This window comes from Lepidochelys olivacea (assembly GCF_965140295.1).
Source record: "Lepidochelys olivacea isolate rLepOli2 genome assembly, chromosome: 11".
Classification (NCBI taxonomy): Eukaryota; Metazoa; Chordata; order Testudines; family Cheloniidae; genus Lepidochelys; species Lepidochelys olivacea.
This window is the reverse complement of record NC_140421.1, coordinates 24,655,915-24,728,003: the sequence shown is the minus strand read 5'-3', so window position 1 is coordinate 24,728,003 and position 72,089 is coordinate 24,655,915.

Below are 72,089 nucleotides of genomic sequence, written 5' to 3'. Positions count from 1 at the left end.
AGACTGTTTTAAAAAAATAATAAATAAAAGTCTGGGAGGAAGGCTTGAGAGGAGTTGGACTATTTGGGAGTCCTTTGTGATAAGGGTTGAATAACTGAGAAAAGGAAAAGTGGTCTACTCAGACCCTGTCTGTGGTCTGGCCCCTAAACCTCACGGACTCTCACACTTTCCCTGCCATGGAAATAACGGGATTTCTGCAGTACAGGGCTATTTGCATAGAGGCCATCTAACTCCACAACAACTCCTGGACTCTGCCCTGCTCTGTCCCAACTTCTTGTCAACACAGCACCATTGAAACCATGGTGCTTGGGCTTCCCCATCTGTTAGAGTTTGAGGGCAGAGACTGTCTTTTACTATGTGTTTGTACAGCACCTTGCACAACAGGGCCCTGATCTCACTTGTGTCTTCTAGACTTTGCTCTTATTGAATAAGTTCAAATGTATAACTGTGGCTGTGCATGTAATATATCCAGGGATTTCTGCTTCTTTTGGCAAGGCTCCAGGGGAAAATAAAATTGTTTTGTAACATTTATTCTCAATAAACATATTTTTTCTCTTTTGCTCAAAATTTTGATTAGAAAAGGAAAGCTGTGGGGAGCTAGAGACTGAGTAACTGGAACACAAAAGACTCCTAGAGCAAAGCACCATGGAGACTACTCATGTCTTGGGTTCATCCACTGCAGCTCTCCCTTAATTATTCTAAGCAAAGGATATGGGGCCAGATTTTCAAAGGTATTTATGTGCCTAAATATGCAGATAGGTGCCCAGTGGGATTCTCAGAAGCACCTAGAAGCCTAACTCCCATTGACTTTTGAAAGCCCCACTATGCCCTTGTTTTCCTCCTCCATTATACCATAAATTTGTGCCAGTAGATTAATGTTAAGATCATTTCTTACTGCCCAGCCTTGTTTTTAGATACATAGATAAAGGAGATCTCTGGGGTTCTAAAAATTGCATTTTTGTCATTTAATTTAAAGCTTTGAGACTTACTCTACCTCCAAAGAGTCCCAACTGATGATGTGACACCCCATCATAGATTTAAATCCGAAATGTTTAAGAAACAGTCTCCCTTCCCACCTTACTCACAGGAGGATAGAGTCGACTGTCATATTGGTCTCAGATTCATAGCTTTTTAAGACAAAAAGAGACCAATATGACAGGCGACTCTATCCTCCTGTGAGTAAGGTGGGAAGGGAGAATGTTTCTTAAACATTTCAGATTTAAATCTATGATGAGGGGTCGAAGCTTATACCAAGTCATCTGTTTTTCCCACTTTTTGCCACATCAGTCAAGCCTGAGGTCTTGCTTACCCAGCATAAAGGGATTGACTGATGTTTTTGGAAATCTTCTCCACCGACTTAAATTGGAAGTGGGAGTTGGGAAATCTCCCAGATCTGAATTGGAAATGAGAACAGACTAAAACTGTTGGGTAGTTTGGACTGGAATTCCTTTTCTAGCTTCCTTTCCCGCACCCAAAGTCTGGAAAAAATGGATTGGCTCCTCCTAAAACCATCTCTAAACAGTTAAATCAAGCTGGAGCTACTTCTAGCTAGTATTCAGAGTAACAGCCGTGTTAGTCTGTATTCGCAAAAAGAAAAGGAGTACTTGTGGCACCTTAGAGACTAACCATTTTGCATCCGATGAAGTGAGCTGTAGCTCATGCTCAAATAAATTGGTTAGTCTCTAAGGTGCCACAAGTACTCCTTTTCTTCTAGCTAGTAATGGGTGAATCTCAAAAAGCTTTAGAGATTCAGTTCACATTAAAAGTTGGATGTTTATCTAAGTTTCAGTCAATGCAACCATTAATCCCTATGCGCCTTTTTTAGGCCCTTTTGTGGTACATACCTTCTTGGGTGCTTTATGTGCAGTGGCCCTTCTCTCATCTTCCCAGCCTACTCACCATGGAAACAGACAGATGTAACATCTCTTGTAATATTTTCCTGCTTCCTGGAGCAGCGCCAATTCCAATCTCTGGTAAAATAGGCATATAGGTCGATCTTTTTAGTGGGCCAGGTGTTACTATTTTACTAAATGAGTGCCTCTCTCCTTTACATCAGTACTGCTCTCCCTGCCAAACCTTGAGTGCTGCCACCCCATCTCTTCGTCTGAATGGAGCTGCCAGGAGCCACTTACACTTTTGTCCCTTGCTGAGAGTTGAACACTATCCAGGTCTCTTGATTTCTGCTGTTTCTCTCCCAGGCTGGTTTTCTCTTTAGGTTTCCTCCACCTAAAGAGATCAGCAGAGCAAGCCTAAGAGAGATGGGAGAGACACCTTGTCATTGACTCCATAGCCTCTGAAATTAGGTAGGCTGCAGTCATACCAATGCTCTTTCCTCCCAGACTACTTTGCTTGAAGCCAGACATCCTCTCCTGTTGGTACAGGCAATCAAGTGAGGTGGCAACTGTGTGCTGGAAACAACTCTCAGGAACTCGTATTTTCATTGTAATATGAATAGTAGCATCTAAGTGACAATATATTTCTGCTCGGTAATTTTCTTACTTGCGTTTTTGAAACAACTGACTAATGTTTTGGGAATTTTATAAGTAATTCGGAAGACTGAGACAATAATCGTAGTGAATGTGAATTTAGTTAGTTTGAATTTAAATTGAAATGTGGCTAGGGCAGCAACAGTGACACTCCTAGACTTGCAAAAATGCCATGTGATTTTTAAGGTCTACTGGTGATCAGGGCCAGAGTTTATTCAAAGCTAAAAGAGAAGTCACTAAAAGAGAAATTATCTTGGAGTGAAATGAAAGGAAGCTGACATGGTGAGAATGATGAGAATTGCTTATAATGAGGAAATGTGTGAAAATTCATTATTGTATAAAATACTGGATACATTTTGCGAGAGTGCTGATAAATATTAGTGAATCTCTCTGTATCTCTAGACATGCAATAATAATAATGAATAATCAACCAAAGAGTATAAAATATTTCAGTTTTTGATTAACATCACATGAGTCATGGCATAAACTGGAGCAATTCTCATTGACTTCAGTGGGAGATTTACCAGTTATATCAGGCTGAAGGTGGTCCACTCTGGTTAAATAAAGAAAATTAAACACAGTAATAAATTATCTTGAATATACCTGTACTCATGAGAGCCTGAGTCAAGCTTTCACAGCTTGATATTTTTTCATGTAATTTCTAATTTATTTTGTACTTTAAAAGTTTGTTTTGGCTGGGATTGAAATTTAATTTGTTCTTCAAAGGAACATAACAATGGAAATACAAAGAGGAAGCTTTTGTTCTCTCCCTAGGAGTTCTGAAAGGTAATAATTATGAAATGATAAGATTCTAAATGAAAATGTCATTCGCAAAGGTTGAGGTTGAAAACAGCATAGACCTGTGTAAAGCGAGAAAAGTCACATTTGATTCATGAACATAAATACAACCAGAATGATTTAATTTTAAATCAACTGATGATTTATTGTATACATATTTTGTAATTTTGAAATGAAATTCTTCAAAGCATGCATATCTGTGAGACCCATCAAAACACAATGCAGCTTTGGAAAAACATTACGCTTTATTATTATTAATAATAATAGTAACAGACAGATTAATAAAATTATATAAACTAAGGATAGTTATCCATATAAACTCTAAATCTATGCTGAACAATAGCCTAAATAAAATGTAGGAGTAACGTTTAAACTTGTCTTAATACTCTATATTATTATAGAAATCAGCATTTTAAAATAATCTTTCTGCCAATGAACTTGCCCATCTAGTTTCTTCTTCCAGTAGAGCATTGTGCTCGGTGGTTTAAAAACATATTCATAGTTTTAGAAAATCATAGCATTATATATATATATATGTTTCCTGATTTAACTCACCTGTCCCTTCTTGTCGTCTTCCCAGTGTATATTCATAAACATACACATATTTCTGTAAAGGATGATTCATTCTTCATTTGTTCATATCGTGTGTGTGTGTATTAGTGTGTGTGTGTGCGTGCATGCGTATTATGGGCCTGCTTGAGGCCCATTATTGCCTTATTGAGGCAAAACTATTGTTGCCTGTTTTAGTAAGACATGCAGGATCAGGCACTGTATCTTGATGGAAGTTTTCTGTGCATAAGGGACAGGCGGGTCTCTCTGAACAGGTTTTTTTGAAAAGAGAGTATGTTTGTTTAGCATTTGAGTTAAAATAAGTGGATTATTATTTCACCTAATTGAAGGCCTGATCCTGCTCTTGTTGAAGTCAGTGGTAAATCTGCCATTGCCTGCACTGGGAATGGGATGAAACAAAAGATGTCAGAAATTTCAATTCTAGACCCTATCCTTGATTTAATATAATGGGAGCAAGTTGCTCTCCTTCACTGTCTTACATCTGCTTACTTGAGAGACTCAGTAGCTCTATTCATTTATTTTGTTGTCCATCGTTAGAGAAGTGGTTCTCCCACACTATGTAATAATTTTGATACTCAGACAACCATAGATCTGGATGATAAAGCTAAACAATGTTAAATCACTATATTCCCAGGGATTGGTTTAATAAACCCATTACTCAACTATAGGGTTGAATAAACATTGAACAAAAGCTCAGATGTTGGATTTCACTCAGAAGGAAATGTAAACATACCACCATGGATTTGTTTCAGTAATAGGCTATAAGGCTTCATAGATCTCTGTTAGGCAAGGAAGTCTGGGCCTTTTCTTTTATGTTTTTTTAAAGTTGATTTTTCTATTTTATATACATATACATACATACACACATCTATCTATCTATCTATCTATCTATCTATCTATCTATCTATCTATCTATCACTGATAGCATCTAACATGCACAGTTAATGCTGATGTTCTGTGCCGTCATGAACTTTATCTTGGGCTCCCGCACAGGTGCCCGGTATTACACTTTCATGCTGAGAAGATTAGTTTTTGAGAAGTGTACTAGTCAGTGAACTGAAATCAGGAGTGGATGAGGAAAGAAGATATTGGTGTGCATTTTCTTCATTGCAAGAATACTGTTCTTTCCTGATCATTATCTTCATCCCATGGAAATGTGATTTCAATTTTAATTTTCTCTTTGAAATATAGATCAGGCTGTGTTATCAACTGCTCCTCCTTCTCGAACATTTCACTTCCTTTACAGTCTAGAGATAGCTGAAGACCTGGTTCTTCTTCTAACATTACCTAGCACCTCCTCCCCAGACGTTATTTTTATTTGGTGTGATTTTATATTTTTCTTCAAACTTATGTCATCGGTACAGCTGGACAAATCATTCATAATGAACACATTTTGTCCCTATATCTTGTTCCTGAATTGTTTGTAAGCAGCCTGTATGTGATATCTGAGCTGTGTTTAACACCCAATGGAGTGCTTGATGCCTGTGCATTGGATTGAACAAAGAGGTCACATAGTTTCCTTTCCCTTACTAGATGAGTATAACTTTTAGAAATAGGTTTCCAATGGGAATTTTATTATCTTAAAACTTGCTTTCTCTGTATATTCACTTAAAATTAGGCATTTCCACAAACATTCCCACTAGTGAATTCATGTGATGGAATAACTAGACAAAGTAAGCATAAGAGGGAGGTGAATAAAGTTTAAAACCTTTAATGTTCATGAAAAAAAACAACTTCATCCATCTCTGGCCATAAGCATTGACTTCCTATATAAACATCCCAAATAAGTAGACCAAAGAAAGTGATCTAATTAGCCATGCAGGAGGAGGAGGTGACCTGCACTTCTTTTTGAGCATACCTTTCTGAACTGTGATGATTATTGCTTTGAAAGACACTTTCATATCTGCAAATATGGGAATGTTTCCCATATTAGTAATCATTTTACATGGAAGGAGATATCCAAAATGTTTCAAGAATCAGCTCACATTCTAATTTTTCCCTTTGATACTGAAGGAGAGCAGAGTTTCAGATAAAGAATTAAGCAACCATATTCATGCCAGTATATTGGCTGGGAGAGGGAATTTGATCTTACCTCTCACTCTGTCTGTGCTGTAGCACAATGAATGTTGAGTAGACTCCAATTTCAGCTGTTGCATTCACAGGTGCAACTCCTGTTAAAATGAATAGAAGCCATACTTATTTATACCGGGGCTGAATTTGACTATAATATTTTCAGTAAATACTGGGGAAAAAAACCCAAAACACCTATGAATATTTGTTTGAATATTTAAATTAATTTGCTTGGGCCAAGTTTATACTCCTCCTATGTTCACAAATATTCTAGGAAATTAATTTACTAATGTATGTTCATAGGAACCGTGCATTTTGAACAGATGTTGGAGTATATTCACTGGAAATGAATTTTAAATTTGGAAACTCAAGAATTCCTATCAGATACCTGATATTTAAAGTTATCCTAATCAAATTGAAGTACAGAATAATCCATGTTATCACTTTGCGCAATCAATATGAACCAACATCAATCAAATTTAGAATACGTGCAGTAAAATGAACATGAATGACCTTTAGGACAAAAAAACAATTGCAGAAATTATTCCGTGAATTATTTTAAATAATGAATAAATTAAAGAAAAGCATACATTCACAAATAATTTGCAAACAGAAAAAGACCCAAAATTAGTTTTTTTCACTACAGTTTATTTCCCCAGCTCTATTATTCAATTTTTGGATTGCAATTATCTATCCATTTTCATTAAACAAGTTCACATGACCAAATATTCTTTGTGGTATCACCCATAAAGTGGTAAATGATTCTTGTAAACAGTTTTAAATTTAGCCAATTATATAATCTCTTCCCCACCTCTGAATAATACACAGGTACCACCACTTTCTTCTATGAAAATGGTGGATTATATGTTGGCATTATTTTCAGTTCTATTTAAAAAACACCAACAAAAAGAAATTATACAGCTATTATTATTATAAATTCCTGGACATCACCATCTGCTCTGGATCTTTTTCAATACCAATTAAAAGCAGCAGGTTAACTGTCATTTGGTTCATTAAAATAAGCGATATACAGACTTTTAAACAACTTCTGATGTAGGGTTATTTACATGTAAAGTGAAGATTGAAATTGATATGAATGCAGATTAGAGTGTGGGATTTTAGCCATGCAGCTCCCAATAAATTGCTGGGTGCACTTTTGGGAATACTGAATAGTAAATAGCTCTCATTTTAAAAAAATATCAAAAAATGTGGTAGGTTTTCATGAGCCTCTGCACTGCACACGTCTACCCCTACACTTTTCCCCAGCACCAGGGTTGTGCTGAATTCCAACTTACATTTTTACATGCTGTTAAGAAACCAATGCTAGCTGTTTTAAAGATATATCATTAAAAGCGATTTCCCCATGAATAAAATGAGCATGTACCTTGAGGTGTTAGGAGAGACCTGTCCACTTCTTCAACTCATGGAGAAATAGTTTTCCACTAAAAGCCACATCACTACATGTTTCCTTGTGCAATTTATAGCTCTTGAAATTTGAAGCAGGGTTTATGCTGGTAGATTACTAATATGTATGAACAGTGGAACACAGACAAAACTTCCACACCTATTTCTTTAAAAAAGAGCATAATCTTTTTTACCTAGTATGAGTCAATCTCCCTACTAGCCATATAGGAAAAATAACTCTTATGACCAAATGACACCAAAAAGGAGCACCTTAGAATTAGACAGAAAACTGTGCCTTCCTCTTCTTAAACTTCTGTTCAAATTGCTGCACGGATTAAGGGATCTGTTCCGAAACCCACTGTAAATGAGCAGGAGTCTTTCTATTGATGCCAGTGAGTTTAAGATTGGGTCTTAAAGGTGGAAGTCATTATGTGCTCTCCAAGCTAAATGGAAGTGGGGAAAAGAATGGCCAAGTTATGGAGGTAGTCGGGTTATTGGCACTTTTCTAAAATTAAATAAACCCATTTTTGAACCTGAAGGGTAAATGTTGGAAAAGAAGTTCTTTATAAGAAAAGCTGGCAAAACAACCATATAGATACTGTCTTGTTACGTTAGTCTTAAATTAAGCCCAAGATATTATCCCACGCTTTCTTCAATGTTATCTCTACCTGTAATAATAAAACATGTCTTCTGATTATAGATCTTTCTATTATCTCAAGTCTAAACCTTATTTATTTTCTATCCAACCTTAAATTTCCTCTTTTGAGGTGTTTTGTTGTTGTTTTTGTCTTTGTATTGCAATCCAAGGTTATGATTTAATAGGTGAACATCCTCTTTGTCAAAAAATCTTATTTCTTGTACTACAGGAAAAAATAAGTTTTAATCTACTTGAAAAGGGAATATGTATATAATTATATAATCAAACACATGCTAGTATCACATATTATTAATTTGGATACATTTTGGGATAAATTACCACTCAAGTGGCATGAATTTCCACTGTTCCAAGAGGCAGAATAAGTTTTTAACAGAACTTCAAAAAAATGTTGAAAACCCAACAAATTTTGAAAAAAAATACTATATATGCAGTACAAAGTTTCTCCTAATTTTATTAAATGTTCTCAAATTGACAATCAAAATCAAATCAAGTCAGTGAGACAAAGCCGATGTTTAAAGTTAAGCACATATATGTGTTTTTGAAGAATTAGGAGCTTAGATTGTAAGTCTGAAAACATCGACTAAATTTGGTGGATCTTTGTGCTGCACATAAAATAAATGTGCAAAATTTGTGAGGCTTTTTTAAATAGAAATTTCACAAATTTATTTTCATATAACTGTAATCACATTGATATGCAACTTTCTTGGTATGAATGTCTTAATTATATGGAATGTAAAAGCACAGGCTCTTATATTTAATAACCAGCAAGAGTTCATAGACAACATTTTGTCTGGCTGGTAAAAAGCTCACTGCAGCTCCTGTTTTAAGTCTTTTGTGGTGTTGGGGCCTGATCCAATATTCATTGAAATCTATGGCAATTTTCATTGATTTCAGTGGGTATTGGAGCAGGCCCTTGTTCTTTCTGTAACCCACTGTCTCCATTGTTGTGATCCAAAATATATTATTGCCAGGATAGAGAAGATATGGTGTGTGTGTGATTTATGTTTTGCTTGTGTCTGTTGTTTACAGAATATGGATTTGTTACAAGATGAGCTCTGATTTCAGGAAATGACCCACATTGTCAAAAAATTTACTTTCTTAAATATATTTTCTTCATTAGCTTTATAAACAGCCCATTTTTTCATGTTTTTTAAAATATTTTAAATCTGGACTTTGGTGTATTATTACCCCATGGTCATATTGCAACAAACTTTCCAACACACACATACAGGCATGTAGATTATTTTAAAGAAGTATCAAAGGAGAATTACTCCTGGGTTCCTGCAGAGATCCACGGGAAAAGCTTTCCCTAGAGCTGGCTGCGTTTAACTTTTCCCATAGACATGCAAGCTACACAGGAGTCAGATGTTCCATTCTCAAATTTACCCTGAAGAGAGGAGAGGAATCTTGTAGACAGACAACATACAGCAGGGGTGGTAGGAAAGAAAAAATTTCAAGGAGAAGCAGCACTGAAGTGACGAAAAGTGAAAAACCAAATAAAATCATAAGGAATTAAGGACCATATACGTGTCTTTATCTGTGTGGAGCATACATTGATATCAGTGGGATTTTCATGTATGGGAGAGACATGCATGAGACCCTAAACTGTTGGATAGAAAACAAAAGGTGATATATGGTATAAGAAAGAGAATGGTACAAAGTGATAGGAAAGGAGGACAAAGGAGATAAAAGACAGAATTTTTAAAGGAGTGAGATGGGGGCGGGGGAAATTTGGTACCTAATTAATGGGTACACCCAACCTCTCAGCATAACACTCAAGGACATGGAGGAGAAAGAAAGCTTTATACCATTTGGGGCTGTTTGGGGCTCTTGGCAGAGGTTAGAGCAGCCTCATGGTTCTCCTAACTTCTAAAGGGAAAAATATTGCTCCTGGCAGCCAATGGCCCAAAGGGTCCACTGTGGCAATAGGGAATAGCTAAAGCACCTTAGTACTCATGCCATGCCCCAATCCCTGAAACAACATCCCCTGTACAGGGGGGCGCAGAAGTCTCTTTACACTGGTGATTGTATCTGCTGGCTTTACAGACCTTTTGTGCCAGGCAACAGAGACAGTGTAAAGGGATAAGGATAGAAATATACAGGTAACAAGTGAACTGGACCCTTTTGGGGGCAGATGGATGGCATTCCATTGAGATGATTTTAGGCATTTTCGAACTATTGTATGTAGTTTCTTATTTCCTCTTACTTACAGGAGCAAAAGAAGAGGTATGTTTAGCAGTTGCAATATTTTTAGCAACTTATTCCAGGAGGAGAGCTTTTGACCAGCCACAACCTTGATTTGACTCCAGCCATTTAAATAAGCATTTTAAGCATAATGTATCAGGATGGACGTAATAGAAAAATAGCACAGTACATAACACTGAGTTTGTGTCTCCACACATCTCAGACAACCAACATGGAGCCCAGAGGCTTGAGAATGGCCTTGACAGAGTAGGCTGGGTAACAGCTTTGTTTACTCATCCTAATTGCAAGGGTAGATTTCACCTTTCCAGAGTCTCCAACTCTAACCACATAGAATTTGGTTCTGCTCCCACTGAAATCAACTGCAAAACTCCCATTGACTTCAGTGGTACAAGATCAAGCTCAAGTGGATGAAAGGAATCTCTTTCGGATCTCTAAAGCAATAGGGCCAAATTCATGACTGATGTGATACCATTGACTTGAAGTTATAAGGTTAAGGGAATAACCTGAAGTTTCAGTGAAGCACAGGACAGGAATTTGCTCCCTTTCTTCCTCAGTAACATACTCCTATGTTCCTTTCTGAACACATGGATGCTCCCTTATACTTTTATGCCTGTAGTTGAAAACTAATTTCACGACTTGTCTCCCATTCATGTGAAACACTTGTGCCTAAAATCCCTTTCTCTCCTCTGCACCCTTATTCTATATGTCTTTCCATGTTCTTGAGTTTTTCCCATTGGGAAGAATTGCCTCATTCATTTTTGGCAATTTTTTATTTTTTCATAATTTTAAAACCTCACATACCACCCCCTTACAATCACTTTTCTGATGGGAATGAACTTTTATGACTTCATTTAGTTTGTAGCATTGATATTTTTAGACTTGCTATTATTCTGCATGCTTTGTGTGATTTCCCCTGTTTTTTGGTAAGATTTCACAAGTTTATTGCATGATCATCCCGGGATGTCTTAACCTTTACTGCATGGCATGTATTATTGCTATGCCAGTTATTGGAGCTGTATTTATTTGGAAATAAACATGCAGCAACTCCACCCAACCCAAAGTATCATAATTAATATGAAATAAATCCATGTTACTACTATATTGAACAGTAGGGTTGACAATATTGTATATAGCTCTGTATGTTAGCTTAAGGAGAGGGGACCAGAATGGGGTTCTGTTTGAAAAGGCCACCCCAGAGTTCAAATACTCATTCAAGCTAACCACACCTCTTGAGTCTGCAAAACTGGACAGGAAGTCTCACCAGAACAAGTTTTAGTATGAGGGTCCTAGTATTTGTGCTTCAGCTTGCAGACAGAAATTCAGTTTAAAAAAAAATTAGCACTTCTGGTTCTGCTTTGTGCCAGAAAAATTGAAGTGAAAAAGCCTACAGACATTTCAGAGCATACAGAGAAGTTTGGTTCTAAAAGTGGGTGACGGTTCAGGGGCTGCAATTGTGTTGTTTTTTTAAACCAGTTGAGCTGAATAACTCTGATAAGCCATAACCTTGACATGACACAGCAGCATTGTTATCATCTCCTCTCACTATACCAAATCTGCTGCTCTCTGCAAGCAACTATAAGATCGACTGAGCCCTTTAGAGCCCTTTCTCAATATTCCCTCCTTTGGATCATTATTGCTGGCTTGTTAGTCTACCTTCAGTTGCATTTGCCATGTACTTGGTACTTTTAAATGATTAAATCTTTCAGTATGATGCCAAGGTTGTTGATCCTGCCACATGGATTAGCCATTTAGAAGTGTGTTCTTGGCAGTGCAGGTTCACATATCATATCCATTTCTCCAACGTTAAAAACACCACCCTTTGACAACAGGCCTCATCAACAAGTACAGTCAGAAAATGGGCAGGAATGTCAAATATTTATCCCTTTTGAAATTTTTAATATGTTCTCCTGGGGCCTGATTACAGAATTTTTTAAAGCTTACAAATTTCTTCAGTGCAACAGTACTAGTTTGTTTCCAAGGAAACAAATGTACTTATACTGCACTGCACACATTCTTAATCATTAAATTCCATAATCTCTCTTACTCATTCTCTTTCTCTTTCTCTCTTTGAATGGGTAACTTCTAAAAATTGTTTGTTTTTATTGGCGTCTCCAGCTACAATTTAACTGCAGGTAAATTTCCAAATATGTTCTCAATAAAGGATTGTTTCGAATTACTGAAAAAATCTAATTGTCAAGAGCTTTTATGAAATCATCTTAATCAAGATAAATATGTATTATTTATTCTTCTACTCTCTGATGTGGAAATGTTTAATTTATTTGTGTACAAGATCTCCAATGTGGTTTGATGCAAAATATTTGTGTATAAATATGTAAAATTCAGAAAGTCTGTGAAAATAGGTGGAAATACAGTTGCACAGTGTATTTATTGTTGAAGTGTGTGAGTGTGGGCTTTTGTATAAAATATATAGTTTGTCTAGATATACATACATATAATGTGTCTGCACAGTACATTATAAATATATATACTTACATATAAGATATTGACTTTGAAATTTTCATTCAAAATATACTAAATATTAACTGAGGACTATTAGGAACCCACTGGAGGGACAATGCATTTTTAAAGTGACGTTTTAACATTCAAACCATTCATATTCTTCAATGTCAATGTAATTTTTATCTAAATGATTTCAGAGGAAAATGGATTCATTTGACTACAGTGCTTCTAAGACCAGTGGGAAGCTCATCATCTTAATATTGAATCTGTAAATCCTTTCCACTAGGGATGATTAACAGCTTTGTCAAGTGTTTATTTTACTTTAAGAAGAATATGTAATTTCCTGGTATAACTCAGACAGATTTCAGTCTATTTCTTCTTTTGCATGTCACATTCATGCTGTAGGTTAGCATGATCTAGCCTACCTCTATTAGACTTCTATTTTGAGCAGTAAAAGGATAGCCTAATAAGTTTTCATAGTTTAATGATCATACATCAGTTTTCCCTATGATTCATTTATACTTGATAAATAAAAACCCCTCAGCAGTCCTGATAAGAAGTAATAACAGGGAATTACTTCCAGATGGTACTTTTGCTATACTACACGTGTGGTCTGAGTTACCCATGGGATATAAACCTTATATTAGTGCAGTGATGTGCTGTTCACATGACTGCTGTCTTGAAAGCACTGGTGAACTCTTCCCAGTGGCAGGACAACTACAGCCATTAGGGTTAGTTGGAAGTATTCAGCTGTGCAGTGACATTTACATGTTCAGCTATGCACACAGATTCCAAAGTCAGATTGTAAACACAAGCTAATGTGAGAGACAATGTCCTGTACAGCCTCATTTTTGAGATTTAATTAAGGCATATTTAGGCATCTGATAATCTAAAGGTAAATAACCAGTAAATAACCAATAAAAGGTGAAATATGCTTTGCCCTTCCCAAAGACTATAGCAGGTATAAATACCCCCTCCTTTTACTTACAAAATTTAAACAGTTAAGACACAGCCTACTTAGAAGTCTATTTTGGGCTTTCACATAAATCTTTTTGGGTTTTTTTGTTGTTCGTTCTTATAAAAAAAACCTACCAATATTTTGACACAGAAAGCCGAGCAATATATTGTGTAAGAGAGAGGGTGAGGGAATGTGGGGGAAGGTTATAACAAGAGACACATAACAGTTTATCAAATCAGAATTATCCTGATTCAAACAAGAAGGGTGGAAATTTTGTCCTTGTGCTGCTGACTCTCAAGCTAAGTTTGAGCTTCTGGGGAAAGAAAAAAAAAGTCTCAGCACATGGTTTAAATACACTATGGTTGCCAATTATGAGATATGTACGATTTGAACTTCCTTGTTCAGATCTGCAAAATAATGGACTTCCCTGTGGTGGAAAAAATGAATGTTTACTAGAATCTTCAGAATGCTCTTTCAAGATGCAGTTTAATTACAGTCAAAACCAACAGCAAATGCTCTGCTTTATAAATAAATATTACGAGTGTGATTGTCTTCAAAATATGAGTAACATAAATCTATTCTGTTTCTATCATCAAGTTTTTTTCAGAAAGTGTTATGTTCTATTTCATCTCAAATTTCCTAGTTAAAGTCTAAAATAAAAATTGCAGATTAGAAAATCCTTTGAGAATGGGGTTCAGCAAGTGAAACTGTTTGAAGGTAAGTTTCAGACTAGTTTGACTGAATTTAATGAGCCATTGTTAGGAACCAAGCAAGCAAGTATTCTAGAGAGGCAGGAGGTATACACAAGCTGTCTTTTTAAGAAGCCATTGTAAATCTGATAACAAAGAGAGCCTGACTTTCTCCTTGAATCACCATGTTGACAAAACATATACTGCATGGACTGATAGCAAATGAGATACATTTTGCTAGTAAAGAAAATTAGACTTTAAATTTAACTCTATAAATCCTAATGTTTAGGGCATGGGGGAAAGCTAGAGTCATGCTGAAAAGCAAGCTGTTGTATAAATGTGGAATGAAGCACAGACTGTGTATGCCTCCCTGTTCTAAAACAGAACATTTTGTGCAACTTTACTGTAGGTGAAACCAAGACTAACACATATATTTCAACAAAAACCAAAAAACCTGGGGGGAGGAGGGGAATTATAGCAAACGGTGTCTTTAAACTAGTAGGGATTAACCAACTCACTTTGTTACCTAACAGGCTTCAAGGTAAAGATCCCCTGTTCTGAGGGACTGTACTCACTCAGTGCTTGCTAACCTTGGACTGACTGCTTAAAACATAGATCTTTTCTTCAGGCTGAAAGGGATTTTTAATATTTAAAATTATTAGTTTGTAGTATCCATGTAATTTTTTCAGCCATAGGGCTTTACTATCTTTGATGTGCATCTCTGTTCCAGCTGGTACTCCTACCACTCCTGCTGTCTCTTCGCCCTAAGTAAGGTTTCTTTCTTTGTTAAAACTGATGCCACTGATTTGTCTTCAGCTCTGAGAAGGGCTTTTATCCATTTTAAAAGTGGTGCTGCTGAGACAGATTTCCTTTGCCCCGAGAAGGAGATTTCTTATTTGTATTTGGTTTCTTTTCTTTTCTTTTCTTTTCTTTTCTTTTGAGATTTGTATTTCCCTAAGATGTGTGATTGTGGGTTCTCTTAGTACAATATCCATCTCAGGTCAACATGGTCAGCAGAAGGTAATGAGGTCACTCACCCTTTCTAGAGTTCAGGCAAATTATAGCCCTTAAACTCCTTTGAGATTAGTATAGGTACATTTCTTTGAATGATCTCACAGAACTCACTCCTATGGCGAGTGGCCCATGCCTAACTCACTTTTTCTAAACATTTTGGACCAGATCCTTCATTAACTTCAATGAAGCTATACTACCTCAGGGTCTTGTCCTAGGGCCCCAGAGAGGAGCCTGATCCCACCCACCAGCTGGAACAAGAAACCTGAGAGCTTTCCAGAATCAGGGTCTTCTGCAATATGGATTAGACAAGATCTTTCCTCTTCAATCCATTCTAATTGTTTTTCTATAATACATACATTAGATCCTCAACTGGTGTAAATTGATGCAGCTCCATTGAGAATCTGGCTCATAGATTGCCATTTATAAGTAATGGGGTTGAGCTTATAAATTTGTAGCTTCCTGAACTAATCTATTTCTCTTTTTTAAATGGTTAACATCCATTCTACACTCATAACTTCACAGCATTAAAATGAACAAGTTTTTGATTTTCATACAGATATCTGAAGAAGTCTTTTGAAGTCATCTGGTCTTAGTTGGTGGCTTAAGTTGTTGGAGTACAACAGAAACATTTATTTTATATAGCACCTTTCATGTAGACACATCCCAAAGCACTTTACATTAATCTTACTAAAAAAGGACATATATCAAATACCTGAAAACCAATAAAATACAATAGATCTAGATTTAAAAGATTTTATAAAAAGACTTCAGATAACACCTAAAAACAGAAACAGATTCAGAGTCTAGCAGTTTCAGTCAACAGCTTCCAGAAGTTAGGACCTTAAAAAGAAAATGGGCCTATTCTACATGATGATTTGATACCTTCCATATCCTTAGAATAGTTTATTTAGTGATATAAGTAGCAATCTGTTTCATCAGACACAAAAGTACAAGATCATTGCAATTTTGTACAACTGAAAGAAAGAAAGATGTTAGTCCCGTAGCCATCTACAAATCAAGAAGATGATTAGGTAATTTTCTTGCTTGACTTTAGTTAGAGTTACAAAAGGTCTGGAATGTTTTGTATCATTGGCACACTAGATAAAATATCTTTAGAAAGACCAGTAAACAAAGCTTTTCATTAATCAAATTTTCAGGTAAATAAAGTGCAAACAAGTAATTTAGCATCGTAAATAGCATGTCAAACTATTAAATGAGCAATGTTGTTAAAAATAAATAAAATTCTCCAGAATTAGTTTACACACACATGCACAAGAAATCCCAAACACACAAAATTTACAGTTAGGTCCACAGCTGAAGTGTGTGTTGGGAAAAGAGGAATGGGGCAGCGAAGGCTATGAGATGGGCAGAAGTGACTTTACTCTGATTTTCTGGTCTCTTGATTTTCAGATTGGCCAGAGGTCAGTTTGGCATCTGTTGCAACTTGGAGAAGCCAAAGTCCTTCAGATATTTTCACTGCCAGTTCATTATCTCTAACTTCTTTCTTCTCTGCTCTCTTTGCATGACCAAAGCAGCTTTTCTAGAACTATGTCTTTGATATCATTATGTCAGGATGAGGATAAGATATTATCAATTCCCTGGTCTGACTGCATGTCCTGTGATGTACCATACACTCCCCTTTTAGAAAGGGGAGGTGGTTCATCATCAGAAACGTATGGCTATAGTACATCATGGAAATTCTGAAGAGAAACTGCAGCAGAATATCCTAATAGAAATAGTTTCTTGTTGGACAAAAATATTTTGATTTTGGGGTGTCTGGGTTTTCAATGAAAAGTAGACTTTTTGCAAGAATATTCACTTAGTTAAAACCCCATTTTTCCATCAAGAACGTTTTAGATAAAAAAATTTCTAACAGCCCTTGCTCACATATAATAATTCAACATCTTCCCTATTTTACATTTTGGATCATGCTATCATCTTTAAGCAACCCAATCTCTTATTGCGGTCAGAATTGTATCTAAAACTCTATGGAATGAGAGGGCTTTAAGTTTCATGAGGGCTTTAAACTCTCCTGTTCCTACAGAACAAACCATAACATCTACAGACAGCTGAAATTTGCATTTTAATAATGAGGATTATTCAAGAAAATGGATTTGGGGAAGTCACCTGTCACCACTGGCTACCACCACAAAAGTAACAAAATATGACAGTGTAGGCAAGTTCTCATCACCCTCATTTCCTCTTCTTCATTTCCTGCTAATGATAACTAGTGACTGGATAGTACCTTCTGGTTTTAGAGCCTAATATTAGAAATCTACTTTTTTTGCTGCCCTTGGCCTTTTGTTTCTGCTTATTTGCAAATTGCCTGGCTTACTATAGAGATACTGTACTGTACAAAGAGCTAAGAATAGCCAGACCAGAGCCAACCAGTGGTCCATTCAGTCTGATATTCTGGCTCATACAGTAGCCAACAATGCCTGTTCCAGGAGGGAGTATAAACCTTACTAATGAACCATCTGATTGTCCAGTAATTGAAAAGGGTGGTGGGCAGAGGGAGTGGAATTCTCCCTGACCCCAGATAGGATTAGTTTAGGCCTTTCTGCATGGTAAATAATCATTCAAAAGGCCAAATTTCCCTTCTGACTTTAAAGTCTATGAGTCTGAGTCTATACATTTTGGCTGGCCTTTTCATGGATTCAAGGTGTCTTCCCTCTCCTTTTTGCATCCCTGAACAGGCTCTGGTCAGAGTTCCAGTGAGGATTTATCCCATTTGGATAAATTAGGAATGACTCAGGCATGGTCTACACTACAAAGTTAGGTCAACATAAGGCCTCTTACATCAACCTAATTATGTCCGTGTACACACTACTGTCTTGTCCTGCCAATGTAAGTGCCCTTCTACATCAACATAATAACTCCATCTCCATGAAAGGTGTAGCACTTATATCAGTGTAGTTAGGGTTACTTACATCGGCTGTTGGGTCTCTTGTCAATTTCACGGCTCCATGGATCCTCCACTGGCTTCCCTTTTTCCAGGGCATCGAGTTCAAGCTTCTTGTCACCATCTACGCTAGCCTCCATGCATGGAACACTCTTCCTGAGCTCATCTTCATGACTGTGACCATCTCAAGTCCCTCTTGAAGGCCCACTTTTTCCATGATGCCTGTAGCAAATTAACTAACTCATAATGACATATTTTCAGAGAAAAAAAACCCCAAATGCACACACAACCCCTCCCCACCGTCCTGGGTTAACATAACCTGATGTTAGTGTGACACAGCTAATAACCCTGTTGATCAATCTAGTGATATGTTGTACTGTTTCCCTGTAGCCTCTGCACGTGAGGCAGACATGAGAAAGACATGCTCTGTCTTTCGAGTGAGCACTCTGGAGGGCGTGAAATGTGATTTCTCTTCAGTTTAAAAAGTACCAAGTATGTTATGGGTGCTACTAGAAATGAATACAGAAAATAGTAATAACATATGATTGCAGTGGCTTTCATTTGCTATTTTATGTTGTTCACTCCACGTAGAGCTGCTATATAACTTGGGCATCACTGTGGTGGTAAAGCTTTCTATCTCTCTGCAGCTAGATATGCAAGGAAATATTACATAGAATGCAAATTTCATAATGTTTGCAAAATATTTCTCTGGACCACATTCAGGTCTACTGTACTGTACCTCCAGTAATCAGGAAATCTACTACCAGCTCTGAAACAAAAGTTATTTTTTGTTCCAACCAGTCTTTAAAATCTTTACATGGTTGCCATTTGCATATGGTGAAGATAAATTCCTATACTATCAAAATGGGCACAGCCAAAAAGAAAATGGAGAGCTCTGAGGGACATGGTGGACTCTGACTAGTGCTTTTCCAATGGCAATGTGATTGGCCATCCACCTACAGGGATCTTTTCCTGTATTTTTCTATATTTGTCTTTTCAGTCACAATACTGTTTGTGATGGTGCCATGATGGACATGCTGGGCGCATGGGATGCTGGAAATAAATTTTGCCTGTGTTTCAAGTTGGAAATAAATCTCTTGGGTTCATTTTGCTTTGTTCTGATTTCTTAACTCTTGGTAAGATAATTTTGCCATTACCAGCTGGGTAGTATGTTAGCTTTGATGCATCACCATTTTCATGACTGACATTATTATTCTGTGTTTCTTGAATGAAAATTCATACCTTTTCATATTGGCATTCATTGAGCTTTGGCTGCCTTGTATTAAATACAAGAAATATTATATTTAATATTACATTTCTACCCTTAAATGAAGCAATAATGAGAGTTTTTAAATGAGGTATCTGAGCCCTAACATTTTGTTATGAATCAACAAATTTTCATCAGTGGATGATGAAAGACACTTCACTTCTTAGAGAGCACTTTCAGTACCAGTATAAAGTACTGACATATAATGTCAATATAAAATAGCTCTGCAATAAATAAGCCTCATATCTTGCACTCCTTACTCAAGCAAAACTCCCCATTGACTTCAGTGCTTTTAGTAAGGACAGTATTATAGGAGTGAGCCCCTAATTTCTTGCCCTTTGTAATAGTTCCTTAGTTGTCCACCTAATACCTCTTCAGAACACAATCTCTCTCCCTATTTAGCTATCTGTATCTAATGCATCTCTAACTCTTTCATTTCTATATAATAATAATTCTGCAGTATATGTTGAATTTTCCTTTTAGCCTAAAAATCTACAAAAGCCTGCTGATGCAACATTGCAAGAGATAATATGCTCAGCGCTTACAGTATGGTGTAGTTTGCTATATGTATAATAATAATTTAAACACACAACACACACACACTATTCGGTATTTCTGCAAGCAATCTAGACACGACAGAAACAAATTGATGGAGACAGAAATGGGAGAATCCCACCCTGTCAGAAGATGAATGAGTTGAGCTTGCATGATGTGAACCATGGCTGACAGAAGCGAGGTGGAATCAAAGAGTGAGCAACTTTTGACAACACACGCTTCACAGCTCTGACCACTGAGGATCTACATGATTATCTCCAGACAAAATAACTGTGAGTAAAAGGCTTACATACACTTAAATTAAACACAGCAGGGTTTTAGTAATCTCTGTTTGCATTTTACTTTCTGTTAAGAAGGAAATTGCTTGGACTTGGAACATTTCATTTAATGGCATTTTTAGTTACCTTTTGTACTTCTAATGTCACAGTCTAAATTCACCCTGAATTACCCAGAAAGGCAGAGGAAACTTTTGTCCTTTATTTTTAATTGCAGTGGCTTCCTTACCAATTTTGCTAAATTAAATGTGTTTTAAAACATCTCTGTATTTGAAACCTAATTATCCCAATCTCTGGATGAAGTATAGCTAACAATACAAACCCCATTTATGTAATTTATTTGCAAAGGAAAATAAGTGGGATGCAGTTCTACTAATGATATACATGTTTGCAATTCCATCCCCTTTTCTCCCACTCCCCCAACAGAAATTCAGAGAAGCTTCATCTTTTTAAAACAAATCCTTTAAAAGCATCTATGTTGTGGCATTTGTTATATCTCCACATTGCTCTTAGAGTGAGATAAACTCTGCATAATGTCATGGTCTTTCTAAGTAGCATGTAGAGCTTTTGTTTTGTGTTTTTTTTTTCTTGATAGCCAGTCATGAATGAGGATTATGGCCTGTCACCCACAATAAGTCATGAATGAAGATCATGGCCAGTAATTGTAATGTGCAAAATTAAAAAGAGTGAGAGATGTAGAGTTGAGATACATTAATAGTTGAACCACCATTCAAGATACCTCAGCAGAGTAAAGTTTAATCTTTTTTAGACCACCTAGTCCTGAGAACTTCAATTCTTTTATTGCTAAACAAACTGCCATTGGCTCCCTGGCATTTATCAATCAATTCTTGAAATGGTGGCCTTTCAGATTATATTAGGTTTTCTCCCAGGAAAGAAAATTAATTCCAGTTAGAGTTCCCATTGGTTTAAAAATAACAAAATAAAAGGCAGCAGAAAGGACACTGGGTAATAGATTAGCAAGCAAACCTAGTGCCTTCTGCTGCAGGAGTCCATCCCCCCCAGTCTGGGATTTTCCAGAAAGCTTTTACCAGGATCTAAGAAAAGTAACTGCACTGAATAGTCTTGAAAATGGAATGTATTTTAAAAAGAGTCACTGAAAAAAATGCTAAATATTTTATAATATTTCTCATTTATTTTTAAATAGATTTGATGGTAAGGTGCCTTGAAGCTCAGTTCTGGTAGACTGACTGGTTAGGTGATGAAAATGTTTGTGAATCCATTAAATTTTAGCCCAAGCATTCCAAAATTTGTATGTGGAAGAGCTTTATTTGTTCTTTATTCAATCTTCACCCTGGGCTATTCTCCCATTTTTAAAAGGGTCAGTTATCCAATAGGGAAGTAGAAACACTACCCATGTGTTTTCAGTGACAAATCAAGCATTGCAAACAACGAATAGTAGAAATGATCACTGTGTGAACAAATCTGACATTTGTTTGCGTAAACTCTTCAGTAATTTTTTTTTTAAAATAACATATATTCTTAGAAATCAGGATCGGTGTGTGAACAATTCAGAAACTGGAAAAGGCTAAATTTGTCAGATAATTTATTTGCAATGAATAACACAAACAAATCTATGTTGGAACATCAAATACAAAATAATTCTTAGCCATTTTGATATTGTACCTTCCAACACAACTGGCTATCATCCACCCTGGTTACTAAAGTTACTTTTACATCATTCTTAACAGAACTCTATTTTGATATTTTAATACTAATATATCTAGATTTATAGATATATATATAGATACATAGATCTAGATATATCACAGTTCTTCATATTATCACTTGAAAAATTTGAAGCTGAATTTTGTTTCTTTGCCAAATGTTTTACATGCTGTTTTGTTAATATTAGGCTCTTTCTGTATATTTGTCTTGTATTGATTTAATTGAAAAAAAGATTTTGAAGGTGCAATGTTTGGAAAAAAAATAACATTCACAAATTTTCATGGATTTGGCAAATAGATATAAGGAAAATAAGTAGGTCAAATCTGAGGTATGCCAATTTTGACAGTGTCCCTTGAAGGTCATAAAAAGTAAGGAGGAGAAAATATAAACATCTAATTTATGTGACATCAATAATAATGACACCCAGAGTACAACTTTAAAAATAGTTTGCCTATTAGCTAGCTTGCATTTATTTATGCAGTACTCAGAAGAGCTGAATTTCAACGTATCCTCTCAGGTTTATAGACATTTAAGCACATTATTAGGAGCTGTGATTATTTGGCACACCAACACTCAGGTATCACCCAACTTCATTACTACCTGATTAATTAACCTGTTTAAAGTGTGAAAGTTGGCACCTTGTCATTAGAATCCATGGGAATAACTAATGAGAAACTATGAAATAATTTGTTCCTCAATTAAAAAACCCGAAAGAAGAGGTTTTATCTCATTATTCTTGTTTCCTGTTATCACCTATACAAAGCCAAGAAGATTTTGTACAACTTACTGTCTACAGAAAATAGGCTAAGTAACATCTCAGGAAACACTTCACAGATCTTTAATAAAATGTGATGTTATCCAACACCAATAGGCAAGCCAAGAAGGTTTCTGGGACAATATATTCAGTATGCAGCAAGAATTTGAATACTAGTCCTTTCATTTAATAGGGGTTATTTGTTGTTCATTTGTTGAATAACAAAAATTCAAAGATACAAAGAAAGCTGATCGAATTATTCATTGTGAATAAATTATCTGACAAGTTTGGGCCTTCTTTTTAGTTAGTGAGTTATCTGCAAATGGGTAATATTTTTTACAAATTTGTTCTTTATTTTAATTGTTTTCTAATAATTTGGGAAACAAGTAATAGCCTATAGATTGTTCATGAATGGGTTTCATTTTTTGTCATTCATTCTTTATAATTCATGCTGTATTTCTTACTACGAGGAATTTTAAAATTAATTTACAGATAAAATCAGTCAGATGGAGCCATCTGCAGAAATGAGTAAAGAGTAATTCATGGGGGCACAAACACAATCTTTGTCTGAGTTTTGACTAATGAGCTTGTCGGGTTCTGGAAGTGTTGAAGCACTTTGGGCCATTACCAGTCCATCCTGGTTCATTAAGGTCATTTCAACTATTTTCCAAGTAGCAGCCGTGTTAGTCTGTATCCGCAAAAAGAACGGGAGGACTTGTGGCACCTTAGAAACTTAGAGCATAAGTTAGAATTTGCTAGAGCATAAGCTTTCGTGACTACAGCTCACTTCAGCCCCATTGTGATACCCATATTGTTTAAGATGCATATAAAGCCCTTATCATGCCATTGGATGCCCTTTTTACAGTAAGCCGATACCCAGCTTATGTCTCCATTTCACCTGATCTGACTGATGTAATGAAATAGCAGACCCAGTGTTCACTGGAGATTGGGACTTGGATGAGGATTAACTGGTACAGGTTAAATCCAGATAAGGCTGTAATAAAGTTATTAATAGTAATAAGATTATAATAAATATAGTAGGCTAGGCCACAATGGTAAGAATTGGTGATAGCTGTATCAGTACCCTTGATTGAGAGTGTACAATTACAAATCGTGACATAGATTCACAATTCAGGTGACTTACTGGAGCTAGTGAATGCATAAAATAATAATAAAATAAGAATTCAGACTGGGGTATATATAAAAAAAATCTTAAAGTACCACATATTTAAGGCTTTTTTCATCATTGAGAGAAGTTACTGTTGTCTGAATCTTATCGCTTCAGGATAACTGAACTTGTATGACTTACAGAAATTCTCTGACATTTTAAACAGAAGTTTTCCCTTGGATGGAGCCATTTGTTCCAGAGTAATCAGTTTGAAGACAGAGCTTAATAGGAAGACGGTATCTGTAACAGACCATTTCCCTGGCATAAAGAACACTTACGAAAACACATTGAACATATCTAGCAGGTGTTCAGTAATAAGGAGGTATCAGAATTCCATCCCAAATTTGTCTGAAGAATTCTAAATTCTTAATAACATCAGCAACTTCCTGGATAATAACAATTATACCAGCCTGGTAAACTCCTACTCATCTAACTGCCTTCAGCAAGAGTTTTTTGTTTTCTGTTTTGGGTTTTTTTGGACGTGGAAAGAAAATACAATTAGTTCTTTCATAATTATCATCATCATGGTTAGGAGCAGGCATGATTTTGTGCCTGGGCTGGTAAATTCTCATGATAATTTTTTCAAGGAAGAATTATAATGTATAATTGTATAAGTGTGTAGTTCTTGTCAAAAAAGGGGATTTCTAATTAATTAAAGGAAGAGGGTGAAATTCAAGCAAAGCATACATCATATCTTGATTTCAATGGCAATCTTTAATGTGAAATAATCTAGTGTGAAAAATAACATCTCAGATCCTGAGAATACTGCCCTATCTGTTTTACAAGTACCACAGTGGTTTAACTCTAATCTGCAGATTTATAAGGTGCACTTTTTCTATATAAATTTGAAAGAGACATTAGCATCTGTATTCAGAGATCTGTTTTCAAAGAGTGAGCCACTCCGAAGATTCTGGAATGCCATCAAGATGATGGTGATATGCTCCAATCCCACTATTTTATGAAGAAAGTAAACTTGGTACAATGTTAACAATTCAGATAAAGAGATAATGACAAGGAGCATAGACTACCTTTAATTACAGCTCAGTTTGCCAACGAGGACAGTGATAAAACCTTTTTCTTAGAATAGTAAATGTCTTCTGTGTAGTGATCATTCATTGGTATAATCTCTTTTTCTGTGCAGAATTGTAGAAGACTGTAGGCTATTGCCCCCCAGGAAAGCCTTATAGCTGCTTCACAATACAGATTACGGTTGTCTGCCTGAAAGATATTATTATTAGAAAAAATGTCCAATTGCATGAATACATATTTTTAAACTGATTGTCATTAAAGAACTTAGAGTAAATCTCCAAGAACAGCATATAGTTCTGGAAAGCAAGGTTCAGTGTTGATAAACATGATGTGAATCATGACTATTATCCAGATTCTTGGAATAAACCTTGTTTCCTAGAGACTGAAAATGTATCCTTCTTTGACTAGGTCATTGAAATTAAGTAATTAATGCATAGTACACTTCCAATATGAATTTTCAGAGAAATAATCATTTGTGTTAAAATTGGTAAAACTTTTAAATTTTATATATATTTCCATGAATAAGTGGTGATCACATGAATACTCAGAGAATAATATAATCCAGTGAACAAAGCAAAGCAAAATTGCCATGTTTATTACAAAGAAAAAAAAAAGTAAGTGCATTGAGTTATTTAGTTTTTCCTCCCAAGATTTTAGTGACTTGTTTTTCTTTATTTCCATATGATGTGAAAGCATGGAATAAATATTTACTGGTCATGTGTTATTCAGCCACTAGATGTCTCTCTAGAATTCCAAGCACAAGTGTGGTTCCTGGTAAACCTAGGAAACAAAACTGGAACTCAAGTTGTAATTATTTTCTTTAATAGATGCCTCCTGTTTACGAAGGACTGCAATTCCCTATATCATGGCACATGGGATCAGCCTGTAACACAGCCTCTCTCCTTTTCTTGACAAGACTCTGAATGGTCTGTAATGTCTTCTATTGTGCAATAAGGAATAAAGAAGAAAAGCTTTCAAAATTGTGCCTCATGGCGGTTTGAGAAATGATGCTGCATTCTCCCCACTTATTCTCCACCATGTAGGATGGATAAACAATTGCCTGGAAAAGGTGCTATTGACCGCATGCATCCCAACAATCGGTAGGGATTCATGGTGCCAGCTAAATAGCTCTTCAAAGATCCATACGGAGTATTTGCTCGTTTGTATGCTGTTCTGGTCTCCCTCACTTTTGACAGCATGGCCAATACAGTGGTTGAGTTGACATGAGTCTCGTGGCCTGTTTCTGTGCACTAACTTCCCCATTTGAGGTGAGAAGAGACCATGGAGTGACAGTTAATGCTGTTCTGAGTAGCAGTATCTTCAGTAATATTTCTCGAGTACATTGAGCACAGAACGACTGTTCTTCAGCATCTCACCCTTCTGCTGGCCATACCCTCCAATACTTTCAGAGCCCCAAAGGTGCATTGTTACTATGGAGGGATATGACACTGGGAAGCTAGTGTGCCCCCCAGATGCTGCCCATGTCTGCATAATTTCTGTTGGCTTTCCATGCTTTTGCTCTTCTCTGTACTACACAACAAGGTTAGTTTGGACCTGCATTCAGGTAAGTCTTAAAACTTGGCAAAAAGTTGAAACATCACTATATTTTCAGTGACTGCATGAAAAATAGATTAGACTTCAATCTTCAAAATCACAACCAAATGTACTTTTAAACTTTAACATTGTCACCAAACCACATTGCTTTGAGTGCAAATTAAGGTGAATTTTTGATGGACAAGTTATGTTTATGCTACCATGATATGGTCAATTTGTTATCATGCTCATCGAAATGATTAAGTTATGTTATACAATAAAATTATAATGGAAAAAAATAGATGGGACTTTGCTAATTTTAACTGAAAATAAAAATAACCTTACTGTTGTAAATACTGTTTCACGCATTCACCTCTGTTGACCTAAAGTTGCTTGTTGCTATTTTAGCAATAATTCATATCTATTGAGCTGCAGTTTATTATAAGGTTACCCCAGACAAACTGCTCCATTTCCTCTATTATCCAAACAGAATAGTTTATGGTCAGTCTGGTCAGGATCAAATTCAAATGGTCTTGAAGTTGAAAGGGATGATGACTTGAGCAAGCCATTTTTGTAATCTGTAAATTCCATTTCTAAAAAAAATAAATTGGCTACAGTTTATTATGGGTATATGGCAATATTTTGCAAGGGCAAAACCAAGAGTGTATTATGTGTTTTGACTCCGTCTCAGGATGGCTGTCTTGTACTTGTAACCGGGTTTGTGTTACAGTCTGTTTTCTTAAGGGATTTTCTTCCTATTGCTGTGTATGTATGTGCATATCTATGCCTCCACTCAGAGTGTGAATACACTTAAGGCCTGATCCAAAGCCCACTGAAGTCAACTGGAGTCTCTCTGGTGGTTTCAGTGGGCTTTGGCTCATGTCCATAGAGAGGAAAGAACTGTATGAGTCCTATTTCTGTATACTTTGTGTGTTCTTATGTGAAGGAAAGCCAATACATTAAAGAATTTTGCAATCTGTTTGTGGATAATTCACCAGCAAGAACAAAAGCAAAGTTCATCAGATAAATTATTATTTGTACATCATTTGTTGAGCTCTAGCAAAGAGTGTATTCCCACTGAGTGAAACGTAGCATGTCTTGTACTGTCTTGACAAGAATGTAGGTTCCCTTTCAGTCCATCTTACAGAGCTGAGGCCCATGATGGTCTCGTATTCAGTAATCTATGAACACACACTGGTAAAGGCCACTTTAATGGTTGGCCAACTTTCCTTTCTCGATTGACCGCTCCCCTAGACATACACACACGCATCATTCTGTAGCAGATGGAGAGGAAAAGTCCTGGTCCTACTGGTGCACCACTAAGTACTCCATCTCTGTTCCCTTGAAAACTCTTCAAACTGATTGGGAAGGCAGTGGGACTTCCTTAAGCTTTTTCTAAAGACTCAGAATAGGGGGAGGACTCAACTGCCTTCAACACCCATCACTTCACAAAGAAAGAAGGGGTAAATATCTACCTGCCCAAAATAGTCACCTACAAACAGAGAGAATTCCTGTGGAGATATGACCAGGACCTAAGAAAGGGTTCCATGTCTGGCCAAATACTCTGTGAGGCATATCTTTCACCCTTGCTCATTAACATGGAGTTTGTTTTCACAAAGAAATTTGGAAATAGGTGAGTTTTGATACACAATTTTCATTTTATTATTACTTGTTATTTGTATTACGATAGAGCTTAGGAGCACTAATCATGGCCAGGACCTCATTGTGCTAGGTGCTGTACAAATAAAGAACAAAAAGACAGTCCCTGCCCCTAGGAGCTTACAAACTAAGTACAAGACAAGAGACAACAGATGGATACAGACTGATAGAGGAGTACAAGGAAATAATGGGACAATATTGGTCAGCATATTAAGCAGTGGTCTCAGCTCTATAACCTAGCACTCCTCCTCTAAGGTTGAGACATAATGGTTGCTTGTTGCTGAGATGATGCACCAGCTCTCTGTTCCATAGATTTCTTCATATTTCGATATATAAAATATTATTGTAAAAAAGATTATATTAATTGTTTTCAAATGTGACTTTCTCTGAGATGTAATGAAAACGCTTACTTACTGGGATGATTGTTAAGAGCTATTGTAAAGAGCTTCACAAAGGAAGTCATTTTCATTGTGCAACAATATCAAACCCTATTGGTGCTGGGAACTATGCTATTTATTTTTAAGCACCGTATACTGGCATATTTTCTAACAGAAAACTACTTACATGATTTCAGGCATAAAGCATCCTTGTAACACAGATATTATTAGAACTACTATAATGAAATCCCATCCAAAACCTTTGCTACTAGCCTAGGGCCAGTTTGAAACCTGTTGAATGCACTCATACAGTAGACTAAAGGAGGGAAAAAGCATTTAGAGCTACATCCACAAAGGGACCTAGGTGTTTATCTGCCACTTTAGGCACTGAATGCAACATTTAGGAGTCACTGATATCCTCAAAACCCCTGCTCAGCTGCCACCTAACACTATAGATGCCTAATTCCCTAGGAGCCTGTCTATTGATGGTGGTCATGCACAAAACTGCTAAAGTCCTGACACTGCTGAGCTGCTCAGTGCCCTAGCGGGCATCTCAAAACTAGGCATTCTCTTGCTCATCTCACCTGCAAGGCCTGATCTGATAGGCATTCTCGAAGCATGCCTAGCATTCACAAAAGGAGGGACTGAGTTACTACAGCACTGGGATTTGAGAGAGCTGGTTTTAGGTCCCTACTCCAAATCAGGAAGATGGGGGAGTCTAACATGGGTCTCTTATATCCTGTCTGAGTGCCTTAACCATTGGGCTATTGCTTATAATAGGTGAGTGGTGGGGAGGTGTAGCTCTCCTGCTGACGTACCTTAGCCACCTAACTCCAGGAAAGGATTCATGGCTGTGAATCTTGAATGCAGGGAGATGCTTCCAGGAGTCAGGCACCTTTGAGAGCTTGGGGTTAGTCCCGGCCCCTGTCCTTGGCATTTCCTACTGGCTAGCTTAGGGGCTCCCTGCTCAGCATTGACTTCTGAGAATCCCATTCTTTGTTATCTATCTCTTCCCCTGCACTCTACAGTGAGCCAAAGCACATAACTGATGTCTGAGAACTCACTGGCTGGCGGGGGACCTGAGAATTAAGTATTGCAACATCAAAGTACCTTTATTAATCTAGACCTTACTCCCCTGTGTGTGCTGCCTTAACACTAACAGTGCAAAAGGATAGCAGACTCCATGGCCCTACTATCCCTCCTCCCAGACTGGTGGGTGGAGTCTTAACTCCCCATGAAAAATGGCCTGGGGCACAGGCCACCCTAATATCTTTTAATCCAGTGATTAGAACACTCACCTGAGAGGTGGAAAATCCATGTTCAAATCCCTTCTCCACATAAGGCGGGGGCGGGGGGTGAGGGGGTAATTGAATACCCACATCCTGGTTGAGTGCCCTAACCACTGAGCTAAATGTTATGAGGGAGGCACCTCTTTCTTTCTCCCTGCTCCCAACAGTGCCTGCAAAAAGACCAAAACAAAAACAAAAACATGAACCAAAACAACAACAACAACAACTGCTTGGATGCCTGGCTCTAGGAGAGGGTACACGTTTGAGAATCCCAAGCAGAGGTAGGCTCCTCCTGCTCAGACGTAGATGCCTAAGTGCCTTTGAGTGTGGACCCACCCCTCTGCTCAGCATTTCCTATTGGCTAGTTTGTGCTGGATTTTGTGGATCCCATTTTTAGGTGCCTAACTCTCCCTATACATTGCCTACAGAACCTAGACACCTAACTCAGTTGTGGGTTCCACAAGGTGGCAAGATATCTAAAAATTAGGCATTGCAGTGCTCCACCTTGCCACACCTAAGCCTGTCTGTGGATCTAGCTTGGAATATCCGAGTTACAATGAAGTGTTAAGTGTTCCATAAATGAAACGTTACTTTGTGAGACCCACCCTCATCAAACACAGAGAGTAAGATTTTGACTGGTAAATTAGGGTATTCACATAACCAAATTAAGTTTTAATAAAATTTAAGATTGTAAATCAAGTGAGGAAATGCAAGTACCATAAAAATATATGGCATATCTTAAAATGCCCCCAGCACTGCAAAGCACATTAGAAGTACAATAAGGAGGCTTCACATTTTAAGAAATATTCTGCATTTCTAAACTAAAGATATATTTCCCAACTTTTTTTTAGGGCTTGCCCATTAACACAGCAAGCTGGGGTGTAAATCTGCAGAGTACTACCTTGTCACAGTGCACTAAAGAGTGTTTAGTATATGATTGCAGGGCCCACATGGCCAGTTAGTGCACAGCAGGCTGGAGCACTGTAGATTCAGACCCTGGCTTGGTCTGCACTAACTGACCGTATAGACAAGCCCTTAGATTCTGATCACAGTCAAAATGATTTTAAAGATTAGTTTAATTTCATATAAATCATGAAAGATAAAGAATATCCTGGGGAATTTTTCCGTTATGAAGAATTGCTGAAATCTGTCACTGAGAACAAATCAGTTATGTGAGTAGAATTGACTTCATTGGATCCTAACACAATTGCATGGGAAGCTCAGGTGTACTTTAAGATAGATCCCGATCGAGCAGAACACTTAAATGTGTGCTTAACTTTAAGCATGTAAGTAGTCAGAGGCATATAGCAGTAACATCCCCTCAGCTTCAGCTTAAAATATCCAGATATTGTACTTGGAACTGGATCATATACTGGTATAATGCTAAGGGAAATGTGCATTCATTACAGTTCCTCCCTTAATTTCAAAGGAAATTAGTTCCTGATCTTGTCAAATATAATGAAAATGTAACAAATGCACAAGGCGAGTAGCCACTTTCAAATGTTAATTTCTCAGCTGCCTTCTGATCAGTGAAAGTCAATTGCGAAAGACTCCAGTCCAAAGCAAGGACACAGCACATGCCACATTCTGTGCCAGCCTATGCTACTAACGATTGTTAAGCCCAAGATGGAGACTGTTGAGCTGTCCCAGGTTGTTCCAGAATGTTGGGTGGAGGTGGAAGTAGCTGCTAGACTTGGAGAGTGCAGGGACATTGGTTGTGGTAGTGGAGGAACTGCAGTGTTGAGGAGGAGCTCACTGTGTACCCAAGAAAGGGCCAGCATGACCCTTTGTACAGCTTCAGGTAGCATATTAATGTCAGACATTATTTGAATAAGAGCTCTAAGTAGCTAGAAAGCTTGTCTTGTTCACCAACAGAAGTTGGTTCAATAAAAGATATTACCTCACCCACCTTGTCTATCTAACACGGCTACAACAACACTGCAAAGGACATTACTGTAGACTTTTCAGTTATTTTGTTGATGTTGCTCTGCTCTTCTTAATAGAATAATTACAGTATTTTACTTTGGGGAAATGTTCCTGTAGGACTAAGAACATTTAGAACAAATTCCAGCACAAGCAGGTTAGTTTTCTTATTTTTCTTTCTTTTTTTTTTAGATTTGTTTTAAATATAATCATGAGCTCCTGAAAATAGTAATATTAATAATGGGGAAACCTCTATACATTCTGAGATTGGTTTTAATAAAATGTCTTATTTTTCCAGATAAAAACAAACAAAATCTTTTGAAATTAGCCACAGAACATTTCAAATTTTTAGTGAAAAATTGAAAATTGAAATGTGTCAACTAACCCCGCACCAAAATAATTCTATATAGAAATGTCTTATGCTTCCATTCTCTATGGGTCAGAATGACTGTCCAGACTATATTCCACTGACTAATGAGAGCCCTCTGGGTGTGGCACATCATAGGAAAAGTTTTGATTTTCATGTGTATTTTTTAAAGTAATAATTTCTGCAGAAAGCAAATACTTCGAGAAAATAAAATTACGGAGTCAAAAGCACAATTTTCCATACGTTTCAACTACCCTACCCTAATGATCCTAATTCAGTTTGATCTAAAACGGGTCCCCTATTCTCTCATTGATCTTCTGGACTCAGATATTCACAAGCGCTTAGGTGCCTAATTCCTAAATACCTCTGAAAACTGGCCCTAGAAGTCCCTGTACCTTTAGTGTTATTCTATCAAAGCTATTCTCATGCCATGCACTTGATCTCCTAAGCTCAAGTGGGTAGCTCAAGTAGGAAGTCTAATATGCTCTGGAGGTTCTTTGGGTCAGAGGTGCCTGAGTTGTCTCTGCCATTCTGCAGGAAACCTCAGAATTAATAAGCCCAGCATGTAGGGCCTTATCCATTGCTCATTGAAGTCAGTGGGAGCCGAGTTGGACCCAGAGGTCCTTAACTCAGTCATTATTCAGGCAAATGCCTACTGACTTCACTAGAAATCTGCATGAGTAAGAAATTGAGTATGGAACTTAGGGACATGACTTCTAGTTTATAATGCAGACCTTGACACAACAATATCTACTGTCCTGTTGTGAATGCAACATCAGAGGATAATAAACATTTTATCGGCTAACACACAAACTGATGTGACAAAAGACCTTTTATATTCATTAACTGAGTGACTGTCATCCTGTGGAACTCTTGGGACAGAAGGAAAAAAAACCCCATCAACAACAAAATAAACCCCTAGTGATTTTCGTAACAAAAATTAAATGAATATGGCATGCACAGGAAGATTTAAAAGGAGGACTAACAAAACAAAAAATGAAAGAAGGATGGGTGAAAAGCTACACTAAAATCCAACAAAGCTGTTACATCAAGTAAACAATGACACAAAATTACTCATTTCTCAAGAGAACAATTGTAATGAGAATGGGAAACTAGTAATAAATGAATTGTCTTAAAAATCTTCAGATCTTAATCATGTGATCCTCTTAGGTTGCCAGAATCTAGTTTTCCTAAAGGCCTGTTTAGGCAAGTTCCATGGAAAACCTATCTAATAGTAGGTGTGTCAAGGTTCCTCCCCCACTCTGAACTCTAGGGTACAGATGTGGGGACCTGCATGAAAACCTCCTAAGCTTACTTTCACCAGCTTAGGTTAAAACTTCCCCAAGGTACAAATTAATTTTATCCTTTGTCCCTGGATCTCCACTGCCACCACCAGACTCTAACTGGGTTTACTGGGAAACATAGTTTGGACACATCTTTCCCCCCAAAATCCTCCCAACCCTTGCACCTCACTTCCTGGGAAAGGTTTGGTAAAAATCCTCATCAATTTGCATAGGTGACCACAGACCCAAACCCTTGGATCTGAGAACAATGAAAAAGCATTCAGTTTTCTTACAAGAAGACTTTTAATAGAAGTAAAGAAATCCCCTCTGTAAAATCAGGATGGTAGATACCTTACAGGGTAATTAGATTCAAAACATAGAGAATCCCTCTAGGCAAAACCTTAAGTTACAAAAAAGATACACAGACAGGAATAGTCATTCTATTCAGCACAGTTCCTTTCTCAGCCATTTAAAGAAATCATAATCTAGCACATACCTAGCTAGATTACTTACTAAAAGTTCTAAGACTCCATTCCTGTTCTATCCCCGGCAAAAGCAGCATGCATACAGACAGACACAGACCCTTTGTTTCTCTCCCTCCTCCCAGCTTTTGAAAGTATCTTGTCTCCTCATTGGTCATTTTGGTCAGGTGCCAGCGAGGTTACCTTTAGCTTCTTAACCCTTTACAGGTGAGAGGATTTTTCCTCCGGCCAGGAGGGATTTTAAAGGGGTTTACCCTTCCCTTTATATTTATGACAAGGTGTCTCTTAACTTTATTTTGTCTTCAACCTCGACTAAAGATTAGAAGAATGGAATGAATGATTTAATATGTATTGGGGAATCAGGTGAAAAACAGGAAGATTGTGTCATAATAAGATTTCTAGCTTATCCACAGGCTGCAGCATTTAATTAAGAATTTGGGTTTGAGAATCATAGCTTACTCAAAGCTTTACAAAATAGCTTTTATACCTCATTGTGTATACGGGACTTTGAATTTTGGACACAATATTAACTTAATTGCACACTGGCTAACCAAAGAGTTACAAAAACAGATCAACTCCAATATTAAGAACAGGTCATTCTAATTTTTTGAGGGGAAAAGACATATTTTTGATTTATTAAAATTTACCTTGGTCTTTAAAAATATGGCTAACTTTAAACACAAGAGTGTTTAAATGTGACTGCCATGGGACTAAATTCTTAAATGGGAATGGAAATGCTTAAATTTTAGGCACAAGCTTAAAAAGCTACTGAATGGGGGTCTAATTGACATCAGGATTTAAAGTTCCTACTCTAAGGAGATGCCTTTAAATAGGATGTATCTTCCAGTCTTCACTGATTTTGAACCAGATGCCATTAAAAAGATTAGAATGTCTTAAACATAACTGACTAACATTGTCATAAAGACAGTATATAAAGAAAATGCAGCTGCACATATGTGTCTTTGTCTGGGGAGTCATACAGCAATATTGGGTGAGACTCCCTGAATCTTAGCAATGATGTACTTTATGGGGATAACTGGTTAGTTAAAAATGACCAGATGGCCACTGGAGGGGCACAAGAAACAGAGTACCGAGACAGAAAATCTTTCTGTAAGAGAAATGGGAAGTATTGGGATCCGCTGCCTTCTGTTAGAGAAAGTCTCCTATTGTATTCCTAAAGCAGGGCCTGTGTAGCAGATGGTCTGGAGGACACATGGCAAGTGAAGTGGAGGTGGTACTGGTCTCCGTGGTCTTTAGTTGCTGATCATTATCAGAGAAGTGGTCAGAGGCAGAATCTGTGTTGGAGACAAAGAAGTTTGCAGGGCAGGCTCTTCTTTCATGAAGTGGGGAAGTTCACAAAAGTGATTGCAGAAACATAAGATGGAGTCCACAGACTGTATTGGGAATGGTATATGAGGGGGGGATTTCCTGTAACTGTTCATCATGCTGTGAAGTAAAAAAACAAGACAAGAAGGCAAACCCTATTTATAGAGTACAATGACATACTTTTAAGTGTAAAATGTACTTTCACCCATCTGATGTCATTTAAAGAGCACACATATGTGAAAAATAACTGTGAAAATGTGGAAGTGGAAAATGGCATAAGTGAAAAATACATACACTAATTTGAAGCACTTTTTCCTTAACTCATGAATAGCTGCCAATGACTTTTGCCCATTTATCCAAAGTGCAAGAGGGGGAAAACTATCCTCTTTTTCTTTATGCCTAGTTAGAGAATATTCTTCTCTCTGAGGCTCCACATTACAAATGTTGACAAGATGAATAAATTCATTGTTAAAGTAATTGACAGTGTGGAGATTCACACACAATATCTGTTGGCTAATATTACTAAAAATAATATATATTCCACAAAATAAAGTGAATTTGTAAAGGTTGTTATATCAGAAAACAAACTTTGAAATATAAACAATATGATTTGAAAGGAGGTGGCAACACATGAAATTGTAGCTGTAGGATTACTGCCAAGTCTAACAGCAGGATAGCAGCATAGAGAACAAATTGCTTCAAGCTATAGAAGTGTATAATATGTTTATTGGGTATTGGGTCTTTGGGTACTGGGACTTTGAAGGACCAAAGTGGTTCAAAATCAGATCAGGACCCAAAGGTTGTCACATTTCTTAATAAAGGTTGACCGAAGTCTTCTGACTTTGAAAGAATGCTCGTCAGGTTTAGTTCTAAATGTGAGTAAAAATACAAAACTGGTTTTCCGTCCATAATGCTGACCCTAACTGAGCTAAAATAGCATAAATATATTCTGGAATCTACTATTTCCTAAGAAAGGCCCTTTTATAATTAACTTACACAAACTGGATGTATCTGTAAATGATACCAGTGCTAAGCTTTTCCTTAAAACACATGCTTAGTAAAGACATTTCTGCTACAACTGCCAATTTACCTAAATACATAAGTGTCCTTTATCCCCTTAGGTATTTGCTATGTTAGATGAAGGCAGGATATGAGATGGCTTAGTGGGTGGGGTGGATATCTTCCTGAATTTGATCAATGAACTCAATTACAACCCCATTTCAGGGACTTTCAGCCTTAGTTTACAATGATACATAGTTGCCGCCATACTTGACACGTCTCCCAAAATCTCTTCAATAAATAAGAGGGTACTTTAGAGCTCTGACTTTAAAAAAAAAAAAAGAAGAAAGAAAGAAAGAAAGAAAGAAAGAAAGAAAGAAAGAAAGAAAGAAAGAAAGAAAGAAAGAAACAGCTCTTCTGGGTCCCCAGCTGATTTTCTTCGCAAGGTTAGTTGCTAATACATTCCTAGCACCCATGCATTATTAATGCTCACCGCTCTCCAAGGTGGCAGTGACAAATAGGGAGCAAAATTCACTGACTAGTGGGGAATGTACTTTTTAGTCATGCTTGAATTTTTCAATCCATTCTGCTTGCTGAGGATTTTTTTCAGCAGAGCTACTGTAGCAGAATATGATATTTTTTTCCCCCAAAACCTAAGAAGCACTCTAGTAACCAGTGGAAAGATTATGAGTCAGGGCTTTTCCCAGGAGGCTTTGAGGGGGAGTAGTGCAAAAAGTACCTTTGATGTTTCCAGTAGCACGGAAGTCATTGTTTTTCCTCCCATGCAGTAAGTGGTAGTTTTGACTCCAAATCGTCTATGCATTCAGTCAAGTAAATTATAATATTTTAACTAGGCTATGCATGCCAGCTGTAGCATTCCCAGAAATAATACCAAGTGTGTATCATGAGAAACATTGATTTTTTAATGTGCAGATTTGTTTCTTTAGACATAAAACTCTATTCATTTTGCAATATAAAGAAGCAATGTGTGAAATACATTCTTAGATGGTTATTGGTTACTATAAATCCCACTTGCAGTTCTACCACACTTGTTTAATTCAGACTTACTTCATTTAAAGTATTACATTGCATGTCTGGGGATGGTGCTGAAGATTTAGCAAATACCGTTTTATCATAACAAATTGTGAAATGTAAATATCAGAATATTTCTAATGTTTAAAAGATGAATAAGTCATTTGGCCAGAATCATTAATCCTTTTCCAGAATCATTACAGCTGGGAGTAACACCTCTATACAACAGGCCAGGATACCAGCAAATATCTAAGTATATGTCTATTGTGTCTTGATACTTGTCCAGCTCTAATTTCAGGCAGTTTTTGAGCAGGATTTCATTTTATAATTCTTCATATATTCACTTTAGATATAGATCTAGTTCCTGGTCTATGGCCAAGGAGTGCATAGTATAGTTCAGGAGATGGGTGTAAAGGTAATTTGCATGTCCGCCCTGATCCTGAGCTGTCTGTGTGCTACTAAAACTGATGGCTGCTGTATTACACTGGCTGCCAGTGACCCAAAGGGACTGATATGTCAGCTGGGGATCAGCAGGTTTATGGAGGCCATAGCTATGCTCCCTTTCCTCTACCCGGCACCTGTAGGTCAAGAGTAGGAAAGGGTGGTGATGTAGGAGCTGCTGCATGACAGCAGAGGTCCCTCTATAGTCAGGTGATGTTCTTGGGGCTTGCTACACCATCTCTAAGACCAGAATTTTTCTCTGTGATCTTGTGGAAAATTAATTTGTAAATACAAAGACAAAGAACCAGCATATAATATTCTATAGCTGATTTATGCACAGTATGTTGTGTTCCTTCACCACTTCACCTTACACTGAGTTCTGCACCTGTTGTGAGTCTATCCAAAGAAAAAAAGTATTATAGCATAAATGGTAGCTGAAATACAATAATTTATGAGTATATGTGGGAACACGGAGATCCATAGCTTTGAAATAGAAAGGGGTAATAATTTTAAATACTATTTCAGATTAAGCAGATTTGCATATGAAAAAAAACATTTTGAAGTCCTTGCACATGTACCCCATGGCTTGTTAGGGCAGCCATTCTCTCTGCCTTTTTATCCCCAGCAGATGCCTCCCTCCTGCCATGCTGAGGAGAGTCTAGGACAAATGGAACTTGAATCTTGGTTAGGTATGAATTTGAATTAGTTCGTAGAATAAATTCATTTAGACTCTGGCAGCAGAACTTCCACTATTAGACTGAGTCAAAAGTCAGAGAAGCTAACAAGGAAGGTTAATATGAAAGAGAGGAGGAGATTGGAAAAGAAAGTAAAGTAAGAATAGAAAGTAAAGATAAGGAGAGGAACAAACATGGAATTTGGGGGTCATAATACATAGAATATTTTACTAGAAAGGGATGGAAATGTCAGAAAGGAACCAGAGAGCAGCAAAATGGATAAAAAAGAGTGTGTGCAGAAGATGTTGATGGAATCCATCCAACATCTGAACGACTCAATGAATGGCAGGCTGTTGAAACTAGATGAGACGCTAACTAATTTAGTTCAGGCTGTCAATAATTTAAATCAGAATGTTGCTGTATTCATTGCTAATATGGAGATTCTGATTTCAGAAGCTAAGTAGATGAATCTGTACTGTCACTTTCCAATTGTTATTGTTCAAAGAATGTGGAAATAATTTGTATTGATTTATTATTACTGCTATGTACCATTTGTTTAATATTTAACTAATGCTGCTTGAATTAAAGATTTTTTTAACAAAGTGTATGTTTTATGTGTATTTGCCTGCCTCTGAATGATGTTCTATATGGATGGACAGCTTCTTCAGCACTGTAAAACTCCAGTATTACATGTGCTATCTGTGTAACTTCAAAGATCTCTAGTATATGAAGAAAGAAATGTTTAAAGCCTTATCCTTGGCAATGTCCCCAAATGATCCTTTCCAGTTTGTGCATCAGAAAACTGAAATACTTAATGAATCCTCTGATGTCCGTTGGCTTCATTTGGCAAACCTCTTTTCAGCTATGATGGATTAAAGAGATATATTATTTTTTTTAATATATTTAACCCATATGCAGATGAGTTAAAGAGTAAAATTTAAAGAGTTCTGAAGAACTGTAATTCAGGTTAAAGCCAGGGAACACAGTGAAATGTAAGACCAACACAGGGTGACCAGACAGCAAGTGTGAAAAATCGGGATGGGGGTGGGGAGTAATAGGAGCCTATATAAGAAAAAGACCCAAAAATCAGACTGTCCCTATAAAATGGAGACATCTGGTCACCCTAGACCAACAGTACATTTCACAAAAGACTGATTTAAAAACTTTTTCCACAGTCTGAATCTTCATTTAAAAATTATGAAATTTACACAGAAAATTTATGTAAGATTTGGATATGTGTTAAATATGAAGACTACATTATCCAGCATTGAATAGAAATTAGAGGATTTATTCCCAACTTTAGCTGCAAATTTCAATGCAACCTTAACGAAGGAGTTGCTATTAGCATCTCCATAATACTCGCATTCTTTTTTCCTGGTAACACTTCCAAGTAATTTCAGGGCGTTGGAGGCATGATTTCATTAAATTCACTCTTGGTATCCATCTAGGGTGAAGGAAGTATTAGAGAGAAAGAGTGGGAGGAATATTGCAGAGATATGGCCTATGCCCTAAAGTATAAGAGAAGCTAAAATATTGAAAGTATAAAGCAATAAGAAAAAGTATGTATAAACTGTGAATGTTTTGCATATATTTCCACATTTAGAAAAAGTAAATATTCAATTCTGTTAAAAGTATTATTGATAGAACACTAAAAATGTTGAGCACCCAAGGTGAAATCCTGGCCACAATGAAGTCAATTGGATGTTTTGCCATTGATCACAGTGGGACCAAGATTTCACCCACAGGTTGCAACCCAAAACAAAAAGGAGCGGGGAAGGATGCATTACAGCATGTCTGCGTTTCCTTGTATAAATCAAGTATTTGCATATGTAAAAGGCTATTATTATTTAACCAGTTCTATTGATGTGTATGGTGGTTTACAAAGACATTACAGGACAGATACTTGCCCCCAAAAGCTTAACACCTAACTCAGACAGCAAACTACAACAAAGCAATGCTTTTGGGTGAGATGAAAAGCTGGAGCGGAAGAAGAGGAGTACAACAATTACAGAGAGAAAGAGTAGGAGGAATATTGCAGAGATATGGCCTATGCCCTAAAGTATACAACAATTACAGATTGTGTATTTGTGACTTGTTTTAGTTTGTTTTTTAGTTATGTCTTGCTACTTCTGTCTGTCTTCACCTCAACTCTCAATATATTCCATTTCCATTTTGAAGAGAATTGTTATTACTATACACAAAATCATGCCCTCCAAGTTCTTCATTCTATTGCATAAATCTATATTCAGGAATTTTTAAATACATTTTAACTACCTGATTGCGAGTTCACAGCCTTTATTTTTAAATAGGTAAAGATACTTTTTAAAAAGGTGCATTGATTACCCAGTTGACTAGGAGGAAGATGCTTTTGGAACTGTTCTGTTGTGTAATTCCCTCTGTAGGACACATGCTAAGTGTAGAAAAAAATATTCTTATGAAAATGCATAACACATTGAGTACTTCCACTTCTTCATGTGTCTGCTATGTGTACCACTGAGACCTGCTGTTACTATCCATATGCCAGGACTAAGAACTGTTCTCCCAGAGCCAAATTCCATTAGGAGTTCTACATGTTTCTCATCACTCAGAGTCCAGTTGTAGTATTTGAGATTTTTCAAATGCATAAAAGCCTGATACTCATTTTCTCACAGGTTTTTAGAAAGAAATCAAACCTTTACATTCATTTCATTGGGGTCTGCAGACATGTCCAGGTTTTGACTGTGACTCTCAAAATCTTTCCCAGCTAATAGTTAAGAAATTAAGATAGGTTATGTAGACAAGGTAAGGAACCCTCCTTCCTCCGATTCAAACCACTCAAGCTACTGGCAAAGGTACATAAGTGCCCCTTTTCTAGAAGTCCTTTCGTTATGCTGGAGGTGATAGTTTACAAATGCCTAAGAGATCCAGAAAAATCAAGCTGAAAAGAGCACCTCTGAGAGAGAGAAAGAGGATGTGTCAGTGGATAAAAGTAAAGATGTCTTTTTATGTTATGGTACAGTATGTGGATTTTTTAATGTATTGGTTAAAATAAGATTTCACTACTCTGGTCTAATATCTTTTATGAAAAGCAATTTATCTTATTTCTTCTGTGTCCATTGCATCCCTGGGACAGGTGGAGTAGCTGATTTTCCAAAGGATGCAGTGATGCGCACCATGTATCAGAGGGCATGACCTATTCCTTGCTTTCTTTCTCATTCTTATTGACACATACACAGTTGTCTGAGCTCCTCCTTTCCAAAGACACTTTACTATGTTACTGTGCATTAAACAAATAAAAATGTTTTTTAGACTTTATATCATCTTTTTTAAACTGACAAAAGCCTTGAAATTCTACATATCCTTACTGAAAAACAGCAACTCACCAATGGTACTCTATAGTATTGATCCAAAATGCTATGGCTTACAGTGAAACTACTGCAGTGAGTTGAATATTGCAGTATTTTTCTATTTGTATAATATTGTAGTATTTTTTTTAATTAAGAATGGATGGGGGAAAAAAACAAGAACAGCCCAATAGCAGTTGGAATTAAGAATGGAATACATGATCTCAATCTGATTATTTGGGGGCCAGTGTAAGACAAATCCTTAACAGTTTTCTAAAATATAGACATTTGTGCTTATACCCTGGTTTTGTCATATAAAAAGTATAATGCATCACAGAAAGTTATCCAAATGTTTACTATTTACCAGAAAGACCAGAATAGCTGCAAATAATATTTTTTTCACATGAATAATGAACATGATTAAGCAACGGGTTTTTGTTACTGTTTGTTGGGGGTTTTCTTTTGTTTTGTTTCTTGTTTGTTTGTTTTGGAAAAGTGTGTAGTGTTTGCAGCTGTTCTGGTCTATTAGATAACTCTGAATTTAGCCAGTTTCTGGTAAAGGCATATTATATAATCAGTTGGTTTGAACTGCCGTAATCATACATTTATTTAAAAGGTGAATTACTTTCACAACAGACCCTAATACTGTTGAAGAATCCATCCTGTCCCATCATGTAATTTCACATTTAAGATTCAACCTGTGTGTTTTACAGTTGTGAACAATGTTGCTGCAAAATGTACACTATCCAGTTTTTAAACTACTTTTGGTTACCCTTTGCTTTTTTTTTTTTTTTTGTAGGAAGGAGAAAAATCCCTGAAGATCAAAATCATATTGAGCTAGAGCCTAAGCAGGTATAAATATACATTGACTTCAATCGGGCCATGCCAGTTTATACCAGTGGAGGATCTGGCCCATTGTGTATATAACTGTATTGTTTCAAACAAACCCTGATTATAGTTACTTTTTAATTCAGATTAAATTTTCACATAGTTTTATTTTTATTCCCTGAAACTTAAACAAGGCTAAAGGCAAAGGTTTACTGTTGGCCTCAAATCCTGCATGCCAAGTTCTATCCTGTAGAGACTTTTTTCTGCCATGGAATACACCCTTGAAAACAGGGATTTCTAACGGAAACGCTGACAGACTATAATGGTGATATTGCTCTAATTTATTTGCGTTGAGTGTTTTCTTCATCTCTTTCCCTTTTAATGATCTAAGTCTTTCTGCATCTGGCAATATGTTTCCACGCTATTTACCTTTCCTGCCAATGTAGTATCATCCGTCTATGACTATGCTTTTCTTGGTTTCTTGCTCTCTGTCTTTAATATTTGAAGCCAATTTTCCATTTATTCCAGGACTCCCACACCTCAGATGTTGCCATTAACCTCTAAAGTGGAACCTTGTCAAAAATGCTTTCACGATGCAGGGTTTTGGGTTTTTTATTAGAAAATGTGCAGTTATGCTCAGAAATATTTTTTTTATCGCCAATGTAGCAATACTTTACATCTGTACCTATTTGACATGAAAGAATTCTGGGTCTGATTTTGGAAGGTGCTGAGTGTCTGGTAAGTGCTTCCAGCTCCCATTAATGTTAAATAGAGGTGCTGGCATTTATCAGATGCTCAGCACCTCTTTGTGCGTTCTTTATTGAGAAGTAGAAGGCAAAGATGTTTGGAAGGACATGGCAAGTGTCTGAATCTGTGGAATCCAGAAAAATGATTGAAAGTTTATATAATAACTAAAACTAAAAACATTGGCTTATATCCTTGTCCATGTTAAGTCTGCTTTACTAAAATTTGGTCTAGGCTCAGGCGAGCAGGGCAGCCACCGTGGGTGCCAGCTTCTGGGGACACCATACTGTTGTGTCACTTGTTTTCTCTCTCTCTCTCTTCCACTAAGTGGCCAAATGAGTATCCCCTTTGTGTAAGTGAATCTTCTAGTGGCATAGGACTCGTGTAGCCATTCCGGCTCTTACCCTCCCCTCCCCTCACTACCCCTTCTCCTTTTGGAGCGTAGTGGGAGAAGGGGCTGTGACTAGAGTGAGCTAGTCTCTGATGATGCCCCGCTGTTTTAAGGGCCCTTTAGGGGCTTTTGCAATTGCCTGTAATTTAGTGCTGCCTCCAGGATGCTCTAAGTAATGCTGGGAGCTGAACCAGCCCTCAGTCAAACCCAAGATCAGGACAGCCTAAAGTATCCTACCAACTCTTTTTGCGTCCTACACAAAGTGTAGTTCCATTAGATTCAAAAACTGGGATCAGTGTTCTTCTTAAAATATTATTATAGGCATCACACAGCATCAAAGCCATATGTTCTGGGTTGCAAGGGGGACAGTTAAGCTACTGGGAACAAATCACTTTTGTTTTCAGATTCTTTGGTAGAAATAGCAAATAAGGGGAATTTCATTTTCACACATCTCTGATTGCTTTTTTTCTGCTGTAAAATTAGCCTGGGCCATGTATTTTCCTCATTATTCTCAGGTACTGACCACTTCTAATCTGGCATAACTCTAGTAGACAAGACCTGAATTTAACATCTACTTCATCCCACTTCATTGGAATGAAGATTATAAAGGAAAATGTAATCCTACTGATTTGCAAATTGAACTGTTTTGTAGATGCCATTTAAACTGTCTGCTCTAGCTGTCTTTCATGAAAAACATGATACAGTAGGAGAGATCAAAGATTCATATGGAAGTTCTTTTTTCGAAAGCTGATGCTTCTGGCTTCTTTAACTAATTGAAAATTTTTCTTTACAAGAACAGACCTTCAAGCATCCTGGTTGCTGCTACTAGCCTTATCATTACAGAGTTGTTACTTCCTGCTTTAAGGGACTTAGTCAGAGATTAATGGAACACCATGTTGGCAATTTGGGATGGACTTTGTCTATTTTAAGTACAGTATACAAATACAAAAACAGAGGTGATTATTAATGGCCTCAGACTGAAAAATAAATGCATATCTCCTTATTTTTTCAGTCTGTAGTCAGTATTTGATAATTTCATGGAATGTCCCTTTATTGAACTACATTTTCTTCTGACTGTAGATTAATTTTGTGATGATGAAAAGGAGGGAAAACAAGATTGGCTTAATTGGTGAGGTGAAAGCTTTAGGGGTATACTTTGTGGGTGCTTTGCTATTAGAGGCTGAGTAAATTGTGGAAGGTGCAAGGTAAGAAAGACATTCCAGGTCTGCCTGTGGCATTATTTGTCCCTTAGAAATGTGTGTGTGAGAGGATCTATAATCTCTCATGTACCTGAGTGCTGTACATGAATACAGCAATACCAATACGGGTCCCAATTGCTCAAACCATTCCTATTGAGAAAAGTACTTAAACGTATTCTTCTTTAATTTAACCACATGCTTAAGTGTTCTGCTGAATTGGAGCCATATTTCAGTCTTGATCTGTAACACTTGCCTTGATGCCAGCTTGCTTGGCGGATTTTGGATGGGTTTTTGATGGGCAAAATGGGAGAGTAAATAACTGATTTTCTCAATAGAAAACTGGCACATGGGTAACATATGTATTATAATGGTACAATGAGTTATGAGTTACCAGATTTCTATACCTATACAAATCTATTGATGTTCGTGAACCATTTTCTGCCATCTGAGGTCCACAGATGATAGATGAATTTGGCTTTCAATATGTCCAGCCTCCACTATGAATCTAGCTTGACCATATCAAGATAGGTAGGTGTCTGAGTTATGGACCCGATTCTGCAAACTGCCAAGCACCTTCTGAGGTGCTGAGCCACCTCAACTCTCCCTATGATACTGTGGAAGATGTTGAATCTCTTAACTTTGTAGGAGGCACTCAGCACATTGCAGAATTTGACCCATCTGAGCATACATTTTTAGTTATGTCTTATTAGCAACAGAGAGGAGATATCTGAAGTTGGAATGGTGGGTTTGTTTGTTTGTTTGTTTGTTTTGTATTTTTTAAACTTTCAGGTTTTATTACCTGATCTGGAATTTCAGAGAATTTGAGTCTCAGAGCTGATCTTGAAAAGCGTTAATCACCATTACAGCTGTCCCAGTCTACATTTTTCTGAATTCAGCTCTGCATCAGTGATGCACTTCAAACCCTTTGAAGTAGAACTGCACTGAGTTGCTTCCTTACTGGCATGTGTGAGTTGATTCTCCCCCACCCCTTTTGTTTAAGCTAAATTGGCCTATTTCATTACCTTCAGGTGAATGGACTTTGAATTCCAGACAAGAGTGAGTTTCATCATTAGACATGTCTTAATGTTAGTCCTGTCAGTGAGAAAGCAGGTGCAAGAAAAATGGCCTTTAACCCTCTACTGTTTGGTTAATTTAACTAGAGAGCTTGATAAGAAGCCATTGTGTTTGCTTGCATTTATGTTTAATGTAATGGGAACTTAAGCTGTTTCCTCCATTGTGATATTTTTCCTGAGAATGAGAGTATAATGTTAATGGCCATGTTCAACAGAAAATCTGTCAGTGTTCCTTCTGTAGAGAAATTGACATATAAATTATGTGGCACAGTATGACAGCTGAAGCAGGTAGACATAAAAATAAGGCCACACTCTGTGAATAAGTGCTTTACCTGTTCTTTCCACCTCTTATGTAAAATTACCTGGGCCAAATTTCTTTCTCAATGGAAACCCTAGGCCTCCGCATTGATGTAGTGGGGATGCATAGCAGTTGGTGAGGGCAGAATTGTGTTCTTTGTTTTTAAATTGAGATATGCTGCTTCTTGTTTAGTGCAAAAGAACATCTCTGGAGTGTGGTGTTGCAAACTTAAAACAGGCATCTGAGTCAGAGAAAATAACTCAGCTTTTTTCCCTCTGCTGTGACTGTAATTTTCCAGTCCAATTAAAGATTGGGAGCATAAGCAAAGAATTATAATTGCAGCAAAGGAGGAAAAACATAAGAGGCAAATTCCTGCCCTGCCTCACTGTGGAAATGCAAGGGTGTGGGAGAGTGTGTGTGCCAGGATGGCTCTAGGCGACCAAAGGGAAATGTACTCGGATGTGCAGCTTACTGGTGTGTTGAAAAAAAGTCACATGTGTGCCCTTGAAACCAGCTCCAGCAATAGACGTGTCTGAACCAAAGATCTGCATCTAAATGCTGGTGTAAGGAGCAGGCTGGTTTTGTGGTTACTCTGTAGGATGGAAGACCTGGGTTTAACTCCTGGCTCTTAAATGTGCTTTCTGTATGACAGTGAGCAAATCACTTACCTTCTCTGCGCTTCCACACTCCAGTTGGTGGAAGTGGAATAATATTACCTACATCATAGGAGTGTTGCGTTTGTGAGGTCAAAGCCATTTATGTTTGCAAAATGTTTTAAGATCCTCATTGGAAGATGCTACTACACACTTACAGGGGTTGGCGTGAAAAGGCGCCTTTCCCAAAATGCCGGAAAACCAAGTCCACACACGCATACACACTGTGAAGAATTAAAGCTCATCCCCTTCCTAGCGCTTGGTTTGAGTCACAATAACACAATGTGTAGTTTAGCTCAAACATTCTTCCCAGGCCTGGCTACACGTAAGGGGCACCCAGAGTTAGCAGTCACTTTTGAAAATTTGACCTCTTGTGCCTTGATCAGATTGTCATGCTTAACCAATGAAAATTATTTTAAATAATAGCAGTTTCTGAAATTGAGAACCTAAGATACCAAGGAGTCTCATCCCTGCTACTGTAATTAATGGCCATCATTTTCTAATTAAAAGGTCTGTTCCTCAGGTCAGTCAGGGAGAGACATAGAGATCAACCATTTCCTATGACTTCCTATCAGTATATGTTTTCCATAGCATCCTTTCAAAGTGTGAACTGTACACTCTACGTTGTATTCCATCATGCTAGGGTGGCGGCTGACAAAATTCAAGTGTGTCAGGCCTGGGATATTCCTGGGCGAAGAAGTCTTTCCCTTCCTGAGCCTCAGCCATTGAAAGAAAATTTCTGTCTGACTGAAGTCATACCATGCCTGCCCTTTCACTCCCTTAAGATTTACCACCTTTCAGATGACTATGTATTGCATCATAGATTGTTCCAACCTGCTTGTGTGACAGGCAGTGTCATTCTATAGGTTTTGTATTCACTTTGTATTTTCTTTCCTGTGGAAGGTTCATTTTTCAGCTAAATGATAGCTAGACAGCTCATTCTCACACACTATTAATACTGACTTCCTGATTAGCCATAAATGGGTGGGGATGCTAACTGAACTGATAATAAGATGCCAATGGGTGGATGTGAAGGCAACATCTGCATGTCTGATCTCATGTGCTGATCTTGTGTGCTGGCACACGCATGCATGACATTTTGTTATTCCAGAAGTATCTTAAGGACATAAAATTCCAACAGCTGGAACCTGGTCTTAAGTTGCTGTTTTTGTTAAATTGCTTTGTCCTGCAGCTATGTCAGGGTTTTTTCTGGCATTGACAGAATAAGTTCATATTCTTTCTGTGCTACACCTAATACACAGCACTGTAGTTAGAAACTCACACAGAAAGCCACTGATAAGCAAGGTACAACAGAGAAGGAGACACAGTATACATCCCTAGCCTCTATGCTTTACTGCAATTGCATGATTTAAATAATTATTTTAAAGTAAGGCAAAGAAAAGCATATCACTTTGCATGGTCAAAAGATAATGCCATTTATTATTGACCTATCAATTGGATATCATCAAGTTCTTGTATTATTAGACCCATAGCTACCTTTAAATAAGTTCTACTTGATCATTAGAGGCAATGGCCCCAATCAATCCTATGGTTCACCATTCCAGCAGCTAGAATGCTGGTTTATCAGCTGTCCTCTGCCCAGCAAACACATCATGCCCGAACACTAAAGAATGCCATTCCGACACTTTTTGTTGCAAGCCAGAAAAGAGTTCTGGTACTTCGAATGGCATCTTTCAGGTGTGTAAAAAAAAAAAAAAAAAGTATGGTATTATTACAAGGTATTCTTGTTGGTGTTGCAAGGAATTCTTGTTGTTGATATCGTGTGTTCCAGAAAGTCTTTTTTTAGGACTCCAGTACTGCCTCTGCCTCCTGTAAAGAAATAGGCCCCTAAGAATATGATGGAGACATGGGCAATAAGAAGCATTGGTTTTTAAAGAACTCTTGCCAGACAATCCTTAAGTGTGTTTTTTGACAGATTTACAAAATTAAGGGGTGATGAGAATGCAGTAGCTGGAATATGTTTAGATTTTATTAAAACTTTTAATGCCATGTCTTTCAATCTTTACTTTAAATATACATCAATTGTTCTGGATAGGAATACTATGGGGTTGAATATGGATACAAGACTGATGATAAGAGACAATGTATCAAACTCAGAGGAAGTATTAAGGTTACCTCAGGGATTTGTTTTAAGTTGATCTTATTTAATGTCTTAATGATTTGGAAGAGGAGTACAGTAATGGCATTGTCACATGATGCCACGCTGTTAGTGAACAAAGTATGAATGAAAGTGAGGACAGAGAAATAACACTACAGAACCTAGAAAGATGAGAAACATGACCAGAAAGTATTATAATGAGCTCCAACTTGGAAAATAAAACTTAATATATCTCAGCAATAACTATATAATTATAATTATTAATCACAATTGTATTAATAGCAGTAATAGTATATACATAGTTGTTTGCACTGTAGCTGTAGCCGTGTTCGTCCCAGGATATTAGAGAGGCAAGATGGGTGAGGTAATGTCTTTTATTGGACCAAATTCTGTTGCTGAAACTGATGAGCTCTTTGCAGTGCTTACTTTGAAATGAAAGAGGTGCCGGAGCTCAAGCAATTAGGTGCCTGGACTCAAGCAATTGTTCTATTTTCATAAGTGTCACGGCAAGCCCAGAGGTGCAGGGGCTATGAACTGCCAAGCCTGGAGCTGCCGAGGCTCAGCCCTGGTAAGCCCGGCACAAATTAAACACTGGCTCTTTGTCTTTTTCACGAACAGAAGTTGGTCCAATACAAGATATTACCTCACCCACCTTGACGCTCTAAAATGTAAATATGTAGTTATAGTTTGCATAGCCTGCTCACACTTACATCAAGGAGTATCTTTAATCAAGAAGTTCTCAAACTATCTACAGAGCACTAGCTATTTGTCTGAGGAGACGTGGCTTCTCACATGGTGCTAGATCTCTTCCTTGTGACTGGCTGCTGGTTTATGTTAAAAGAATCTACAAATACACTAAGTACTTCCCTATTATTACTTTTCTATGTAAGTAATTGCAGAACTTTCTATAGGGATATTATGAGATTTTTGATGTGGGGGGGTGGTCTGTGTCATTGTGATGGGAGAGATAGGGCTACATATATGAGAGAAATTTTTTCTATTAAAACATGGTTCACACAATGAAAATGTGTGAGAACCCTTGGTTTAATCCATCTTCCATAGGTTCCATATCCTGCTAGAAAGTTCCCTCTGAAATAGCACTCACAGCAAATGTATGGAAGGATAAAGAAAGATCTTAAATGTTGTAAATTTTCTCAACCCTTCATCTCCTTAATAAAGCCTGAGTAATCAGGTGTTACATGGGGAATTGGATCCTCTCCACCTGAAAGTGCTGCTGTGGACAACTGAAGCCAAAAGAGTTAAGTCAACAGAGAATCTGACTTTTGTATTTCTCAATAGATAATTGTGACTGAAAACATGTATTATATTGCAAGATCCTACAAACCTTTCTTAGGCAGTACTTCCACTGACCAGTGGGAATTTGGCTCAAATGGAATGCAGGATCAGGCATGTTATTAACTGGGAAGTAGGAAATTACATTTAACTTTGGGGCGGAAGTCAACCCTCCAGGTTTCCTTTGGCAGATATGGCATAGGCAAATGAAACACCATTTCCAGAGTCTCTATCACTAAAAGCCTCAGCCCTGCACTGAATCCCAGATGTCTTGTCCAAAACCATCATCTCCCCCATCCCTTATTCCCTTCTCCTTTATTCCTCTAATGTGTTTATTATGGTTGAAGGCAACCATAATGAATTGTGACCCTATGCATCAAATCCAAGTTTAAAGTCTAAATCTGAGCTGAATACAAAGCAAAGGTCTTGGGCCACATCCAACCTCCCTTACACCATCCGGGTTCTCATAAAATGCTCTAATGTCCTTTTTGTTTTTCGGATATTGTTTTTTTTCCTCCTTTCTTTTTTTTTTCCACCTTTTTTTGCTTTCAAGTAATTAAAAAGGAAGTGGCAGCTTATGTTTGAATGGTATTTAGCTTTTAGAGGGAAAAGTAGATACACCAGCCTGCTGTGACAAAATAGAGTTGGACTGGTATTTAAGTGAGAATCATTGTGGCAGATATTTTTGACTATGATATGAGAAGCATTTTAATTTGCTCTAATTTGGTCCTGTAGGTGTAGGCCTTCTTTATCACTATTTTTAAGTGGCATGTCTGATAATGAAACCCTGGGCCTGATTCTCAACTACTATAAATTTATACTATCTCCAGGCCCATACCTTCCAGAGTATTTAGATGCCTAACTCCCATTGAAATCAATGGAAGTTATGGGTCTAAATAACTTTTAGGCTTTAGGCCCCAATAATTCCAGCTATGCCAGATTATACTAGTTGAGTCACTGGCCCCCTGTGTTTCAAAGCTTCCTGTATGTTTCCTTAAGCCTAATGAGTCATGGTGTTAGAGAAGAAGGGCTCATAGCCAATAATAACTCCAAGGAAGTTGCACAGATATAGAAAGAGTGGATGGCATTGTATCCTCCAGTTCTGTACATAACGAAGACCCTCCCCTCACTGACCTTTCACTACCTCAATGAGAGCAGGACTATGCCACCTCTGTGACCATTTTCCTCCAACAGATTCCTATGTGTCTGTGGTCCACTCTGGGGCTTGGGTGAAGTTTGGCCAGAGGAGGGGCAAAAGCCATAAAAAATGTGCATAACTTTCCTCCCAGCACTGGAAGCGGGTATGATGTAAAATGAGCTGATTAAAAAATAGCCTTCTTGTTAATTATGTTCTACTTCATCAATACAGTATGAAGAACTAACATAATGTGATATGACACAATGTAATGGGTAAACATGAAGGTGAGCACAGATCTTCACTGTTTCCTGACTGCTCTCTATTCTTTGCAGATAGTGTGTTTCCAAACCAAATCTGTGCCAACTTTATATTGTTTAAAAGGTATTGAAATGGGTTCAAATCTGTGAATAATTCACATTTGTACCAATGGTATTGTGAAGAGACTACACAGATTCCTGCAGCCTTATGAATGATAGTATTTTATCACAGTGAACCAGCTTTTCCATTCCAGATAGTAGATAATAACTAACTCCTGCATTAATAGTTATTTTAAAGAAAGCAAATGGTAAAAGGCAACAGGAGGGCCATGTGTGTTATGTACAGTGAAATACGGAGTAAAACAGCAAAAAAAATCTGCAAAATCACAGAATCAAAGTTTTTCAATGTCAACAAATACCCAGAAAGTCTACATTATATAGTGGTCAGGAAAAAAAGTGCTGTAAGGAATATATCAGTTCCTCTTGAGCTGTCCATCTACATCAGATCAATAGCCTTTCCAAGCATGGGACATTCAAGCTTTCAGCTTGAGAAATTGAAGTTCTCAAAATAAGTCAGGGTTGTAACACAAGTCCATCATTGTGTGTCACAGAAATGAAATGAGTTGTCTCCTGTTCGATTGATGACTGACATCAAACTAGGAGGAAAAAGAGGAAAATAAATGAGACATGTTTCTTTGAGAAGTTGTTACAAATACTTCTGTCAAAAAGTTTACACTAAGGGGTCTGCTTTCACTTTTATGTACATGAATAACTCCCATTACCAATAATAAGACCTATATGGCATGGAGTGGCAGGAGGGAACGTGATAGGGCCTAGGGAATTAATTAGTATACAAATATAATATATAAAAAATAACAAACTGCATTAAAATAAGGAGATTTCAAATAAGAAAAAAAGGAAGGTATTATTAATGCTGGTGATGTTGGAATTACAGCAATATTTAACTACTGATTTATAATGCTAAAAATAAATTTAGGATTTGATTTTGCAACTGAATAAACATAGGCTAATATTTGCACCCATTGGAATAAACCGGCCTCAGAATGGGCAAATAGGAACACTCGTGTAGATCCAATTACAGAACCAGACTTTTAGAGTTGGACATCAGCTGAAAACTCTGGAAGTAAATCCACATTTAGAATCCCAGTAGTTCAGAGCGGGCATTGCTTGCATGTATTATGGGGTTTGGTGCAGGCCCTTACAGATACAGGAGACAAATGTAAAATTTGCTTTGGATGTGAGTTCAGCCTCCAACTCACCCCAAATTCAGTGGTTGGAGGGGCTACAGGGAGAAGATCAGAGTTGGGTTCAGGTCCATCTCCAAAGCGATTTGACTGATGTTAAAAAAATGATAATTGACAAAGCTCCTCCTGTCAGTTGCCTGGACTGTTTTGCAACTAGAATGTTCTGCAAATTTCTGTGTTCAGTTAAAAAGGCCCCTGCAGTGTCTACAAACAGGCTAACAAAATCAATATTTGCTTTAGTTACTAACTGAGCTGCTTGTTGATGTTAAAGGAAATAACTTCGTTATCCATAGTTCAAGTGCTCCTCTATTGCTTTCAAAGTGATTGAACATAAAATGTATTCTAGCAGTGGATATAGATACCTTGCTACCTTGGAGACCAGTAAGTTTCAATGCATTAAATATAGAAACTAGTTTCCTTATGCACTGCCTATAGCAATAAAAATGGAGACAGAAACCATGATCATTCTTTGGTACATACTGGGAAATGATGCAACTACATTCTTGAACTTCCCAAGAAGCTGTTATTTCCAGTTTCCATTGTCTTATAAAAAAATGTCTTCTGGTTACCGTATTCAGGCATGAATGGTCTACTAGTTAAAGCAGGAGATCTGAGACTCTGCCCCTGATTTACTGTGTGACCTTGTGGTGTGAATTGCTAATTTCTCTGTCTCTCAGTATATTCATTTCTAAATTGGATGTAATAATACATGCCTGGTACATTGAGCTGTTGTGAGACCTAATGTTTGTAAAGTACTTGGAGCTTTTTGGATGAAAAGTAGATTGTCTTTGCAAAATACTGTGTAAAATCTATCTTAAATATAGCAAATAAACGAGTAATATGTGCCACCCTGGTGAATAAAAGAAACTTGCTGGAGTGTTTACTCCACTAACTGACACTTTCTCATTAACTATATACATTTGCATAGATTTCCTCAAATACATAAAGCATTATTACATCAGTGCTACAGAACTAAGCTTGAAGTACATCTATAAATTAGTGTTCAGAAAATTACAGTAAGGATTTAAGTAAACACACATGAAATCATATACTAGTAGTTCTACACCCTAACATGTTCACAGTGTTTGATGGGATTAAATACATGAACATGTGGTTAGAAACTAATTTCTGTCATTTGTCTGCGAAATACCATGGGCTTGATTCTGTTCACCTAAAAATGGAGTAAATCTGAAGTAACTTCACTGAGTTTAATGGAATTATACAAGACTGACATAAGTGATGCCAGAAGCAGATGCACAACTTGAAGTGTATCAAATTGTGGAAATTAGGGTCTGATGATTCATGAAATCATTCTTTTTTATGCACTAATTGACCCAGGAGCATTTTCTCATGAGCAAAATCAAATGCACAGTTCTGAGTGTGAAAAGCATGCAGGGGGAAAAACATACAGTTGAACCTTCTGGTGATAAGATCCTTCTGGTGTGCTCTGGCTACTTTACACTGAACTGCTGGTTACATTTGGCCCTGACTTCATATCCATGGCCCTGGAGAAATGCCCTATTGATATTTCTAAAAGGGTTCCTCCAGTGGCATAAAGACTGCCATGCCAGCTCACATATGGGATATGGTCAGATATGGTCAGGGTGTCCCAGGCTACTCTGATTGCTTAATGTGCTTTTGGCAACTTGGAGCCATTAGCAGCTTGCATAAGTAAAAGCAGCCTTCAGATAGCTGTAATTTGTGGCAAGAGACAAGCATGGCAGACAGCAAGTCCCAGTATCAGCAGGAGGTTGCAAAGGTGAGTATTATACCACTCGTGTGACTAATCTTATTGTTCACAATTCTCTACACATGTTACATCTAAATCAGGAATATTTTTGAAAAAATAGTAGATGTTTTTCCTTTGCCTTTTTTTTTGTTAATAAGAAACCATTTTTATTTGTGAATAAAGGACACAACCTAAGTATCATTTAAACTTTCAACAGGATAATATTAAACAGTCTTCCCAGCCTGTCTGTGCAGCCATGCAAGAAACCCTGCACCGCACAGCAAGAGATGCATCTTTGGAAGGCCCTTAAATCCTGCCACCCCTTTGTGCAGCAGAACGACCATCAGGGAACTTCATGGCCATGGAAGCATCTACAAGATTAGCCACCTTTGGGCTAACTCATTCCTGAGTTACTCTTGGACTGCCCATTAAAGTGAACACCTTTGCACAGGTGTTCTAAGTGAACTAAAACAAAACAAAAGTCTCTGCATTGTAGCCTTGCCACCTCTGTTGTATTTCTTATGCCTGCAAAATCACACAGGTTTGTCATGTGACACACTAGGCCTTATTCACCGCTGCTTGGGACCTTGCATAGTTATTTATACCTGTGCAGCACGGGGACAAAATTCTACAAATTCTGACTGCATGAGGCAGTACGCATCAACCCCGCAGTCTTTGTAGTCAGAGAAAAGAGTCATGGTTTTCTCATGCTTGCCATGATCTGCTGGTTATGCCCTCTGCTGATTTCTGAGCCGCTTAGCCTTAGACTTGCTGCTTTGACTTCAGACACTGCAGCAAAGAACAGCTGGGAAATCAGTGAAGCAGCAGAGAATAGTGGTCACAATAGAAAAAAAATATTGAAAGAAAACTGTCCTAGACAGCCCCAGGGTGCCCTTTCACACTCAGACGCTGTCCCAGGGATCCCCATGGGAAATGGCAAGACATATTTTTCCCTGATAACAATGTAAAAAGTACACAAGTGCACATGGCATCTAGCAGTATTATGTTGCTTTAAGAAAATGACATGGTGAGACTATCTGATGTGCCATTTATATAATAACAACACCACATTCATTTCTCAGTATAAAAAATAGAGCCTAATACTCACAAAAACGGCTAGTGTAGCATTTATGACTTATTGTTTGTTAAGTGGTGATGAGCTGCTGGGTGTCGTCATGCTGCCCTGAGGAGTTTATAATCCAAGTCTGAGCCTACAGCATTTTCTGTCAGGCATGGTGCTTGCTACAATTGTAATCTCATGGAACTTCAGTAACGGAGGTACCTGTGATACTTCTGGGCTAGATTGTGCAATCCTTATTCATGCTAGTAAGCACTTAATAACAAAAGCAGACCCATTGACTTCAATGGTGGCTTTTAGAGTATTGTTACCACAGATTTCAGAGTAACAGCCGTGTTACATCTGTATGCATCTGAGGAAGTGAGCTGTAGCTCACGAAAGCTTATGCTCTAATAAATTGGTTAGTCTCTAAGGTGCCACAAGTCCTCCTTTTCTTGTTACCACAGAGTAACTTGCCCATAACACAGGAAAATCAAGTGTCTTTTCCATCTCTTAATTATTCGAGGTGGAGTGAAAGGAAGGAAACTAGGTGGTAAATCTAAATAAAATACAATTTTAAAAAGAAAGCAAACAAAAAAACTACCTCATCTGACTTGCTCCACATTTCTTGTCTTATTTTTATGGCTTTTTTTCTGCAAGCATTAACATGAAGCAATAGGACTCTTTGTGTGAGTTAAGGGTTCACCAGCCCAAGGAAGGGTTGCCCAATCTAGTAGCCACTCTGCCTTGTAACGTGTGTTTATTTAATCTTATTATAATTCTGTTTTCCCCCCTTTCCTTAATACTTTTTCACCCCTCAGATAATTACGGTGTGGAAAAGGCAATTGACAGACCTGGATTACTGAAGATGTCCTTCTGCGGTTAGTACATTTCTGCACCCAAAATTGTTTCACTACGGTTGTCAAAAATCTGTGTTCAGTGCTTCAAGGGAACGTTTTTGTTCTATTCCAGTTTGAGACATGAGACCTCATATGTACAACTGAAAGGTGATCAGAAACATGTAAGGGAACAGAAACCGTAATTTATTCAGGAAAGGCATAGTTTTGCCATTTTTCAGGCTTTTCATGAAACTGTACAATTTTTTTGTGAATTTGAAGCAACAAATATGAAAACCTCTCATGGGGGAGTTTTTCAAATGTTGTTGCAAGTATTTCCTCACATCTCCTAATTGCAGGGGAATAATTCAATTACGTGTTATAACTACACGAATGGGGGAAAATAACATTGCTTGTTGTTTACACTATAATTTAATCATTCATGACCCTGACCCTGCAATATTCTCTATGTGGCTGGACTCCTGCTTCGCCCACGGAAGTAATTGACTTCAATAGGGTCCCTACTTGAGCATGAGGGTCTGCTCAAACAGAGCTACTGGCAAGAGCTGATCCTAAATCATTAGCTATTACTGTTTTGCAGTGACACATTTATTAGAAATGAAACAGAAAAAAAATACTGCATTACTACCTGATTGTCAGAGGGGATTCCAAACAATGAAGCATTTTAGGCACCTCAGGATGTAGACAGGCACTCACTGAGATTTTCACAAGTGTCTTTGGGCTAGATTCAAGAAAGGATTTAGATTCTTGCCACATGAGGCACCTAAATCCCAGAATCAGGCCACATTGGGATTCATAAAGCCTCCACTCAGCTGCCCCCAAACCCTGAAGATGCCTAAAATCTATTGGTGCCTAAATTTTTCCAGTTGAATTTCTCTCAGCACTTATCTTTCTACTTCTGAGTGTGCGTACGGCAGCCTCATGTCAGGAGTCTGGACACTTTAGCCCCAGAACAATTCACAGACCAGGGGAAGATAGGTGTTCACCCACCTAACTCATCAGTGGGCCCCATCTGGTAAGCATGCCTAGTGCTCCACTGGGAATAAATAATTTAAGAAAGTCAGTGGAGCCAGGGGACTGGATCCTGGGTTTTCCCATGGCCTAGGTGTGTGCTCTAACCAAAAAGGCTACAGCATCATTGTCACTAACACTGTCTCTCATACACACCCATATTCCCATTGAGTCTTTCATTATTTTTCCACAGTGCAACAGCTTCAAAAGGCGAGAGTGATGGAGCCCCACATCAGAATATCCCATAGCCCAGTAGCTAGGGCACTTATCTGAAAGATGGCAGATCCCAATTAAAATCCCTACTCTCTCTCGGGAGAGGGAGTGATTGAACCAGATGTCTCTTATATCTGTGGTGAGTACCCTAAACACTGGTTATGAGGGAGGGTTGTTGTTACCACCACCCAACACAAAGAGAGGGTTTGCAGCTGAGAATCCCAAGCAAAGGGAGGCATCTCCCTGCAGTCTAGACTTAAGCACTTATCTCTGAGGGAGGAGAGGGCTTAAAACACACCCCTGAGCTTGGCATCTCCCATTGGCTCTCTCAGGTAAGACACTATCTAAAAGGAATCCCATACTAAGGCACCTCTCTCTCCCTATTCCTTATACAGGAAGCCTAGGCACCAAACTCAGGCTTTGTAATCCCAGTGACTTTGTAGGCTCTTAAAAGTTAGTCATGGTGGTGCTGAGGATCAGCTAAATTTCTTTGTGGATCCAGTCCTAGGTGCCTAATTCCCAGAAACAGAAGATAGATCAGTGAAGTGAGGATAAAATTCATAAGGCTGCAATTGTATTAGAATTAGATGAGTTATATGACACATGCTGCCAACCACAAAACCTATACAGGTAACTTTCTTTCACCGGCTGACTTTCATCCTCAACTAAGAAAGGATTAAGGCTAACTGGGATTTAAACCTTCAGGGGTGAAGCTCCATTGAAGTCAGTGATAAAACTTCCTTTTACTTCCACGAAGTCAGGATTTTTCCTAATATTCTTAAGAAAACTCCACAGCCATTCTGGAAAAACTGCTTTCTCCAAGTCCATTTCTCTCTTTCAGAGATGTATTCTTCCCTTCCAGCCCCCTCCCCAGCTAGACAGACTCTGTCTTCGTCCACTCTCAAGTTCTTGATCTTCCTCCTATTTGTGACAGCCCAGTTCTATCCTACAGCCCGCTGGCAGTAAACAAACTGTGTCCTCTGTCTTTAATTTGCTGTTCAATTTATAAACTCAGATTCCAAGACCATTCCATAGTCTGTCATTGGCTGCTACTTCATTTCCATCAGTAGCATCAACACCATTCCATCACGAGTCACTTGTCATGATCATCTCTTGAAGTGCTATGCCTGAAAAGGTGTCACTTTGGGTGGACTTGTGGGGCCTTATTTTCCTTTCACCTACACTGGGGCAACTTGCATGGTGTACTTGCATGGTCATACTGTCTGGAATGGCTCAAGAACCAGACTGCCAAACTCAGCCCAGACTGTCGAAAGCAGGGCAGATACCCCAAACTGGTGGTATGTTCTATAATTAGATTTTACCAACACAGTAACAAATGTGAATTCCTAGACCACTGTAACAGTTTTACCATGCAGTCACAGACAGTCCCCTGGGGCTCTCCAGTCTATCCTACCATCGAGGCAAGCTAGATTTAGAGATAAATAGTTACTTACACCAAAAAAAAAAATCACAACATATTTAGGTTGCTTCCAGTCCCAAGAGACCAGTCACTTACCCCAGATTAATTTGTACCTTAGCTTTCCCACCAAAAGCAGCACTGGTAGCCAATCCTGTAATAAACTAACTAAAGGTGTATTCACTAGGAACAATAAATAAGAGTTATTTACAGGTTTAAGCAACGTATAGGCAGAAATTAGTTCAGTCTATGATTCTAAAAGGTGACAGAGATGTAGTAATCTGTCAGCGTTGAATGTCTTTTTGGGACTTAACCCAGGTCAGCCCTGGGGATCTCTGCTTTTTTGTTTCTTATCTCCAGCTCTTGCAAGAGTCCAAACTGCAAAGAGATGAAAAATCTTCATGTTAGCTATTTTTATTTTCCTCTTCCAGCATTCAAATGGATGGGCTGAAGACTTTTGCATGCACTTCTTCATAGGTGGATTGGGCATTTAATAACATTTTTATCCTACTTAATGGCCCACTTAATTTTTGATAGTCCTCCTGGATGGGCAGGAGGAGCCACTGTTCCCAGCTGAGTTCAGAGCAGGCATTTTTACAACTATAAAACAAACCAATATTTTACCTTGTACCATGGAATAAAGACATTACAAGTGAGATTAATGCATACAGCAACTTAAAAACATTTCATAGAATCTAAACACTAAGTATAATATAAAACCAATACCTAGTTTGAACAAAACTAACATACTAGTGAGCTGGCTTGGTTTCCAGCTATGAGTCTGTCAGTTCTTAGCTAATGCTTACAACCTTGGCCAGAGTTGGTACTTGGGTTGCCAGTGCATCACACTCTGCATTAGTGTAAATGAAAAGTAATTAGCTGTTGGGTGGGTCAAATAATAATACAACAGCCAGGCCGGGTTAATTTTTTGTGGGCCCCGGTGCCTGGATCATGGCCCACCCCCTACGCTGCCCATGATTTGCCCTGAGGCTCCACCCCTGCTCAGCCTCTTCCCTGCAAAGCCCCACTGCTCACATAGGCAGGAAGAGGGAGAAGAGGAGCAAGCAAGTGGTGGGAGGGATGGGGCTGAGAGGAGCAAGCAGTGGGCAGGGCCTCGGGGGGAAGAGGCTGAGCAGGGATGGGACCATGGAGCAGAGCGGGGGCACAGGGACACAGCACCACCGGTGCCATTGTAAACCAGGTACTGATGACAGCAACACTAGTCAGAAGAGACCTTACATTTATAAATACAGCTTCTGAATCTTCAGCAGGGGTTGACACTGGGCCTTTTATCTTTCCCAGGAATTGAATAATATTCATATGAGGACTATGCATGCACTAACAAGGTGAAACTTCTCTGATTGCTGTGTTTAAAGTTTCTTTGTGTATATGTCAGTGTGAAATACTTAATTCTTTTGTCATGCCTCTTTTGGTGCTCCAGTAGATCAATTTGTCTTCAGGAATGTAATCTATATTTACTTTGCAGCAAGTACTGTAGCTCTTAACTCCGCTTTTAGCTGATTCAGCTCCTATTCAGTCTACTTTGACCTCAGAAATATTCCCTGCTAACTGTCCTCCTCTTCACTCCAATTTGTACTACCTAAACACTTACTGCTGAGTGTCCCTCTGGCCATTTTGAAAGGTGTTTCATCACACTACAATAAACGTGAAATACTGATCCACTCCAAATGGAAAAAAAAAAAGCAGCAGCTGTATATCGACATGGGACCGGACAGGGGCATTTATTACACTACTTTCATACCATTGTCTACCTTTGGCAAAGGAAGATTGTAAGGGTCCCTGGTGGTCCAAGACGATCAATACTACACGGGAGTTAAATTAGGCTTCAAGTCAAGCACACATCCACCTTGGCTGAGATACCTCCAACCTGGAGTCCCTGGAAAATTTACATTTTTCCACTAAGTTAACCAATAACTGAGTGAAATGAGTGAGAAAAAAGCAGCTGTGTAGCCTGTATCTTGCATTCTTTTCAAGTAGATGTTGTCTAAATAGCAGTGAAGGTTCTTTAAATGAAATATGAGCAGGATGATGTATAAATTAGCTAGTGGTTATTGTGAACATTCAACTAGAAACATTGAAAACAAAGTTACTATATGCATAATAGCATTAAAACAAGAATATTTTCAACCTCTCATTCTCAGTTCAAGTGTTTTTTCTCTTTTTGTCTTTATTCACATAATACACACATACACACACAGACATATTTCCTGTTAACATTAAAGAAGATTACATATGCTTCAATATGGAATATGTGTTCTCATTTTGGATTTTCAGAGAACTAAAGGTCAGCTCTTGGAATGTCTGACTGGTCTAGTAGCTTCATACTCCTCACTACTAAAAGTATTCATGACTGTAAGTACATGGAGATAGTAGGTTTCAGAGTAACAGCCGTGTTACTCTGTATTCACAAAAAGAAAAGGAAGACTTGTGGCACCTTAGAGACTAACCAATTTATTTGAGCATAAGCTTTCGTGAGCTACAGCTCACTTCATCGGATGCATACTGTGGAAAGTATAGAAGATCTTTTTATACACACAAAGCATGAAAAAATGGGTATTGGTCAAACTGGACAGTCTCTACGTAAAAGAATAAATGGACACAAATCAGATGTCAAGAACTATAACATTCATAAACCAGTCGGAGAACACTTCAATCTCTCTGGTCACGTGATTACAGACATGAAAGTTGCGATATTACAACAAAATAAAATTTCAAAACCAGACTCCAGCGAGAGACTGTTGAATTGGAATTCATTTGCAAATTGGATACAATTAACTTAGGCTTGAATAGAGACTGGGAGTGGCTAAGTCATTATGCAAGGTAACCTATTTCCCCTTGTTTTTTCTTACCCCTCCCCCCCCTCAGACTTTCTTGTTAAACCCTGGATTTGTGCTGGAAATGGCCCACCTTGATTATCATACACACTGTAAGGAGAGTGATCACTTTAGATAAGCTATTACCAAAAGGAGAGTGGGTTTGTGTGGGGGAGGGGGGAGAAAACCTGGATTTGTGCTGGAAATGGCCCAACTTGATTATCATACACATTGTAAGGAGAATGATCACTTTAGATAAGCTATTACCAGCAGGAGAGTGGGGTGGGGGGAGAGAAAACCTTTTGTAGTGGTAAACACCCATTTTTTCATGCTTTGTGTGTATAAAAAGATCTTCTTACTTTCCACAGTATGCATCCGATGAAGTGAGCTGTCGCTCACGGAAGCTTATGCTCAAATAAATTGGTTAGTCTCTAAAGTGCCACAAGTCCTCCTTTTCTTTTTATGGAGACAGTAGGTTTCACCATACAGGCTGGGAGTTAGCACTTCAAGTAACTGATAGAAGAGCAGTGTTGAAAGTAGTGCTGCCACTCTCCTAGTCTGATCCAGGACCTTGGTGGATGGGGTCAGTAGAAATGTGAAACTCATGGAAAGAACCTGTTCCTTATTCAAAAGATAAACAGAAATTTTGTCATCCTACATCCTAGCTTCTCTAATTAGTGCTCTGAACGTATTAGATCACAATTATTAACATCCAAATGCAGAATATATGCATGCCTTTACTAACAGTGTATGAATTTAGCTACAAATTCACTGGAAATGAAATAAAAGGCAGTTATTTAGCCCAGGATTTTTTGAAAATGAACTAGATTGTTAGTGCTAATATGTTGTTTTACTAATCAAGTTAAAAAGAAAGTTGTTATGCTCTGTGGGAATAAAGGCACTGTAGATATATTTAATCTGTACATTATCATTCTATTATTTTAATCATAGAATATCAGGGTTGGAAGGGATCTCTAGAGGTCATCTAGTCTAACTTCTTGCTCAAAGCAGGACCAAACACCAATTTTTGCCTCCCATCCCTAAATGGCACACTCAAGGATTGAACTCACAAGCCTGGGTTTAGCAGGCCAATGCTCAAACCACTGAGCTATCCCTCCTCTCCCCTCCAATGTGAAATGTAATATATGTGCTGTGACAGATATGGTAATTTCCTGTAATATCCTTGAAAAACCTTATTGAATTAAATTTAAATATCTTTGGAGTGCATTGTATTAAATGCAAAGGTATATATTATTGTGGGCCAGAATTTATGTAACCTCTCTAGGAGGGAGATGAGATATGAACCCTGGGAAGTGTTATGAACTTCAAAGGGCTGTACTTTTGGGATAAACAAGTAAAGTGGTTTGCCTGGGGAATCTCTAGGGGAAGGTGAATGAAATTTCCTATCTCCAGTTATGCCAAAAAACCCCAGCATTTGAGACCTATCAGCTAGCCAGCTTTTTAAGTCATTTAATGTGACCCCGAGGAGAGGACCAGTGCCTGCTGATTACCTGTTCCCAGAGTCTCCAGATGACAGGCCCAAGCCGCATAAAGAAAAGACTGAACTATTCATGGGGGTGTGAGGTCTAAGTGAAGGCTATTATGAATTTGTAACCACAGAAAAAAATGCTTTGTGGGATTTGAAGAACTAACTTCTGCCAGAGCCCTGGCTGGAGTTGGGGATGATCTCTGGTAAGCTTATTAGTATGTGTATAGATTATTCTATTGTTTTTAATATGTCTTCTCTGTAATGCTTTCACCTTAAGAGTAAATGTGCTTGCTTAGAAAGAGCTGTGTGGTAACTTGTGATTATTGGCAATTACAGCTGTTCATAGCCTTCTAAGCAAAGAGGAGATGCTGGCCTCTCTAATCAGTCTAGGTTGCAGTCTAGGTTGCTGCACAGTGCAGACAGGGAACAGTGCAGCCTGTAAGACCCCCATCAAGAGAGGGAGAGAGAGAGAGAGAGAGAGAGATGTAGATCTCTGCCCAGGCTAGGTGAGGGCTGAGAAGCTGAGAGCCTAGAGGGGATGTCCATGGTGGTCAGTGCAGGGGTAATACAGGTGCCGTTGCCTTGAACTGGGACATGTGCAATTTGACATTATATGTGTTTGTTTGCATCATTTTCCATTTTTAAATGAACAGGTCTGTATCTTTAAAATGAATGTGCTGGTTGGTTTATTTCTAAAAGAAACAAAATGTTAAGTGAACTATTTCCAACTGATTTGTTGCTGGAGAAAATTATTTTGAAATATGAAACAGGTAAACTTTAACATGCCAGATGTCTCCCTCATGTAAGCAATTTAAATTCAATTTGTGGCAGAAAATATAGGCATTTCTGAATCAATAGGCTGCATTCAGCAGAGCTGACACGCTACACCTGATACACAGCCAACCTGGCTGGGGACCAATTACTCATACCTGAGGGACTTTTCCTAGCTTTTATCACAAGGTAAAATCTCCTAGGATTACAGGTACTTAAAACTAATTAGGTCTGCTCTATTACCTGCCATTTGCATGCCCTCTGTTTCCACAACAACCAGTTTACTTTCTTATTTCAATGAGATAATTGTGGTGGCACAATCCACTAAGGTAAAATGATAGCTTTGCACACACATGGCTGTCTTTATCTTCTAGGAGAAAGCACAAGAGTGGTGATGAGAGATAATAGCTGGAGGCAGAGTTACAAGTTTGCTGTATTTACTTTCAGTGGCTTTGTCAGATGTCTGCCATCAAAGAATATAATTATGTGATTAGAACAAGAGACTGTAAACAAATAGCACTTTGCTCCTCCCCAGACATGTGAAGTGAAGTATGTATATCTCTGAAACTCCTGTAAGAATCCTATACCTTGCTATCGTGTGGAGGCAGGCCTGGGACATGCAATGTGAACACACATCAGTCCTTACTTCCTCCACTTTTCAGCTGGCTTCCAAACATTAATAACTTCTAGACTGTTGACAAAAAAAATCCATACACTTGCATTTAACAACATTCAGAATAAAATGTAATCATTCTTCAGATTTATAATATATATATATAGAGAGAGAGAGAGAGAAAGAGAGAGAGAGAGAGAGTTAACTACTGGAAAATTGAGTTCCTTTGTGCCACTTAGCGATAAATCCCTCTCTATGAACACTGATTCCCCCATTATTGTATTGCCTACACAAATACCAATATATACAATTAAAGAGCTGAGGACAATAAGGAGAGTTTTAAAAGTATATTAGGAAGAGAAGGAATCTTAATGTTATTGGTACATTACTAGATGCAAATGATAGAATTATCAATAATAATGCAGAGAAGGCAGTCATGTTCAATAAATATTTCTGTTCCATATTGGAGGAAAAAGATTATGTACTTATGTCCTATGATGATGAACACCCTACCCTTTCCATCCAGTAGTATCTCAGGAGGATATTAAACAGTAGCTACTAAAGTTAGACTTTTTAAATATCAGCAGGTCCAGATAATTTGAATCCAAGAATTTTAGAAAGGCTGGTGGAGGAGCTTGATGGACCATTAATGTGGATTTTCATTACATCTTGGAACACAGGGGAAGTTCCAGAAGACTGGAAGAAGAAAGCTAATGTCATGCCAATATTTTGAAAGGGTAGAGGTGATGATCTGGGTAATTATCAGCCTGTCAGTCTGACATTGATCCCAGGCAAAATAATGGCACGTCTGATACAGGACTCAAATAATAAAGAATAAAATGAGGATACTATAATTAATGCCAGTCAACATGGGTTGATGGAAATAGATCCTGTCAAACAAACAGTATCTTTTTTGTATGTGACTACAAATTTGGTTGATAGAGGTAATAGCACTGGTGTAATATACTTAGACTTTTGTAAGGCATTTGCCTTGGTACCCGATTACATTTTGGTTAGAAAACTAGAAAATCAACATGGCACACATTAAATGGATTAAAAGCTGGCTAACAGATAGGTCTCAAAATGTAGTTATAAATGGGGTATCATCACTGAGCAGGTGTGCTTTTTAGTGGGGTCCAGCAAGGACCTGTTCTTGGACCTACATTTGTATCAATGACCTGGAAAAAAATAAAACCATCACTTATAAAGTTAGCAGATGACACAAAAAATGGTGGAGTGATAAATAATGAAGAGGAGGACAGATCACTGATGCAGAGCAATCTGGGTCACTTGGAAAAGCGAACAATATGCACTTTAATACAGCTAAATGTAAATATATACATGTAGGACAAAGAATGTGGGTCTCTAACCTGGGAAGCAGTGATGGGGGATAATCAGCTGAAAATGAGTTCCCACTGTGATGCTGTGGTCAAAAGGCCTAATGCAATCCTTGGATGCATAAACAGGGGAATCTCAACTAGTAGTACTTATGTTATTTTACCTCTGTATTTGGCACTGATGCATCCACTGCTGGAATAGTTTGTCCAGGTCTGGTGTCCACAATTCAAGAAGGATGTTGATAAATTAGCGTGGATTCATTCAGAGAAGAGTCCCAAGAATGATTAAAGGATTAGAAAATCTGCCTTATAGTGAAAGATTCAAGGAGCTCAATCTCTTTATTTTAAGAAAGAGAAGATTAAGGGGTGACTTGATTACAGTCTATAGGCGCCTACATGGGGAACAAATGTTTGATAACGGACTCTTCACTCTACCAGAGAAAGGTATAATATGTGTCAATGGGCTGGATGCTTAAGCTAAACCAACTCAGACTGGAAATAAGATGCATATATTCAACGGTAAGGGTGATTAACCGTTGGAACAATTTAGCAAGGGTTATGGTGGATTCTCTATTGCTGACAGTTTTAAGCTTGGATGTTTTTCCAAAAGGCATGCTCTAAGAATTATTTTGGTGCAGTTCTCTATCCTGTGTTATACAGGAGGTCAGACTAGCTGCTCATTATGGTTCCTTCTGGCCCTGGAATCTATAAAACATCATAACAATAGAATATTTATAACAAATCAGCCATTTCTTACAATGAAAGATGTATTCCAAACTTAACCTAAAATGCACTACAGTGAAACCCATTTAGATTTAACCCTTTTGCCAGATGGTTAACAACAACAATAAGGACCAGATTCAGTATAGCTAAGGTCCCTAACCTAAATTGGTGTGAGTGTCCACCCAGAAACCTTGGAAAACTAAATGCAACTTTTTTGGGTGCCCTTAACTGGCATGACTGCACCAATTCCTTCACCCACAAAACCCACCTCATGGTTTGGATCAGCAAGTTGCAAAGGTCCATTTGTCTCTGAGTACAATTATCTCTAGCCCAGTGGTTCTCAACCGGGGATTCGCAGCTCCCTAGGTGTCCGCAAGCCCTTTTAGGGGGTCCACAGGGCCCCGTGTCTGAAGCCTGGAGCCCCAAAGTTCCCCTCCAACAGCCTCTGTGGGGCTGAAGCAATGGGGCAGCAGCCAGGAGCTGCAGGGTTTTAACCCTGAGCCCTGTACTAAAGCCCCGAGCCCCAGCGCTGCAGCAGGGCAGCTCCTGGGAGCTGAGGGGCTGAAGCCATGAAACCTGGTGCTGTTGCTGGGCAGCTGCTGTAAGCTGAGGGACTGAAGCCCCAAGCACCAGTGCCACCAAGGGGCAGCTGCCAGGAGCAGCAGGCTTCAGCCCTGAGCCTTGGTGCCATGGTAGGGCTGCAGCCGGGAGCTGTGGGGTTGCAATCCCTAGCCATGTACTAAAGCTGGGCAGCTGCTGTAAGCTGAGGGACTGAAGCCCCAAGCACCAGTGCCACCAAGGGGCAGCTGCCAGGAGCAGCAGGCTTCAGCCCTGAGCCTTGGTGCCATGGTAGGGCTGCAGCCGGGAGCTGTGGGGTTGCAATCCCTAGCCATGTACTAAAGCTCTGAGCCCCGGTACTATGGTACGATAGCTGCCGGGAACTTAGGGGCTGAAGCCCCAAGCCCTGGGGCCACAGAAGGGCAGCTGCCAGGAGCTGCAGGGCTGAAGCCATGAACCCGGGTCCACTGTGGGGCAACTGTGGGGAGCTGGGGGCTGAAACCCAGAGCCCTGGTGCCGCCACTAGATGGAAGCCGGGAGTAACGGGCTGAAGCCTTGAGTCCCGGTGCCACTGTGGGGCTGACGCTCCTAGCCTTGGTGCCACAGGCTGAAGCCCTGAGCCCTGGTGCTGCCGCTGGGCTGAAGCTGGGAACAACAGATTGAAGCCCCAACCCCAATGTTGCTGCAGGGCTGCAGCCGGGATGCCCAGACTAAAGCCCTGAGCTCCTATGAGACTGAAGCACTGAGCCCTAGTGCTGCTGTGGGGCTGAAGCCAGGAGCTGCAGTGCCACAGGCTGAAGCTAGGAGCTGTGGGACTGAAACTCAGAGCTCGAGTGCCCCTGCAGGGCTAAAACTGGGCACCAGGATTGAATTCTGGAGCCGTGAGACCCAGTGACATCGTGGGGCTAAAGCAGGGAGCCGCAGTTCTGAAGTTAGCCAGGGGCTCAAGCTCTGTGCCCCACTGGCTGAAGCCCCACCCCGCAGCGGGGCTGAAGCTCAAGCCCTGGCTTCCTGCCCGGAAGGTGGGGCTCAGACTTCCGAGTCAGCCCCCGGGGTGGGGGTCACCCATTCTGTAGGTCAGCCTTAACGCCTTCTGGCCCAGCTCTGGCTCTACACCCCAAGACTTCACATGCGAGGGCTCACTTCTTGATTTCTGCCCTCAGCCCAGTGAATCTGACGCCAGTCTTGCAAATTAGCTAGCTCCCCTTGCTGGTTGTAAAGGAGCTAGTTCAACAGGAGCAGGACAAGTTACACAGCACAGGGGAAAATTTTGTAAGAGTAAACAAATATCAGATCTGGATACATTTTTAATTCAGCCATTAGCTTCAAAACAACAAAACCCACACGGCGATGACACCAAACTTTTTTCAACGAGTTCAACCACCATAATTGCTGAAGAACATCCAGGAGGTGATGTGAGTAAGAAACATAAAGCCGCTATTAACCTCATAAAATATAGGAAATATGAAGACAGTTATTTGAATTTCAGTTTTATTTGTTCCGGAAGGGGAGATATACCTTAACTGCAATGTGTAATTTATGCACAAGTACTCTCCATTGAATGTTTGAAACCCTCCAAATTACAGAGTCATTTAATTACAAAACATGACATCTATAAGGATAAGCACCATTCATTTTTTGAGCAAAAGGCCAAGGAACTGCTTGGTACTAAAGCAGTAATGAAATCCACAACTATGGTAGATAAAAAGCTTTTAAGGTCATCCTACATAGCAGGGCAGAAAATTGCTAAAACAAAACAAAAAATCACATACGATTGCTGAGATTTTGATAATGCCATATGTTATTGAAATAACAAAGGAAGTGTTGGAGAGGAGAAGGCCAGGGTACTGACAAAAATACCAATGCCAAATGACACTGTCAAACGATGGATCATTTCCATGTCAGAAGACATAGTTTCTCAGTGTATTGATCAGCTGTATGACAATGATTTTGCTGTACAACTAGATGACTCCACAGACATTTTAAAAATGTCCCATTTACTTGCCTATGTTTAGTATATGTGGAATAAGGAAATAAAGGAAGACTTTTTGTTTTGCAAAGAGCTAAGGACAACAATAAAGTCAGATGCTTAGGTGATTTTCTGAATCGGGATTATAGGCGAGTGAAAAGTTCCTAGTTGCTTCAATGCGTTTAAGGGGGGCCAGCCATCAGAGCTGGTTACAGATTGTAAGGGGGTGGAGGAAGGTAGACCATAGCTCTAGGGTGGCATCACAGCACCAATTGTCCAGGAGAACTGTTGGTCAATCCTAGAACTTCTAAGAAGTACTGGGATGGGCTGGTGGACAGCAGATCCCCATCCATAACTACAACAGTGGGAAGCAATAAACATCTTCTGTTCATTTCCACCCATGCTGATGAGAAAATAGAGCCAGATTTTTGCCACGCATGGATACCTCCTATGCTGTGGATATGCCCCAAGTCTACTTGGAGCAGCTTTATGGTTTTTTTTATGCTGGTTGAGCAGCATAAAGAGGCCAGAATACAACTCAGAATCGAGTTAAGGACCCTATTTCTACCTTGAAACTAGTAGTGCCAAGACACAAACAAACCCAGATTTCAGTTTTATTTTTCATGAGATTCACATCAACTCCATGGTTTGAGTCACTCCTTAAATGATTTTGGAAAGAATGTGTCATATTTGTGAATAAGAAAAAAAACCTGGCCCTATGTCAGAGGTAAGAGTACAAAAAGCATTAAAAGCCACATATAAGACCCATAAAGCTGGTTTTAGAAAAAAAAAATCAACAAACAAAATCTGTTGTAGATTATGGGGATCTTTCAATAAATGATGTTAGCATCCAAGGGGAAATTGTAATGTAGTAGTTATAAGCACAAAGGAGGTGCAGAAACAAGGGGGAAAATGTAGTTAAAGGCATGATGCACTTTATACACTCTCAAGAAGAGAACAAATAAAAGCTATGGAAAATTTGAACTCATGTTGTTGTAAACAGGTTTAGTGTAATCCTGAACATTACCTCAGAGTTTCAGTTTATGCCTTCCAAATAAAATAAAAATGCAGTGTGTGGCTATAACTAACTATTATTAATTACTATTATTATTATTATTATTATTATTCCAATCTGTAATTATTAATTTCAAAATATGTAATGGCAACACAGCTAAGATTCTAGGGAAGGGTGAATAGAATTTGGTAGAGAATGGGATTAAAAAGAACAGCCCACCATTTTAAAAGATGTGTTCCACCACTATAACAGCAATTTCAGCCTCGGAAAGCATGTGCATACTATAAGCATCCTATAATCGTTACTATATATGTATTTACAGACCACAAACCATTGTAGAATCTAGGTGCTCATATTGCCTGAGATGAAAACATGCTTTAGTAAATTGGAAATTGACTGTGGTCAGGATAATGTATTTTTACTTTTTTGAATATAGATTACTTGAGTCAACAGCATACTTTAATAGAAGACATGGCCCCTGAATGAAAAGACACACTTATTAATATATATAGTCCCCTTGTGTGTGTGTGTATTCATATGTGTATATGTAGCCACACACACATCCCCCCCCCCCAAAAAAAACCCCTACATTAAAGACATGAACTTTTTAAAATGAAGCACTCCAAATTTAAGAAATGCCCAGAATTAAGGTTGTCTCTTGTGCATATGCGCTAGGATACAGTTTTTAATGACATAACCACATACTGCTTTTTCCATAGGGTCTCTGCCTCCTTCAGTGCCTAGGATGGATGGGGCTCACTGAATGGATAATTCTTCAATATTTCTGATGATCTTCATCATTCAATGTGTGTTCCCAGGCTTTACTTACTGCACACCACTCAAACCCTGCATTCAATACATTAACAATTAATAATTTCCTCAATGGTGTGGCTATGGTGCATTCACAAAAGTGTTTCCCCAGTAATAACGAATTTACCTTCACAACACGTGTGAGATGAGGTGGTTTTACTCCCATTTTACAGATGGGAAATGGAGGCACAGAGGCCTGGGTCCACAAAGGGACTTAGGCGTTGTAATGCTGAGCATTGTGGTGTCTAACTTTTAGATGCAAGGAACAACAATGTGATCCATAAAGCCAGAGTTATGCACCTAGGTTCTTACTAGTTGCCTTAGAATCAAAAGGCCAGCAAGCTAGGAGAGGTGCCCCCTGTGCTAGCCAATGGGACATGCTAACAAGAAGAGTACCCACTAACCCCTGCCACTCAGGTGGAAATAGTGGTCCACAAATGGGAACCCCTCTCCTGGAAACAGGGAACTTAGGTGCCTAAGTTGTTTCTGGCAGAAATGAGTTAGGCACCTGCCTTGCTTTATACAAAATCTCTACAGGAGGAGGAGGTGGTGCCATCCACCTTTTAACTTTGAGCCCAGTGGCTAGAGCACTTACCTGGGACACAGGAGACCCACTTTCCATTTATGCACACACACACACCCCTGAGGTAGAGAAAAGATTTGAATAGGGAATCTCCTACCACTCAGAAAAGTGCTCTAACCACTGATCTATGGGATACTAGCAGGGAGAAGGTGTTCCATTGCTCTCTTTTGTTGCAGTTGTTCCATTGTG